At 37.6% G+C, this 72089-nt stretch overlaps 2 protein-coding genes across 7 annotated transcripts; both read right to left on the reverse strand.

Annotated features, from left to right (window-relative positions):
- Positions 1-7236: 7236 nt before the first annotated feature.
- Positions 7237-15008, reverse strand: LOC132618562 (DUF21 domain-containing protein At4g14240-like). The gene is made up of 13 exons (XM_060333592.1): positions 14479-15008; positions 14047-14123; positions 13208-13291; positions 13006-13119; positions 11490-11573; positions 11299-11370; positions 10462-10529; positions 9045-9132; positions 8886-8959; positions 8473-8803; positions 8341-8387; positions 8181-8262; positions 7237-7574 (listed from the first exon to the last, which is right to left on the reverse strand). Exons 1-13 carry the CDS (start codon positions 14708-14710, stop codon positions 7464-7466), a joined length of 1464 nt encoding a protein of 487 aa, XP_060189575.1. The 5' UTR covers positions 14711-15008; the 3' UTR covers positions 7237-7463.
- A 26833-nt stretch (positions 15009-41841) lies between these two features.
- LOC132617337 (SAC3 family protein B) lies at positions 41842-59514 on the reverse strand. Of its 6 annotated transcripts, XM_060332325.1 has the most exons (16): positions 59146-59514; positions 57444-57677; positions 56994-57206; positions 52266-52496; positions 51187-51402; positions 50880-51115; positions 49866-49966; positions 49534-49749; positions 48486-48713; positions 48307-48398; positions 48127-48220; positions 47506-47598; positions 46831-47422; positions 46611-46746; positions 46421-46535; positions 41842-43740 (listed from the first exon to the last, which is right to left on the reverse strand). In XM_060332325.1, the coding sequence occupies exons 1-16, from the start codon at positions 59253-59255 to the stop codon at positions 42022-42024; spliced, it is 4626 nt and encodes a 1541-aa protein (XP_060188308.1). In that variant the 5' UTR covers positions 59256-59514; the 3' UTR covers positions 41842-42021. The 6 variants fall into 6 exon arrangements, with proteins under 6 accessions (XP_060188308.1, XP_060188307.1, XP_060188310.1 ...); XM_060332324.1 differs by having other exon boundaries at positions 46611-47422; positions 59146-59513; XM_060332327.1 differs by lacking the exon at positions 57444-57677 and having other exon boundaries at positions 46611-47422; positions 59146-59513.
- Between the last annotated feature and the right edge of the window lie 12575 nt (positions 59515-72089).

Raw genomic sequence — 72089 nt, forward strand, 5'->3', positions numbered from 1 at the left:
TTTATTTAATAAGGTTCTTTTTTAAGCTCAAGGCCAAATGATCATTCAACTTTTAATAGGCAATTTGGTGATTCAATATATAGATATGATTATATAATAATAATTTCGTAAATAAATCAAAAAGAATAATATGGTTATATAATTTTAATTTCCTAAATAAATCAAAAAGAACCCTGAAAGATCAAAGCCTCTATTTTTAAGTATATAATGAATTATAATTCAAGAAAAAAGAAAAAGAGGAGGGGAAACATCTTCTACAATCATAAAGATGAGAAACGTTTTCTGAAATTAGATAAAGGAGAGTGAATGCCCTTAACCCTCTAATTGGATTCATTGAATTTTCATGGTTTGAAGCATTAAAGCACTGCTGCTTTATTTCTAGTTCACCGATTCATTGTTAATGTAGTTATAAAAGTATTATGTAAATAAAAATGACTATTTAATTAAGTTTATTGTTTACTTAGATATTTAATTAAATTTTGATTTAGTGTACGGGCTAAATGGTAAACTAACTTTGAAGGTGGGAGCTTTCCACTTTTAGTATAATATGATGATTAAGTAACATGTATATTTACTTCATAAATTCATTTAACCATGGTAAGGTGTATTACTTTGGTGTAAACACCCGGTATGAGTAAGTTTTTACCTAATTATTTTCTGAATGATAATATTTGATTCAGTTTTTACAAAGCGCTTTCTCAATATTTGATAAATGGATTATGTTTGGTCAACCTTTCCAAAATATGTTTTGAGTGTCAAATCACGAAAAAAGACAGTATCAACGTTCATTTAATTTTACATAACTAAAATTTAAATGTAAATCAAGAATATGTATTAAAGTTTTTAATAATATAAATGTAGTTAAACCAAAAAAAAAATTGTATTTATATGCGAGATATAAATGAGTTCAATCAATGAGGAATAGTTTGGTAAATATAAAATTTTAGTAAGTATGTTTTTTGTCACGCCCCAAATTTGGAGAGGTGTGGCCGGCACCCGAAGCCACACTCGGCTCGAGCGAACCACTCTAAATCTGTAACTCTGGAGGGGTAACCCTCAACTTAAGTCGATAGGGCCTACCGACATACAGACAATACCAACAATATAAGATACTATCCATATACATGAAAGTTAGCTCAACAACACAGCCACAACATGTTCAAAAGAGCCCATGGACTCAATAATTACAACACAATACTTTATGATCTTTCCACCATAACTATTTTCACTTTTAAGACTTGCTAAACCTTCAAATCAACTCAACATAAGAGATAGGATGAAGAACATAACATACCTTATAGTTGAAGAACTTCCACTCACACAACTTGCTTCAAAATCAAACTCATTACAACATCAAGTAGAAGCAAGAACAATCACCTTTGCATGAACTAGTTGAGGATTTAGTGTAAATCTTGATGAATTCTTGATCTAAGGGACTATTGGATTGAGTGTAAATCTTGATGAATTCTTGATCTAAGGGACTATAAGTGTTTAGGAGATGTTTATGGAGGTTTGTAGAGCTGAAGGGAGTGTAGAATGATAATAAAATAAGGGGAATGGGGATTTATACCCCTTGAAGGTCGGTTCCACCGACTTTCCAAGTGGGTCCGTGGAAAAGCCATCTGGTAGCCTATCTTGAAATGGCCATAACTTTCTATTCTGATATCGTATCGACAAATGATTTGTTGCATTGCAAACTAGACTCAATGAACTTCAATTTACATAGGTTATGCATTCCATAACTCCTCATATTCTAGGAGATACACCTCCCTCAAGTTGGACCAGAATTTCCTGTCCAAAATTCTGCCAAGTTTTCCCAAATTTCGACAAACTTAATTTCTTCGATTCGCTTGATCCCGAAATTTTTAGACACTTGCTTAGAACTTGTTAAAAGCCTTCCTTGACCTTATAAGGATTTCATGACCTCTCCGGCTTATGTTAGTTTACTTACGACGCAAATGACGCGAAAATTTTTGAGGTGTAACTTCAATAATACCAACCTGTCACGTAGCAAACCAACAGCATAATGCCACACAGGGCTACAGCAATCGGTAACAACAATGGCCTCACACTACCAATGACAGTAACTAACAACATATACATACCTGAAGGTTATAATGTCTCAGTCTAGATCTCCTTTAGTAATGAAAACAAATGTGGATATCTGGATGTCATATCTTTCTTAGCTTCTCGAGTCCTCTCTTCTACCTTCACATTCTTTCATAGTACTATTACAGAGGCTACATCTCTGGTTCTTAATCCACAGACCTAGAATTTTGGTGATCTGAGAGGGTAGTAGGAACTTTCTCATACGATAACTGTTCTATAATCCGAATATCATCAATTGGTACATCAGTGGGGGATTTCTCAATACACTTGCGAAGCATAGACATGTAAAATACTGGATATACAGATTCCAATTCTGAGGGTAAATCTCGCAGGCCCTTCGACTATCATCTTGAAGTCTAAGGTATCCAATGGTCAACTTATCCTTCTTATTACCTCTCATAAATCTCTTCAGAATGAGATTCCAAATTTCAAGCAATCTGACATTCTTCCACTCTTATTGAACTTCATATAGGCCATTTGGATATTGGAATGATGACTAATACCATATGCAAATTCAATCCACACTAACTGGTCGTCCCAATTTCTTCAAAGTTCTAGTATACATGCTCATGACATATCCTTGGACGTCGGAAAAGCGTGCTCGACCTACCCACTTATCTCAAGGTGGAAAGCATTACTGGGGTAATCTATATTCTTCAGGTTTCTCTGAATGTACTGATCCTCAGGCGCTAGTAGAGAAGTGGACATCTTAACCGGGTAACCAAAGTTACTAGGTAACCGAATAATTCCATATATAGCTTGCCTAATTCCTTATAATTACAAAATTCATACTGATCATCCTTAACGACATATCCATATGATACTTCAGTCTCTCAAACTTCTATTTATTTATTAATGGACCACGAACTCTGTAATATTTTCTTTCTATCGATCCACTAAGGTCATGATATATCTTTGTTGCCTCTGAATAGGCCATCTACCCTTGCTATATTTAACATAAAGTCCATTCAATATCTTAAGACTCCATCTTGCTGAGATACTCTTTGTTGAATCCTCTTTCGAGCTTTGGTTTAAGAGATATACCATTTCTAGGATACTATATCTTTACTCAGGTTTCCCAACATATACCATATCTTGCTATTGCTATCCTCCGCTATGCTACGCTTTACCAGTTGAAGCTCTAGCAAACCTCTTATAAACTTATATCATTTCTGTAGTATATGATTCTATACCCTTCTGCTATCTTCCAGAATAGACGTGTCCATTTCGGTGCTAGATCTATCCTTATTTATTCTAATACAATGAAACTGTCTTACACGAACTTATTCCTCATTATCCTCTTCACTACCGCCACTAGCCTCTAGTTCCTCATTTAGGTCCATCTCTTTCCATTTACATATAACGCGACTTTAATTCTCTTACCTCCTGAATATTCTATGCTTGAAATTCTCGTATCATTTATAAACTTCTGCTCCCGTATAATCCTACACATTTATTTTTTTTCATTGCAGGTTGTTACCGTCAAGTACTCTCGTTCCATCGACTAGTTCATTCTCATTTTATCCTTCTTCTATCGTTAACTCCGCATCCTTCCCTCGACAAAGACGTTACTAGATTTCGACTCGAATACTTTTTCCTTTAAGTCTTTCCCAACCGGTATACGATGCTGGAACTTTGTATCCACGCGATTAGCTCGCGGTGGCTATTTCACTTAACTTTTATCTTAGTCCATTATTTACTTCGAATACCATCATATTCAACCCTTCTCTGCTTCTTCATTACTGAACTTCCTATTACACCCTTGTCGTGAAATTTTGAGTAATTCCTTCCTTGGAGTACTATCTCCCAATGTTTATTTAGTCATGCATATGATTGACTGGTTATGTTTATCGTCAAATCGTCCCTACACTTCATCGGCCTGCTAGCGTAATATCCCGTTGAGGTAGTTTCCAATTCCTTTGTCATTATCTTTCCATCTTCTAACAAAGCTTACTCCTAATCCAATACTTGTCGTCTCGTCTTTCCCCCTTAGGGTGTTAACCCACTACTCTATATTTGACATCCCATTTATCTCTCCTCTTTCCTGCTAGTACTTACTCCCAGTAATTTCCGTGACTAATCTTAACTGTAATTGCTTATTGTCTGAGTCTATCTAGTCAGCTGCACATACATGTAGCGGGTCACATATTCTCATAGACGTACTGGCCTTGGATGGGCCTAATCTTCCATCAAGGAGATCTTCAAAATTTTCCTTATCGTTTTTCCAGTAATCATCTTTCTTTTATTGCTCGTTTACCCATCCAATCACTATAATGGTATCTATCACAAGAGTCTCTTCTCAAAAATCCGCCCAAATTGTTAATGTTTCTCCTCTTCTTCATTACATAAATGTTCGACCTTCTGGTTGGCCTCTATCAGACTACAAGTTTACCTCATCAGAGAAGGGCGTATCTTATACCAACTTGCGACCTCACACCCCTTCGTTTCCTATCATAAATATAATTCTTTCAAGCATCTCTTGCTTCTTTCATTGGCTATTCAGTCTTGAGCTACTAATTCAATAATCTTGTGATAATAAAACTTTTTTGAGAGAATGTTTGAGTTCCGGATGATGTGAGGAATGAATGAAAATAAAACATGGATCAAAATTATATAATGACATAAGTTGCACCGCCTCACTTCGACGGTTCCTAAAGATAGCTGTCAAACAGACCCTATGCGATCCTTTCGACGAAACATATTCTCTCCTATTCGTTTAACTTCTAACTCTTAATACTCTTTTCCCCAACATGTATAACAACTTACATAACTCTAAAACACTCCCGTAGGTCTCACATACAACCCCTCAGATGATTTTAAACACTAATCTTGCATTCTGTATCTTATCCCTTTTTAGACATTAAGCATCATCATCCTTATAACTGATACTTTTTTTCGTTTCCGTAATTCCTGCTTTACCCTTTTCTACTCATAAATCATTGGCATATTTATACTCAAGGGTTATATTTAAACACATACGTATCCTTTCCATGTCTTACCTCGAGGGAAAGTTACAACTCCCATCTAATCATATTGATGTCTCATTAATAGATAACCACTCACAGTATAACTACAGTCCTTCGCTAGACCAACTGAAAATCCCATCGAACTTCTCTTCTTTTTAAGTCTCATCAGACTACTTCAAAATTTATCTTAACAAAATTATATATAATATATCGATACCACTCTCAAGGGTGTACAAACAATATTACCACAATAATTGTTCCTGACGGCATTGCTCATCCCCTTGTACTGTACTATCTTCCCTTACTTACAAGTCATTTATATCTTACTGATTCCTCTTAATACCCATCATTTGTAATTCTGTAGATACAGTCTCTTCATCGAACTATGTTCCCCACACATGTCCTTCCTGATTAATCCTACTTTTGCCTTATTACCACAACATATCTTTTTCCACCGTACTATCAACATATTCACAATTTTAACCCATTGTCTAACCACAGATTCCACTCTAGATTGCTCTTTAATATTACTCCTTTTCTTTTCCCCCGTCGTCATTGCAATCCTCGAATCACCCGTAGTCTTTTCTGAAGGAGTCATCGTCAAACTATAAAACAATAGAGGTCAGGGTTGAAGATTTACACCTATGACTCAACACTATAGCGCGATCTAGGATACAAAGAAGGGTAACCATCATAAATTCCCTACAGTCTCTTGTTTATAAGTGTGGCGCGCTATACACCCATAAACAGACTCTACTGGACATGGCTTGTAGACTCCGTAGGACAGACCTACTCTGATACAAAGTTTGTCACGCCCCAAATCTGGAGAGGCGTGGCCGGCACCCGATGCCACACTCGGCCCGAGCAAACCACTCTAAATCTGTAACTCTGGAGGGGTAACCATCAACTTAGGCCGATAGGGCCTACCTGCACACACACAATACTAACAACATAAGATACTATCCATATACATGGAAGTTAGCTTAACAACACAACCACGACATGTTCAAAACAGCCCATGGACTCAACAACTACAACACAACACTTTATAATCTTTCCTCCATAACTATTTTCACTTTTAAGATTTGCTAAACCTTCAAATCAACTCAACATAAGAGATAAGATGAAGAACATACCTTATAGTTGAAGAAATTTCACTCACACAACTTGCTTCAAAATCAAACTCACCACAACATCAAGTAGAAGCAAGAACAATCACCTTTGCATGAACTAGTTGAGGATTTAGTGTAAATCTTGATGATTCTTGATCTAAGGGACTATAAGTGTTTAGGAGATGTTTATGAAGGTTTCTAGAGCTAAAGGGAGTGTAGAATAATGATAAAATGAGGGGAATGGGGTATTTATACCCCTTGAAGGTCGGTTCCACCGACTTTCCAAGTGGGCCCGCGGAAAAGCCATCTGGCAGCCTATCTTGAAACGGCCATAACTTTCTACTCCGATATCGTATCGACTAACGGTTTGTTGCATTAGAAACTAAATTCAATGAACTTCAATTTACATAGGTTAATTCATAACCCCTCATATTCTAGGAGATACACCTCCCTCAAGTTGGACCAAAATTTCCTGTCCAAAATTCTGCCAAGTTTTTCAAAATTTCGACAAACTTAATTTTTTCGATTCGCTTGATTCCGAAACTTTTAGACACTTGTTTACCACTTGTTAAAAGTCTTCTTTAACCTTATAAGGATTCCATGACCTCTCCGGCTTATGTTAGTTTACTTACGACGCAAACGACGCGAAAATTTTCGAGGTGTAACATTTTTGTCTTGAAAAAAAGTATTTTTTGCATGTGCTTCTTGGAACAATAGTAAGGTTGTCCCCCCGTGACCAATAAGTCACAGATCTGAGCCGTGTAAGTCACAGATCTGAGCCGTGGAATCAACTACTGATGCTTGAATTAAGCTAGACTGCCTACATTATACCCCCTTAAGGTGCAGTCATTCTCCGGACCCTGCATGAACGTGGAATGTTTTGTGTACCAGACTGCCCTTTTTTATTTTTTTTAAAAATGCTTACTAGGGAAGACACTTAGCAAATTTTGGACAAGGTTTTTGTGTTTATTTTTCATTACCAGCTTTCCTTTTTCAATAAAAGAGCAACAAAAGATAGTGAACCATAGTAGTCCATGCAAGTGCAACTAATAAAATTGAGACATTTTATGAACAATGGGGAAGTTTTGCATAAAAGAATATGTTCTCACAAAGTCATAAATCAACAACATGCCCAGTGTATTCCCATAAGTGGGGTCTGGAGAGAGTAAGATGTAGGCAGACCTTACCCCTACCTTTGAACTGCAAAAACATTATACTCTGCGCTCTCAAAATTTTTAGAGACTCTGAAAGGCCTGCTGGATTTCAGCAAACCGTTTTATCTCTTGTCCTCAAGTAGAGGCTCTTCAATGCTCTCTGGTATCCTTCTTGAGCTAGAAATGTCCTCACTCGACTTCTTAGGTGCTTGTCCTTGTTTACTTTGGCCTCCCTATCGAATCCAATAGATTACGTTAGCAATTCTATCAAAAACAAAAGACAAAATGTTACATCTATAAAAATAGAAACATAAATTTTTCCTCTTTGTCGTCATTTTAACTCAAATAACAAGTGATTCGAAAAAGAACAAAAGAGAATAATGCTTCAGTTCGTCGCAATAATTAATAGAACTAATAAAGCCTCTCAAAACTATTCCACTTGGATTTGTGTGAACCCATATTATGTGCGACAATTTACTGGAGGCACTGATCTGCGATGCAAGATTATAGCAAGTTTGAGAATTTCCAGCTCCCGTCCCTCACTGATTTGTTAACTTCACAAAGTCTTTTAGTTGACAATGGTAAATAAACTATCTGAGAAGGAGAGACATGCAATAGTGATAAAACTATTTGACTAGTTTTACATATAACATGTAATTGAATCAGGTGCACACGATATGCAGTCGAGATGTTTAAACAATACTTACTATCAAATGACATCAAAATGTGAATCCAGATTTTGGCAATTCAATCCATAATCATGTGGAATCTTGATTTTCAAGAATTTTACATCATCTATCAGGAGATTCCTATACATTATATCCATAATGTGTACTTACAGCTGCCTTTTGGGCTGTCAACCTCCGGATTGATGGTGCTCGTGCTACTGATGAAGCAGCAGCTGCTGCAGCCACACGTATCCTGTAAACATTGGAAGAACATTACAATCTGCTCTTCAACAGCAATAATACTGATCAGGTGAAACTAAGATTCCCGCACCTTTTATGTACATCAACATACTCATCGGTCTCATCCACAATTTCCTCCTGCACCAGTGACAAGTTTCGAAAATGTAAGTTCCATCTGTTATAGCCAACTGTGTGACAGAGAGTTATAAATCCAAAGAATTACCTGTAACAGTTCTTCAAATACATCTTCCAAGGTGATAATACCTATTACTTCAGCATCCTCAATATCATCTGATGAATGAGGCACACTATTTGTCACTGCATCACCGGATGTTGGTACTATACCCTTCTCAATATCAACGACCACATTATCTGACTTCCCATCCTTTTTCATCAGAAGAGGAGCAGTTTCACTGTTGTCTTCAGATTTCCGTTCCTCAACTCCAGACAGAGGCTTTTTGCTTTTCCCTTTAGGCTTCACCACTGCAGCCATATGACTGCTCCCTTTTTGAAACTCGTTTAGTATGTCATATAGCGGCATATCAGCAGGAACACTGATGACAAGGAATGCTGTTAGGATATAAATATGAGTTAATACATGCAAATGACAGCCGGTGAACGATTAAATATTAATACCGTGGAATTCTGCGTATAGAAACTGCACTAACTGGTGTCTCTGTCTCCGCCCTTACTGTAAGAAGACTTTTTACCTAATATCATTTTCAATTGATCAGTTCACATGAGTAGCAAGATTACATTTTAAACTTGCTCTGACTGTGAGAATTCAGAACTCACCAGTAGAAGTCCAATAACATTCTTTGGATTGCCAGAGTAGACAGGAACACGGCTATGACCCCGTGCAAGAACTTTTCCCATAGCCTCCCTGCGATCAGGAAAACAAATGTGTAAGTTGACTGCTAAAACTAATAATCTAGATAACATATCTGGGGTTAAAATCAAGAATGAGTTGTTGCTTTTATTTATGTGCATACAGCATCTTGAGAAGTAAAAACAAAAAGAAAAATTGAAACTTCTTTTGAAGTAATAACTCAAGTATAGTTAACTAGGAATCTACAAACATTTGCATGAAGACAGTTCTTTAATTTTTTTTTCTGAGAACATCTATCATGAAGGTAGAGCAGTTTTTTGATAACGAGAAATCCTCAAGGGTCAGGGGTGCACGGTTCAAATCTTGGTGATAATGGGCCCACCCCTCTACCATTCTCCACTTAATACCAGGCTTTTGTCTGTGGCAGTGTTTGAGCCCATAATGTATGCCTAACCTACACATCACATGCTACACTCTTACCCTAAACAAAAGCCTTGAGAATACAGCTCAAAGAAAAGAGAATTCATTTTTTCTGAAAGAAACATCTAATGTTGAATGGGCAAAAGCTCCTTTTAGGTACCATTTAAATTCCACGCAACCAACACAAAGGAAGAGAAAAAAATATTAGTATTCTTAAGCATGATGGCTTCACATAGTTCACCACAATATCACATGCATGTAGGGGTGCAGAAAAATATCATTTAATCATTAGAACTGATCAATCATTTTTGAGAAGTTAACCATCAACAGAAGTGTTGCAACAATGCACAACTATGCATAGACACTAGGTAAGCATTAGGTAATTGTTAAGTTCTTGAGTATCAACAACTCCAGCCATACCGTGAGAGTGTAAAGGGTGTGCATAAAACTTAAAATGTGGCAAATATTTTATCGTAGAATCTCTTGTCTTGAAACTAAGGTTGTGTTTGTTTGAATTTTTCAAAACTTGGATTTCCAATTTCAGGTTTTGGGTTTTTGACAAATGTGTTTGTTTAGGCTATTTTGCCAAAAGAAAAAAAAAAGTTAATATCTTTTGTAGATTTCCAAACTCAATTTTTCAAATCTTACAAAAACCAAAAACCATTCCTCTACACAAAAAAAATCCCTTAAATACAAATTTTAATGTTGTTGACCTGCTTTCAGTTCCTTACGGATGTATGCATGTTGTCTAGGAACAATTTGGAGTTAACACCCATCTAAAATAAGGTCAACAGTTCAGCATCTAGAGCGCAACATTTAGAAACAAAAATAACTTTTAACCAAATGTCAAGTTCTTTTTGCAGACTCAAGTTTATCAAAAATTCAAACAAATGCCACCTAATAGTTTGAGAACCAAGAAGCCTTGAATAACTTGAAGAGCAAAAGACTTGGTTTGAGTATTACCAGTCCAGCTTTGAATTGACATCCAATGAAAATGTTGACTCGATGGGTGTCATAGCCTCCTCAGCAGTCTATCAATAGCAACAAAAAAAAAGGAGATAAAGAGCAAGAGAGAGAGGGAGGCACCAGTGGCGGAGCCACATGCATCCAAGGGGTAACCGACACCCCTTCGCTGAAAAATTACACTGTGTAAATACATAAAAAGAATTTTTTAATGTATATATACTATGTGTTGAACCCCTTAATTTCGTCGTATATTTACTCTTTTATATTTTAACACCCCTTAGTAAAAATCCTAGTTCCGCCACTTGGAGATACCAACATATTCCAGGTCTCAGTGATCTTGTGATGACTAAAGATAATATGTATTAGTATAGTAGGTCATAAAATGTATCACTGTAAATTTCATTCCTTTTTTTTTTTTTTTTTTTTTGTATAGATATGGGCTGCAACAGATTTTCAAAAACAAAATCAAAAGACAGAAAAGGTGACATGAGAGTCTGGAATGTTTAACATTATTTACTAGTGCACTGGAATTCAGCTAAGGACAAGTTTGCAGAGTAGTTATTTCTGAGTAACTTCTCCCCAGCAAAAGAATGGTGGAAAGGAACTGTATCATAGATGGTCAAAGCTTGTGCGACGAACCATGGATCTCAGGACACTCATAATTTTTGTTAAGCAAAAAGCTGATCAGAAGTCTCTTCTCATAGAACTTCTATGCCTATACAAAATAAAATAGGGAAGCAGGAGATTTTTTAAGGGTCAAGCATTACTGACTCCTGAAACCTTATGCACGCAGAACGAAAAGAATATGAGGGATGGCAGTATCATTGTCACTACCTTCTCGGTCAAATCCAGTGCTCCGCTAATGATCGTTGTCTCATCATGTGTCAGGTCACCTCCCTTGCCAGCCTGAAGAAAATTCCTGTTAACAAATCACGGCTTCGGACAATCTAAAGGAACTTCAATTCATGTTAACAGCTAGTTCTCAAAAATTTCAATGCTGCAAATTAAAGATGCATGACACTGACCTCTCGGCTGTGGATAGAAACAAGGGCTTTTAACTGAGCTCGTCTAAATAGTACTTCATTGTGTCCCAATACACAGTCTAGGATCTAGAAAGACACAAACATCAAGTCAGAGGCTCTACTATTACAATGAAATGGCAACCTAGTTTTTGCAAAACTTAAAAGAACTTCACTTTAGTTAAGAGGAGCAGAAACTAGAGAAGCACAAAGGCTCAGTATAAATTTTAAATGTAGCGTGATAAAGAAAGATATAATTTCATTTCTTGATACAAGCCACTTCCAACGAATTAAAATCTGCAAACATGAAACATCAACTTTGTTTCAAACAAAGTCAATATCATACAGATGATAATTTCTAGAGCACTGGCTAAATCAAAACATGTGTGAATATGACAAGGCTAGGAAGCATCAACAGTCCTAACTAGAAGCCAGCATCTGGTAATCCTTAAATAAACTATCCTCACGAACATGTCCTTTTTGGTCTATCCAATGTCAAACTGCAGAGGACTACATCAGCAGAAAGTAGCTTGGAGCAAGCACTTAATAAAAGTCAGAACATGATCTGACGTTTCCATATTCAGTTAGATAGGTCAAGGCTGTTAGTTTAAATAGTCGAAACACCTTAATCTGCAAAATGTCCTCTGTATTAGGCTGATCAATGATAAACCATAAACTTTTGACTGCAAGTAGTTTCCTATAATAAATTTAGCTCAAGAGTTGTACTATTTCTATTCGACGAATCAATATATATTGCTAAAATTGTAATTGGCATCAGGGAAAGGAAGGTAAGGAAAATGAGTATTCACAATAAAGCAAGTTATTATATCCACAAGTTAAGTGGAAACACAGACTCAATCATCTTATAATTTAACTCCATTCGAATAGAGAAACTACATCAACACTGATTATCCAAAAGTTACACATGTGCAGTCCTAATGCAACCTAACTTCTAAGACAAGAAAAATAAGAATGATAAAAGGATGTAAAGAATGATTAATTTATGACTGCAAGGAAAATATTCTATTGGACCCAAAGCTAGGCCACCTAAGCTTCAAATGTCCATATTTACTGACAAACAAATTCATAGCTATTGCATGCTCTTGTAGACTGCAGATATTCGCAAAATCATAGGGAAGTGACAACTCCTATCTTTTCAATGGCGTAAACTAGAGTTAATTACTGTGACACAACAGGAGGCTAAAAGCTAACTGAACCATATATTAAACGAACAACTCAGTAGATCAATTAAAATGCCTCTAAACACAGTGTACTCGATTCTCTCCAAACCAAGTACTTGAACAAAAAAAAAAAAAAAAACTAGTAAGAAAAAGGTTTTCAGAAGAATTCAGATATCCAGGATGTTTGAAATAATGGCACTCCTTCAAGTCAAGAATGTACCAATTTAACACTGTTTTTGTTTTTGGAACTCCTTCCTGGGAGAATTCCAATGATTTTCAAGGCAAAGATCATATAAAATACTTTATCTTTAGGCCAATTACTTAAAGACTCCAGTGATTACCTTCCCGATGGGATAAGCAATAGGATAGCATAGGAACATCAGAATATGAACAAGCCAAACAAAGTTAGAACCTACTGCAAGGCCATATCTAGTGCATATTGCTTGAGGAATAACCTGAAAAACAAAAATAGCAGGAGGATCAAAGCATGTTGATAGATCTTAAATGCTGAGATCAAGATTCAAGTACAGTGGTGCAATTTACCTCTCCAAAAAACAAAACGAAAGTTACTGATAGTATAATTGCCAGATATTGGTTGAAAAGCTTATCAAGGTATAGAGGCAGGGCCTGAAAATTGCAACAAGGAAAAACGAAGTAAAGGTCACCAATATTTGACCGCTAAATTAATTATATAAAGACAGCATTTTCTCCATTTTTGATCTAGTTAAGGGGGGCCATCTTATTCCATCCTTTTGTTTCATCACTCCCCCCTCCTCCCTACCCAAAAAAATTGAAAGAGAAGAAAAATTATATGCATTTTCTGATTTGAATTCATTGGTCCAATTTAAGGATATTCCAACTTGAATCACATCTCTTATGATTCATTACTAATTGGTAATGTTAACATCATTTCCTCCACTACTGTGTATGTAAGCTACACCAATCTTAAAAAAGAGAACGAACCTAAATTACCTTATGCACATCCATTTTTCCAATTTAACAGCTAATTTTTTTTTTTTAAATGGTATTAAGAACTAAAGCTTCTTGTTATATATTAAGTAAACTGCTTTATGAAGCTAACTCTGCATGTGTGAACTCGTTCACATTGCTGGTCCCAAGCTCGGATAAAGGAGGAGGGTCGCCGAGGGTCATTCGGAAACAACCTCTTTACCCCATAAAGATAGGGTAAAGCTGCTTACATCTGACCCTCCCTAGACCCCACTTGTGGAATTACACTTGATTTGTTGTTGTTGCTGCTTTATGAAGCTCTCCCAATTTTCTTTATAACCCCTCCCATCCTCTTCATCATGTTTTTGCACCCCACATTGTCTAAAACTTAAATAGAAGACATTCCTAAAGTGAATGAGAAAGACTGGTATTACCTCCATTGCAGCAGCATTACACAGAAGTAGTGTCACAAGAAGCTGATGTTGCTTCTGAACAACAGGAAGGATTGTAGCTGAAAAGATGGAACATTTTGTGAGAAGCATAAAAGTTACTAATACAGATTCCTAATAACAGCAAAAATGAGATCCTTTTCGACATTTATTTAACCACATCTCCACATAATTATGTATCACACATCCCGCCAAATAGAGACGGACCCAGAATTTCAAGTTTATGGGTTCTGATTTTTAGAATGATCTGACTTCAGGTGGTGATAATATCTGAATTCTAAATTTAATATTTATACATATTTAATAAATTTCTTAATACAAATATACTGTTTGAACAAAAGTTAATGGTTCTAGCTTCGCCCCTGCCGCCACCTGTTCAGATATACATTGTCAGACGAAAATTAATGAAATGGGAACCTGCTTGGTTTTTCTCAGAGGGGGTGCCACTTCGTTGAAGGATCTCAAGTTCCACGAGACCCAAAGACATGAGGCCTAATGTCAATCCGGACATTATTCCCGCGAAGAGAACTAAAAGACATGAGATACCTGCGTAAACGAACCATGATACCGTCCCAAATGCCATTTCTGCCCCCAGGTGTGGCACGGTCGTTGCCATTCGAACCACTGCCACCGCATTCAACGGGTGCATATTTTCCTCTTCTTCTTCTTCCTCCGCCTACTCTCTCTCACACTTGTCTCCTCCTTGCACAATTTTTTTTTTTTTTTTTGCTTTTACCACCTTTTTTTGGATCAAGGTAGACTCGTGAATAGGGGAGGAGAGAAGGTCAAAACAAGAAAAAGTCTTTTTTCCCTACAATTATTTAGAATTGTAGTAACCGTTCGTTACTTTTGTGTTCCTTCGACAAATTAGCTATGCATGTGTTCCTCTTCCCTCTTTTTTCTGATAGTGATCATGCTGTGTCACATTTCTAACTTCTAGATTGATTGAGACAAGTCAGATAACTATGTATATTCTACACCTTTTATACGAACTTACAAATGAATAAATAATAGTTTCATAACTAAAATATCATAATATCCTAAGGCCACATTAATAAATGACATATCTTCATATTCTTTCTAGAAATAAATGATTGCGATTACATTTTATTACAAATTTTCAAATACACGTACTTTTACAAAGAACCACTAATTTAATAAATCAACAATAGTACAAACTAGCTATTCATCAATATAATCTTTTCACGTGGTATGGGCAATCTTTTCAAGTCAAGATCGAGTCTTGTTGTGCAAATTTTTAATGATAGATCTCTTTTTATAAAATATAAACTTACGGGTCAAGTTTTATTTTTAAAATATAACTAAAATCACAATTTAGAATTTGAAACCCTACTTTTTGTAGAATTTAAATTTGAAATCATGATTTAAAATTGACAATAAAGTTTTGTGTTGATATCATAAACAAATGCTGATTTCAAATCAAAATTTGAAATTGAGATTCCAAATTCTATGGCCAAACGCCTACTAAATTGATTTATTATTTTGCTCTTTAGTTATAGAGAGTTAGTTCCCATACTTCTAATAAAAATAATAGAGAAATGGGTCCTGTATGGACTTTGGTTTCAGTTCGTCCTTAACGTAAGCATGACGAAAATGGTTGATCAATTTGGTCTAAGTCATGTAAGTAAATACAATCGCTACTTTTCTTATCTATATAAGTTGAGACCCTCAACATCTTTTTCCATACATAACTTGTTTAGTCCAATCGAAGTTATTCTAGGCTTTCTTCTTTGAATGTATTCACAATAAAATTGTAAATTTCTTCAAGCCTTACCCTGCATCGAAAGAGTTCTCGTGATTCTTTCATGTTAGGGGTAGAAATTTTAATGTTGGTTCTGAATTCAAGTTGAACCATACAAGAAGAGTATCTTTGTTGCGTAGTTTGATAACTCACATGCAATTCACATACCGAATCCCTTAATTTATTTTAACAGCAAAAGTAACGATTGTCTTACTTATATGGGTTAGTACCAAATTGATGACCTTTTGAAATACATTAAGGATCATTTCTATTATGTTTATACACAAGGACCAAATGAAAGAAACACTCATGTATTAAGGACTTTGATCATTTTCTGGAAAAAAAAAAGTACAAGAAGTAATTACCATGTTAAAAATAATGATCATAATCATTTAAATATTTGTGATAGCAAACGTTTTAAACATGCAAAGGTCATTTTATTCGAGGACTAGATATCCAAAATTTACTATAAGTTTTGATTCGAGCCCTGGAATGAAAAACATTCTGATAGAAAGTGTTTTCTTTTTTAAGAGTGAATTACGTATATATACATATTAAGAAGAAATATTTACGAAACGTGACGATAGTTTTCTATTTACAAAACATAACATTACAAACCCTACAACAAACATACTTTTTTCCAAAAAAAATTAAAAAAAAAAACTTTTTTTTTATTTTTTTTCACCAAACATTTATGTATGAAATGTGTATATCTCACTCAAGGCTTAAAAAGTTCGCTCAAATTTTATTGTATGAAAACGGTATGAAAACTGTATGAAATGTGTATATTTCGTTCAAGGGATAAAAAATCACCTCAAAATTGTATGCATGAAAACGGTATGAAATTTGTATCTAGCTCAAGGCTTAGAATTTCGCTCACATTTTCGTGTATAAAGTTTATGTTAGATTTCTCTAAAATTAATACAACTACAACAACATTGAATACAACTTTGATACAACATTCAAGACTTAAAATAATCGCTTAAATTTTTGTGTATTAAATGTGTATATCTTGCTCAAGGCTTAAAAAATTTGCTCAAATTTTGTGTATGAAAAACATATGAAATGTGTATATCTCGATCAAGGCTTAAACATTACGCTCAAAATTTCATGTATGAGAATGGTATGAAATGTGTATATCTCGATCAAGACTTAGAATTTCATTCACATTTTGTATATGAAAAACTATACTAAAAATTTTGCTTACACATACACATTTCATACAGTTTTCATACACAAAAATTTGAGGTAATTTTTTAAGCCTTTGAGCAAAAAAAAAAATTTAAATAAATTTTTTTAAAAAAATATAAAATTGTTTTTTTTAAAGTTTAAAATTTTAAAAAACTATTTTCTGAAAATAAAATAAAAAAACGAAAAATATATAAAAATCCGTCATGTTTCGTAAAATATCGTTATGTTTTGTAAATAAGGAAAACTATCGTCACGTTTCGTAAATATTTCTCCTTAACATGTATATATATATATATAGTTTTCCCCTTTTTCAATGGGTCTTACGCGGCACAAATCTGAATTAATTGGAACCCAAAAATATATATTGGACATCGGGTAAGCAAAAAATGTATCCAAAGCTTTCATTGAATTTTAACTTGACGTAAGATTACATTACAACCGGTTGTTATTTATGTATTCCTTTAACTTAGCTGTTTATGAGATCTTTTTCAGTTATGAAAGAATTAAGTGTGGATGGTCATTTGCTCCTTAACGCTTAGGGAAATAAAAAATTTATCTTTATTTTCATTACTCTCACAATGTTTCATTGTTATAATTTCCTAAATAGTTAATAGTCATGTTCATTGTATCCTTTGGCATTCCTCAATTTAATCACATAATAGAGGCTTTGTAAGTCTTCGATAGACACTCCGAAGGAAGTAAGAAAAGTTCTCCCTTCCTCTAAGCAATTCTTTTCTATATTGCTCTTATTTTATACTCCTTTCGTCCCAAATTTTGTGGCACTACATTTCTTTTAGTCTATTCCAAAGAATATCACATTTTTATTATTAAAAATAACTTAATTTTAAAAAAAAAAAATTACGCTAAACCAAATGATTTATAGCCATACAAATATTTAAAGTTTTGTTTTAGACCATAAATTTTAAAGATGTTACTTTATTTCTTAAATTTTGTGCCTATCAAACAGTGCCACATAAATTGAGATGGAGGGAATAAAAGTTATCAACACGATACATATTTCATTACTAAATTGATTTTCTCTCACAGTCTTTCAATCATTACTATAAAACTATGAAACACCATTTGCTTGCTTTTCGTTGGCTCTTGATGAACACAGGAATGCTCCTCGTCCTTCTATTTTTGTGGGTATATTTTGTCACGATCCAAATTACTTCTTGCCCGTAACTCGTTATCCTGCGAGTTCTAACAACCCAACCTGCAAGACGAACCTTACCAACAAATATAACCAACAACAATAATAACAAAACAATATGAGTCTTAACAGATTTTCATAGCATTAATTGAAATAAGTGCAGCATCCAGAATATGTTTCATTGGCTCTAATATAGTCAAGATATCCAAATTATCATAGACATGGTGCATCTAATAAGAAATATATAAGTATGAAAATATCGGATAATACAATATCCACTGGACATCATATACAAAACTGAATAAAAAGTTGGTGGGCCACAAACTAGTTGTCACGCCCCGAATCGGGGCCTGGACGTAACACGGCACCCGGTGCCTGACTGCATGTGACCGATCGAACCAACTGGCTGGCTGAATCAACATGTGATACCAAAACATAACTAATTTATAAAATAAAACTAACACATGCTGATTAACTAAACATCTGACTGAAATATCATAATGCGGAAATACTTAGACAATCTGAACATATCTGAAAGTAGCCAACATGGCTAAACCAAAACAACTGAACGACTGAGTATAACTGTCTACAAGGCTAACATAACAAATATCTGACTGTCTGAACTGTGTCTATGAAGCCTCTAATGAATACAAAATGGTAATTGTCTAGAAAGCTGTGAGAACTGCATGACTGATATCGCCCCGAAGGAAACTGGGGCTCACCACAGTAGCTGATACAAACACTCCTAAGTAGCTGGATCTTCAACCTGTATGTCGTTACCTGCATCGCGAGATGCAAGCCCCCAAGCAATAAAAAGGGACATCAGTACATTTGAATTGTACTGGTATGTAAAGCAACTGAAGCAATAAAATACTGGAACTGAAACTGAAACTGAACTAAATAGGAAAGCAAGAAGCTGAAGTACTCCCTGTTCTGGATGAAGAATCACCTGTAAAACTGTAAAAATAATTGTGGCCTAGGGCCCAAATAATGTGCACAATAACTGTGGCCTCAGGCCCAAGCAATATGTATGCATAAATTGTGGCCTAGGGCCCAAAAATACAGATACAGGTGTTCAACATTAACAATTTACAAGACTGAGACTGGCTGTAGCTGATAGCATGATAACTGTTTCTGATTATGTGACTCGTGCAAATAACTGGTTATACACTGACTGAGACTCATGTGATAACAATGCACAAGTCTATAAAGATTACGTGCTGAGTTCATGATGTCCAAAGTGACAACCATGAACGAATTCTGTAACTGCAACCCTAGAAGATAACAGTTCTATATCATATCATGAAACTAGGGCTAAACTATATTCTGAGTCAAATTACTAACAATTATGAAGAATGAGGCGTAGGGAGAATCATGAATATTCCCTAACGTAGATAGTTAGCCTCACATACCTTAATTCCAGCCTTTGAGCATAATACAATGTTCGTCAACCCTTTCAACTTTGATCTATATCAATACAAGTCAAATGGATTTTATATTAGCAATAATATTCATGTTTTGGTTATCTAAGCATTTTATCAAACACTTAGTGGGCATAAAGCTCCACAATCTCCATTAATGGTGTTTCTTCACCCAATTCTCATTCTATTACTTCTAGGTGATTCTACAATCTCAATTAGATGTAATTAACATCATTCTCCATCACCCATATCATTATAACAATCCCAAGTCAACAATTCAAAACCCTACTATAGTTCGTGTAATTCTCTTTACTAAGCCCATTTACTATTCTCCCAAGAACTCATCAATTCACTATTATGAATGATTAGAGTGTAGAAACATTACCTTTTTGATGTTCAATCCTCTTGATCCTAGGGTTTCCACGCCCAACAATAATGTTCCACTCACAACTCTATTGATTAGAAGGGTTTACTCAAGTTAGAAAGAGATTAGGGACTTGAATTCAACCTAGAATCATGATGAAACTTACCTGGTAGGGCTCTTGGGACTTGTTCTCCCTGACTTTAGGGTAATTTTTCGTGACTAGGGGTGTTACGAAAATAAACCCCAAGGTTAAATATAACTTAAAACACGAAATCCCGACTTTTAACCCGAAACCCGACCTGTTATGTGATGGTTCCGCGACGCACGTGCATCGCGCGACATTCTTTAGGTCGATACTCAGAGAGGGTGTTTTTGTGCGATCGGCCCGCGACGCGGGGCCATCGCACGCGCCCTGAAGAGCGACGTGTGTCGGTTCTATGCAGTGTTCGGTAAAATGGTCATAACTGCTTGTACATAGCTCTGTTTGGGCTCCACAATATACCGTTGGAAATATATTTCAAGGAGCTACAACTTTCATGTTTTAAGTTTGCTCAAATTCCCAACGGAGTTTAACGAAATTTGACCGTAAGGAAAACGTATCGAAAACTTAGCCGATTCTATAGAATTTTAAATGTCTTACTATTAGCCATATTGAGACGATCATATCTCCTTGCTCCGATATCTCATTGGCCTGGTCCATATATCGTTAGAAAGGTATTTCTACATACTACAACTTTCATTGAGGGTACTTTCCCAAATTCCCAACTAATCAAGGATTTATGGCTGCCCGAAGTAGGCCTATCAACCATTTTCGCAAAACGTTCAAACCTTCAGCTTTTCCGCTAAAGATCTATTGACATGAGTCTAACCTTAGTTTTAAGATATGGGGTGTAACATTATCTCCCCCTTGGGATCATTCGTCCTCGAATGATGGTCTTCGTTATAATCGCGGTTGAATCTGAGACTCTCTGGAAGTTTGGCAGCATTTGTTCTGTCACTAAGATACCTAAAACTAACTGACTGAGCCACATGATCACCGAACTGTCTGAAAGAATATATGATTACTGAACTGAATATTTACTGAACTGTCTGAATAATGAAAACATGGAGATTATACTATAAGGATCTAAATGAAAAGGTTAGTTACCTTCAGCATTTTCTGCTTGCTCTTCAAAGAGATGGGGATATCTAGACTTCATGTCCTCTTCGGCCTCCCACGTAGCCTCTTCAACTTTTTTATTTCTCTATAGTACTTTCACTGAAGCAATCTCTTTAGTTCTCAACTTGCGGATTTGACGATCAAGAATAGCCACTGGGATCTCTTCATAGGACAGGCTATCTTTAACCCCTAGGATTTCTGTAGGAACAACTAGAGACGGGTCTCCCATGAACTTCTTCAGCATAGATACATGAAATATTGGGTGTACAGCAGCCAAATGTTGTGGCAATTCTAACTCATAAGCCACTTGCCCGATCCTTTGCAGGATTCTATATGGCCCAATATAGCGGGGGCTAAGCTTCCCCTTCTTCCCAAATCTCATAATGCCTTTCATAGGCGAAACTTTCAGGAACACCCAATCATCAACTTGGAACTCCAAGTCTCTGCGCCGCATGTCGGAATAGGACTTTTGGCGACTCTGAGCCGTCTTCAAACGCTCTTGAATCAACTTGATAGACCAAGTCTGGCCCTAACAACTCTGCTTCACCAACCTCAAACCAACCCATTGGCGACCTACATCTCCGCCCATACAAGGCCAAGTCTGGCCCTAATAACTCGACCAAGTCTGGCCCTAACAACTCTGCTTCACCAACCTCAAACCAACCAATTGGCGACCTACATCTCCGCCCATACAAGGCCTCAAACGGTGCCATATGGATACTAGAGTGGTAACTGTTATTATAAGAAAACTCAATGAGAGGCAAATGGTCATACCAATTACCTTTGAAATCTATGACACATGCTCTCAACATGTCCTCAAGAGTCTGAATAGTACGCTCTGCCTGGCCATCTGTTTGAGGATGAAAAGTTGTATTGAGGTTCACCCTTGTGCCCAATCCTTTCTGAAAGGATTTCCAAAAGTCCGCAATAAACTGAGCACCACGGTATGAAATTATGGACAAAGGAGTCCCATGCAATCGGATGATTTCTTGAATATATAACTTGGCATAATCTTATGCCGAATCTGTAGTCTTCACTGGCAAGAAGTGAGCTGACTTGGTAAGTCGATCTACAATCACCCAAATCTAATCATGCTTTCGAAAAGAGCGAGGTAAACCTGTTATGAATGTTTATCATCTCCCATTTCCAGACGGGAATGTCTATGTTTTGAGCCAACCCACCTGGCCTTTGGTGTTCGGCTTTCCCTTGCTGGCAATTTAGACACTTAGCCACAAAATCTGCTACATTTTTCTTCATGTCATTCCACTAATAAATCTCCTTAAGATCATGATACATCTTTGTGGAACCTGGGTGAATGGAATACCTGGAATTATGGGCTTCAGACATAATCCGATATCTGAGCCCATCTATGTCTGGAACGCATAGTCTGCCTCTGTACCTTAAAGTACCATCATCTCCCCCTTGTTCAAAGGTCGTAGTCTTGTGTTTGTGAATTCCCTCCTTCAGCTGTAACAGGCAGGGATCACTAAACTGTTTTTCTTTCACTTCTGCTACTAAGGAGGATTCAGCCCTATTCTGAACAACAACTCCACCATCTCCAAAGTCTAGAAGTCGAATTCCTAGGCTTGCTAAGCGGTGGACTTCCTTTGTCATAGTTCGCTTGTCTGCCTCGACATGAGCTAAACTTCCCATGGAATGCCGACTGAGAGCATCGGCTACAATATTCGCCTTCCCTGGATGATAGAGAATATCCACATCATAGTCCTTAAGCAATTCGAGCCATCTTCTCTGCCTGAGATTCAACTCTCTTTGCTTGAAAATATATTGCAGGATTTTATGATCGGTGAAAATATCCACATGCACTCCATACAAGTAGTGCCGCCATATTTTGAGTGCAAAAACCACAGCTGCTTACTCTAAGTCATGGGTTGGATAATTCTTCTCATGAGTCTTAAGCTGTCTAGACGCATAAGCAACAACCTTACCATGCTGCATTAAAAAATATCCGAGACCAACTCCCGAAGCATCGCAATAAACAACGAATCCATCGGTTCCCTCTGGTAGCGTCAAAACTGGAGCAGAAGTCAATCTCTTCTTCAACTCTTCGAAACTCTGCTCACATACATCTGACCATTGGAATTTGACATTCTTCTGAGTCAACTTAGTCAACGGAGCTGAGATAGAGGAAAATCCCTCAACAAAACGCCTATAATAACCTACCAGACCCAAGAAACTTCTGATGTCTGATGCTGAGGTGGGTCTGGGCCAGTTCTTAATGTCACGACCCGACTAGGGGCCGCGATGGGCACCCGGTGCTATCCCACCTGGGCACCCCTTATCATACACTTACACTTACATCTGGGTGAGCCACACAATGAAACACATATTTCTATTTATCCATCATACTAGTCCCATCGGACAACGATACCTTTATATTATCATTGACATCTATGCCATGTCAATATACGTAAGCCGGCAGGGCTGACAAAATGATATACAAAACATAGGCCGACAAGGCCAAACATATCTAACCATATACACATGTCTACGAGCCTCTAAGGAGTGTATAACATATCATATAGGCGGGACAGGACCCCGCTATGCCCATAATTATGTACACAAAAGAATAAGTACCCAAAAGCTATGGCTCCGAATGAGATGGAGCTCTGCTATGTAATCTCTGAGAACGTGGCTATGGATCAAGTCTGTCTCCCTGTGCACCTGCGGGCATGATGCAACGTCCACAAATAAAAGGACGTCAGTACGAAGAATGTACTAAGTATGTAAAGCATGATCAATATCAACATAAAAGCATAATATACAATCATATGAGATAACATAGGATGGGAGGTAGGAACATCACCGTCATAAGCACTTACTTGCCTTACATAGGAACTTTTCATTTCTAATGCGTATTCGTGTGCATACATCCATATCCGTACCCATAATCATATCTGTATCCATTTACGTATCCTTATTCACATTCATATCATGTACATACTCTATTTCGTACTCGTATCATATTCGTATTCATTCTCATATCTATATCATCATATCATATACATCATCATATCATATACATAGCATTTTACATAGCATACCCGACCATGCAGGATCGGTGTTTCATACATACTTGGCCAACCAAGGCTCAAGGTCACACATACCTGGCCCTACCAAGGCTTCAGGGTTACATCTACCTGGCCCTACCAAGGCGTCAGGGTCATCCGTACCATCTGCAGAGGTGTGCGCGCATTATATAATCATATACATATTCTACCCGGCCTTATACGCTCGGGGTTCCATAATAGTCATACATAGATACATATACATAATAGCTCATAAGCATCTTTACTATTATAATTACTATCATCATCGTCATCGTTATCGTTATCGCTATAACCATTATAGTCGTCATCAATATCATTATCACTATTATCGTCATTCATTACATCTATCTTTATAGGCTTACTCGTCATACGAGGAACTTAGTACAATCGTAGCATACCAAGGATCGTGAGCTTACTAGCTCGGAAGATCAAATCGTTTGAAGGATATCATAGTCTTATAGAAGATTTAGATGTTTAGCCAAAGAACCATGCCTTATGAAAGAAGGGTTAGCCTTACATACCTTTCCGTTCAACTATTTACCAGTTGCACGTTCTCCTTCAACGCTTGCGTTTCTACCTTCATTAAAGTCATACTATCATTAGAATCGATAGCTAGCATACATGGCTAAGACTAGAGAAAATCGGACAGCATCTCCTTTATTCATATGAAATTCCTCCATAGCGTATGTCAACTCCCAAACATCAATAATACATTCACAATACTATAACAATAGTCATTATTCATCCACATTATTCACATTTCTCAATTCACTTTCAATTACTCATATCCATGGCTATAACACACGACTACATTCATTTACATACATTGACTATCCCATGTTCTCAACGTCATTTATAACATATTTACATCACAACACATCAAAAATTGTAACTCAATTCAAGCTATTTCTCAAAATGGCACTATTCCACATTCATGACCCATTTTTCTATATCCTTCTACAATCCAAGTATTTCAACTCTCCAATACCTTAAACAACATAGAAATATCATAAATATTACCTAATATGTTGTAGGAACAAGCCTTGGTTGATAATACTCCACTTGAGCAAAAACCCTAGTTCATCTCCAATGAGATTTCTTGACTTGAATGATCTTCAATGGGTTTTCTCACACTTGATTCACTTGGTTTATGTTGTTGATCACTAATAATCCTTGAATTCTTGTGGAATAAATGTAGAGAGATGTTTTAGAGAGAAGGGGTGTCATGTAGAAGTGAAATGAAATAAACCTTGGCTCCCTTATTTAATACACAAAGCTGTCCCCGACCGTATATACGGACCAACATACGGTCCGTATAATTTGTACGCGCCGTATGTTTGGCCGTATATTTGGTCCAGAAACTTATGCCATTCTGGGATGATTATACGGTCCCAAACATACGGACCATATAATTTATACGGCCAGTATGTTTGGCCGTATAATCCCCAGTGGTTCCGAAGTTCGTTTCGTCGACTCGTTTGACCTCCAATCCTTATGGAACCTTCTTAGCACTTGTTCAACACCTCAATACCAATCTAAGGGACGTTATCACTCTTATCCAAGAAATCATTTAAGCCTCGTTAACTCGTTACTCGTATTTCCTTTTCGATATCTATCGTATGCCTTGCCCTATCTTGGCCAACTTTCTCGTCTAACGTCGGATGCCTTTGAAAACTCACTTAGGGTCATCAAATGTCATTTCTTACTCATGGAAGCATCGTATGCTCGCACCCTTCACTAGCCCATTCACTTGTGCATCAACGGAATATTTTTCCGAGGTGTAACACTTAACAGCGTCAATTTTCTGAAGGTCCACCTTAACACCTTCACCTGAAATCACATGGCCTAGGAATGCCACTGACTTAAGCCAAAACTCGTACTTTGAGAATTTTGCATAAAGCTCACGATCCTTAAGTGTCTGCAACACTATTCTGAGATGCTCTGCATGATCTGTCTTGTCACACCCTAATCCCGCTAGGGTGTGATGGGCACCCGACCCCTTACTTAGAGCCGAGCGAACCCTCTGACTCTTAATACACACATAACCTCTTTGAACCTTTAAATCAAGTAAACATGAAATACATAGTAGGCTTTCAGAAATATTCGTTTTCTTTGTTCTTAAATCAACAAAATCTGTAATCATATGGAATTTATCACATAACACAAAATGACACATCGGCTGATGGAGCCGCTTACAAAACTGACATTCTATACCCACAACTCTGTATGCAAAGTCTGTAACATTAATCAGACATCATAGCACACACACTCTGACTCGGCAGCACTCCAGGAGCAAGTGGAGCTTGCCAACTCCGCTGGAACATCTTCTATAATAGCTTCAACTCATCTGGGTGTACCTGCGCGGCATGAAACGCAGCCCCTGAAGAAAGAGGGGTCAGTACGGAAAATGTACTGAGCATGTAAGGCATAGAATACAGAAAACGGAACCATAATCGAAACAAGCAATACAAAGGTAAGTACATCATTCAGAGTACCAACATGCTTATTTTCCAAACGCAAATCATATATGCCGAAGTCATATGTCAGAAGGAGTACAGCAAGTAAGTAAATCATCCAGAGTGCCAAAATGCTTACTTTCCAAACACAGGCTGTGCGTACCGACATCATATGTCATCACCTACATATCATCATATACATATAACTGATAGTGCTGTGGAACGTACAGCCCGATCCATATGTAATATAATAGTACCGAGGAACGTACGACCCGATCCATATATATATAACATATACTGCCGAGGAACGTTCGGCCCGATCCATAAATATAATATATACTGCCGAGGAACGTTCGGCCCGATCTATAAATATAATATATACTGCCGAGGAACGTTCGGCCCGATCCATAAATATATTATATTGCTGCGGAACGTGCAGCCGGATCCATACATATATTACATTGTTGCGGAACGTGCAGCCCGATCCATATATATTATATTATTGCCGACATCATATATTAGAAGAAATACAGAGGGTAAGTAGCTTATCCAGAATATCAGAATGCTTACTTTTTGAAACAAATGATGCATATCAAAGTCATGCATAGGGCACAGGAACATGGTCGCCACTCCTGTCTCTGGCGCCATAACACATCATACTCCAGAAGATTTCATATCTCCGAACATCTCCGTCACATAACACATCATAGCATATACACGGTACCCGGGACATATCATACTCCGGGGAACCAGACACATCATACTTCGTAACATATACACGGTACCCGGGGACCGGACATATATACACGGTACCCCGGAACCGGACACATCATACTCCGGAATATATATATGGAACCCGGCCCTCAAGCAAGGGACTCGGCGAACCATACGCACGATACATACCGGCCCGGGACTCGGTGAAGGAGGCAATGACACATGCACGAGCAGAGTAGTGAGAAACTATATGCATATAAATCGATTCTGAGACTCGATGGACAAGTACACTTACAGACACCTGAAGGCTCAGAAACAAGTTTCGGATCAATCCGATTTAGTATAAGAAAGTTATGAGCGTTTGAAGTACAAAACCTTCTATGAACGTTTCAGAAGCCGTTTTTGGAAAATCAAAGCAACAACCATATCAAGTACCTTTCGGATATCGTTATGGATCAAATCAAATATAAATTTTGGAACCATATGTACGTGAAAGTTACGGACATTTTTACCACAGAACTTTTACGAACATTTCAAAGCAAATCCGAGATCTTTTACGAAAGTTACGGACATTAAAACTTACAGAACTCTTTTAGAAACACAATTCTTTATGCTTATCTCGTTATTCAATCATATAATAAGCTCGATCATATCAGACATACTTATATCAGAAGTGAATTAGAATCATAGACAACCTCGGAAACATATCAAACAGAGCTTCGGAATCATGGATACATATCAAAAACATATGAAGTAGCTTATTTATTTATTTATTAATCATACAATAGACTCAACCATACGAAACATGCTCATGACAAAAGAGAATAAGCATCATAACCGAGCTCGGAATCAAAGAGTAGAGTTACCCCAAGACGCGTGTCAGGTCATACCTTACTTAGCTCTAGGACATGCCAAAAGAAAGAAGGGGTAAGCCTTACATACCTGTTCGACCGCTTATAAGCTACGCTTATTCGTCCAAGCTTGTAAGTCTACATTTAAAAGGAATTTATGCTAATGTTAGCCTTTTCATCGCACATTTGTACCATATTTCAAATCATACTATTTTATATTCTGCCGAAAATCGAGCAGCATCTCCCCTGTTTATATGCCTAGCCCGAATTCTCAATTCAGCAACCAACAACAACAACAACAATACCAACATTAATCATAATATTTCCAATACCAACGTATGCCATAAAACAGCCCACACATTATTTTCTAAATTCCTCAACCAACCAAATTTGCGATATAAGAAATTAATACTAACAACATCAATAACGACATCCTCCACAATCTACAAGTTGAATACATGTATTTTCATTCAAAATTCTCTTCAAATCTCATTCCATAATTTACAACGCCAACAAACGAATTTATCACACTATTTTCTCCGTTCTAGTTCGGTAGAACTCTAAATAAACTTATTAGCAATGAAAAGGAACCTTAATCTTACCTCAAGTGTGCAGCCACCACGTCCACCCCCTTCTTTTTGGTTGATTTTTAGCTCAAATTGGAGGCAACGCAACGTAGAACACTTTTCACTTCACGGGCTTCGGGATTCGGGGCTCAAATTTTGGTCAAAATTGATCTTTTCTCTCTAAGCTCTCTTCTCTCTTTTTCTCCAGAATTTTCTGGGTGTTTTGTCCTGAAAAATGAGGATAAAATGCTGATATATCACTTAAATAAACATGGGTCATAGGCCTAACCCGGTTGGGCCCGGATTGGGCCTAACCCACTGACCTTTCTGCCTTAAAACGTCCATATCTCCTTATCCCGACGTCTCCTGTGGACCCACGAACTATGGTTAGAAAGATAATTCAATTATCTACAACTTCTATTTCTTGGTATATTTCCAAATTCCAAACTTATAATACCGTGTTTGCCCCTCGAAGTCAGATCACCCGAAAACGTCACTTAAAAATATTTGTTTGGAGGACTTCCACTTTGATTTGGCTCAAGGGTCCTTCTTGATTTGTGTTTGACTTCACATATGTGATTCATATAACTTGTCATGTGTTCATAAAAAAATCTCAATGTGTGGGCCCCACCCCCGCTTACGAATAATCCGACGTACAAAAAATACGAAATATAATACTATCAACGTGAGTTTAAATTATGTAGTAACAACGTGATTGTCAATGTTTGAGGAAGCACGTGTCATGCTCAGGCTTTGAAAATGCGGGGTATAACATGTCTCACTACGGGAATACACCAATATGTCATCAATAAACACAATGACGAATAAATCGAGACAAGGCTTAAAGACTCTGTTCATAAGATCCATGAAAGCTGCTGGTGTATTCGTCAACCCAAACGACATGACAAGAAATTCAAAATGACCATAACGGGTTCTGAAAGCGGTCTTCGAAATGTCAACTTCCTTAACCTTTAACTGATGGTAGCCTGATCTGAGGTCAATCTTGGAATAACACTGAGCACCCTGAAGTTTATCAAATAGGTCGTCTATTCTGAGATGAGGATACTTATTTTTAATGGTGACCTTGTTCAACTGGCGGTAGTCTATACACATACGCAAGGATCCATCCTTCTTTCGGACAAACAAGACCGGTGCGCCCCAAGGTGAGACACTTGGCCTTATAAATCCCTTATCAAGAAGATCCTTCAACTGAACTTTCAACTCCTTTAACTCTGCCGGGGCCATCCTATACGGCGGAATAGATATCGGCTTAGTGACAGAAAATAAATCGATTCCAAAGTCAATTTCCCTATCGGGAGGGACTCCGGGTAGGTCATCTGGAAAGACTTCTGGAAATTCACTGACAACTGGTACTGACTGAAGAGCTGGAGTCTGGGCATCTGCATCCCTGACTCGAACTAAGTGGTAAATATACCCCTTGGAGATCATCTTTCTGGCTCTAAGGTAGGAAATAAATCTACCCCTAGGTGCTACTGAATTACCTTTCCATTCTATAAGTTCATCGGGAAAATCAAATGTCACAGTTTTGGTTCTACAACCCATAGAGGCATAACAGGACTAACCAATCCATACCCCTAATTACGTCAAAATCTACCATCTCCAATTCTATTAAGTCTGCTATGGTACTGCGGTGGTAGATTAACACTGGACAACCCCTATAGATACGCCTAGCTATAACTGATTCCCCAACCGGTGTGGATACTTCGAAAGGTTCATGCAACTTTTCGGGTTCTATCCCAAATTTCTTAGCAATATACGGGGTTACATAAGATAGAGTGGATCCTGGGTCCATAAGAGCAAATACATCGAAGGTGAAGACTGTTAGCATACCTATGACAACATCTTCACGAGCCTCTGTATCCTGGCGACCTGACAGTGCATACAGACGATTCTGACCACCGCCCGTATTATCGGACTTTGCTGCTCCGCGCCCCTGCTGGGCTTGGGAATTTCGGGGAGCTGCTGAATTTGTGGACTGAGCTACATTACTGTTACCTCCGGTATTCTGTCTTGCGGACGGACAATCCCGCAGAAAATGACCCGACTGACCACACCCAAAACAACCATCCATTCCCGAACGGCATACTCCTGAATGTCTCTTACCACAAGTGTTGCAAGTAGGGTGTTGAAAACCACGGTCGATCACGCTGGCCTGTGAATGTGAGCCTGCCGTTCCGAAGTTCCGGCCTTTCTGGTTAAACTTGGACCTCTGAAATGGAGCACTAGCTGTAGAGGGAGCAGGTCTTGATGACCTATTCTTAAAAAACTGACGGTTGCCATCACCCTGAGATCCTCCATGACTGAAATTACCAGCAGACTTAGCCCTCTTGCTGAACTCTCTATCTTTTTGCTTCTGCAGGGCTTCTTCTTCCTTCATTCTTGTCTCGTTACCTTGCACGAATGCCAGTATCTTGGAAATAGTCATCTTGTCATTCTGAGCAGTTGTGTTGGCATCCCTGTGCAACTCGGGTTTAAGCCCAAGTACAAATCTTCTAACCACGGCTCTCATATCAGGAACCATGTGAGGGGTATGTCTGGACAATGACACGAACTTGAGCAAATAGTCCTGAACAGTCATGTCCTTTTGCCTTAGATTCTCAAACTCTATAGCCTTGGCTTCTCTAATCTCAATTGGCATGAAATGCTCAATAAAAGCGTCTGCAAATTCGTCCCAAGTAGCAGAAGGTGCATCCTCCCCTCGGGACTGTTCCCATGTCTCAAACCAAATATGGGCCACATCTTGCAGCTGGAAAGCTCTGAGTTCTGCTGCCTCTGTATCAGTAGCATGCATCACACGAAATATTTTCTAGAGTCCATCAATGAAATTTTGGGGGTCTTCCTCCTTCTTTGATCCTGTGAACACTGGCGGCTTCATCCGCATAAACTCCTAAGTCCTAGAACTGTTTGACCCACTACTGGCACCTGAGCTAGGGGCCGTTTCCTGTCACTGGGCCTGATTTGCCAAAATTTGAGTGAGCAGCTGAATAGATCCTCTAACATCTGCATCCGAAGTATTGGGAGGCGTAGCAGCAGTATTAGCTGTGGCAGCTGCCTGGGCCTGAGTGCCCCTTTCTGTTGCTGCATCAATGGTAGCCCTCTGGCTAGTAGCCATATTTTTCTTGTTGTACTTCCTTGTTGGAGCCATTTCTGAAATAATTAATTCGCACGAGTTAGAAGAATTCCTAAAAGCATTACTCTATCTGCACGAACTAGAGTATGAAAGAAGTGAACAAATCCTGAATGTCTTGGTGGTCAACTGTTTATATGTGTGGGGCCCTCACACATATAAAAGAGACCCCACTGAACACGGTTTCATAGACTCCCTAAGACACTTGAACCTGCCGCTCTGATACCAAACTTTGTCACGCCCGGAACCTGGGCCTGGAGGTAACATGGCACCCGGTGCCTGACTGCATGTGACCGAGCGAACCAACTGACTGACTGAATCAACATCTGATACCAAAACATAACTAATTTATAAAATAAAACTAACACATGCTGATTAACTAAACGCCTGACTGAAATATCATAATGCGGAAATACTTAGACAATCTGAACATATCTGAAAGTAGCCAACATGGCTAAACCAAAACAACTGAACGACTGAGTATAACTGTCTACAAGGCTAACATAACAAATATCTGACTGTCTGAACTGTGTCTATGAAGCCTCTAATGAATACAAAAAGGTAATTGTCTAGAAAGCTGTGAGAACTGCATGACTGATATCGCCCCGAAGGAAACTGGGGCTCACCACAGTAGCTTATACAAACACTCCTAAGTAGCTGGATCGTCAACCTGTATGTCGTTACCTGCATCGCGAGATGCAAGCCCCCAAGCAATAAAAAGGGACATCAGTACATTTGAATTGTACTGGTATGTAAAGCAACTGAAGTAATAAAATACTGGAACTGAAACTGAAACTGAACTAAATAGGAAAGCAAGAAGCTGAAGTACTCCCTGTTTTGGATGAAGAATCACCTGTAAAACTGTAAATATAACTGTGGCCTAGGGCCCAAATAATGTGCACAAAAACTGTGGCCTCATGCCCAAGCAATACGTATGCATAAATTGTGGCCTAGGGCCCAAAAACACAAATACAGGTGTTCAACATTAACAATTTACAAGACTGAGACTGGCTATAGCTGATAGCATGATAACTGTTTCTGATTATGTGACTCAATCAAATAACTGGTTATACACTGACTGAGACTCATGTGATAACAATGCACAAGTCTATAAAGATTACGTGCTGAGTTCATGATGTTCAAAGTGACAACCATGAACGAATTCTGTAACTGCAACCCTAGAAGATAACAGTTTTATATCATATCATGAAACTAGGGCTAAACTATATTCTGAGTCAAATTACTGACAATTATGAAGAATGAGGCGTAGGGAGAATCATGAATATTCCCTAACGTAGATAGTTAGCCTCACATACCTTAATTCCAGCCTTTGAGCATAATACAATGTTCGTCAACCCTTTCAACTTTGATCTATATCAATACAAATCAAAGGGATTTTATATTAGCAATAATATTAATTTTTTGGTTATCTAAGCATTTTATCAAACACTTAGTGAGCATAAAGCTCCACAATCTCCATTAATGGTGTTTCTTCACCCAATTCCCATTCTATTACTTCTAGGTGATTCTACAATCTCAATTAGATGTAATTAACATCATTCTCCATTACCCATATCATTATAACAATCCCAAGTCAACAATTCAAAACTGTTATATCCCGTATTCCGCACATTCGGAAAATTTGAAATAATTGTGACAAGTTAGAGACAAGGCCATATTTTGATCTTGTTCTATATATAAGGTGTTCGGGAAAAACATTGACGCGGAAATATCGAGGAAGGTTAAGGGCAAAACTTGGAATTTTGGAAATTAGTTTCGTGAATTACAAAATATGGCCATAACTAGTTGGGCTAGAAAAAAATCAAAATAAATAAAAGGGCCCAAGTGATAGGGGTGGCCGGCCATAGTGGCCATAAGCCCAAGCCCATGGAATTAAAATTTTGTCCATGTGATAAATAAGGACAAGGGAGTCAAAATTCTTCATTTATCAAGAAACTTCAAGAACCCAAAAATGGAGAGAAAGACTTAAGGGGATTTCGGCCAGCCCCATAAGAATTCAAGCCATAGAAATCTTGTCCCAAAAATTATTTTCTTGTGGTATTCCCACTAATTCAAGGGTCCTCTACAACGTGGTATAATTGTTTCGGAAGATAAGTCATCCGTTTCGTCGTTTCCGCGTTCTAGTCAAGTGAAGAAGTTGAAGAGCAAAGGTAAGAATTCATACCCTTTTATGTGTTATGAAGGCTTGGTCTATGTTGTAGTATGTGGAAATAAGTGAAATTCATTAAATATGTATGGGTGAAGGTTGGCCGAAAATGGTGGTGTGGTATAGAATGTGATGAATAAATTTTTAGTTAGTATTTTGATTGTTGTTGATGTTATGGGTGATTTGTATATGTTGTAGGATGAAGAAATGGATGGAATATATGGAACCATAGATGTAGTGATATGGCCGTGAGTTGCTATGTGGTATAGAAGTGAATGAATCAATTTTTATCTAAGTATTTTGGTTGTTATGTTGCGGTTTCTATGATGTTAAATGAAGAATAAATGACTTGAAATGAAGTTGTAATTTGTTGGTGGATTATGAAAGAAGTTAATGCGATATTAGTATGGTTTCTTGCGATTATAAGAATGAAGGATATTGTTGAAGTATAGATTATTAATGTCCTTGTGGAATTTGGAAGGTCTTGGGTGAAGAAGTAGGTCGTTTGGGTTGTTTGGTATACTATGCGAATTGTTTGAAATATTCTTGAAATGATTGATGATGTTGTTGCCATAATTGTTGGTATTATTGTTGATAATGTGGCCGAGTTCCATTCTCGGGTTGTTGTTGTTGAATTAGCCGAGTTGTACCCTCGGGGATGGTGTATTTACAGGGGAAATGCTGTCGGAATTTCGGTAGACAAATATGAATCTAAGTTGAATTCTTAAGAGTGTACAACTCATATTTGGCACTTATGACCAATTGCAAATTTTGGGCGAAACGGGGTTTGATTTTGCGCGAGCATAAGCCGCGAGAAAGGTATGTAAGGCTACCCTATTCCTTGTTTTGGCATGTCCTAGGTATACTAGGTCGATACTTGAGCCTCGGGGGCAATTCTGTTCATAGAAATCCGAAATTGAATTTGAGCACCATTCATTCAATCTAATTGAACTATAAATCTCATGTTTTGGTCGAAAGGAAATCAAACGTCCGAAACTTTTGTAAATGTAATCAAGTCGACTCGAAACTTCCTTGGATGACTCTATAGACCCTAATGTCCATGATTCATGTCTGTTGCCTCGACTTGATCCGAGGTGGACCCACTACTCCCGAAATCTTCCCCTATTGTTCTATCTGGCTTAATTCCGTACAATAATTAAAGGAGACTCTTGGTTGTTTTACTACCCCATTGAGTCCTTAATCTATATCTTGATATGTGCACGCGATCTTATAAGTTATATTTGGTCCGATCCGTAAGATATCCGGAAGGAATTCGCTTCTAAAGTGCTATCTAATATGTTCCGAGTCTGCCTATGATTCTGACCTATATGAGTAGAAGTATGTTTGACATGACCCATTCTATGACATGATCGGGTAACGAAATAAGTATAAAGAATTTGTGTCGGAAAGAATATTATGAGTACATTGATTCGACTATTCTGATATAAATATTCCGGTACAAGTAATCCGATATGAGTACTTCCAATTCTGATATAAGTGTTCAGATATGAACATTCTGATTTGAGCGTTTTGATATAAGCATTTGGGTATAAGTATGTTGACATGAATATTTCGACATAAGTATTCCGATATAAGCACTCTGATGTGAAAATTCTGATGTGAGTATGTAATTTGATATAAGAAATCTGTTATGAATAATCTGATATAAGTGTGTTGATAAAAGTACTCTTCTATAAGTATTATGATATATGTACTTTGACATGAGTATTCTGATAAAAGTATCCGATAAGAGTATTCTGATCTCGGTATGTAATCTGATAGGAGAATTATAATATGAGTAATCTGTTATGGATAATTCGCTACGAACATTTTGATAGGAATATCTTCTGTAAACTCTGATGTTTTGGTTGTCAGACGACAGCGCGTACGATTGTTCTAATGAATCTCCGGATTGTCGGTAAGTGTGTATATATACTGAGTCCTGATTTGTATGCATATGGTTTCGCACTACTCTGTTCGTGCAAGTTTTAGATATGTCTATTCACTGAGCCCGGGCCAGGACATGTTCTCGTGCGTACTCCACTGCATTGTTCACCGAGACCCACCAGTAGAGGGCCGGGACACGTATATGATGATGGCGCCAGATCTAGACCGGATCCCCTCTACCGAGTCCCTTAATGAAGGGCCGGGACATGTTATCCACCGAGTCCCTCACTGGCGGGCCGGGACACGTTACATGCATACATGACATTTGATGTGACATATACGATTCTATTAACCGAGTCCCTCATTCGAGGGCCGGGACACGTTATGTATATATGGTATATGATTCTGCTATACATGATCCTATCCACCGAGTCCCTTAATAAAGGGCCGGGACACGTTATATGCATATGCTATACATGATATTGATATACGTAATTCCATTTACCGAGTCCCTCACAAGAGGGTCGGGACACGTCATAGGTATATATAGTATGTGATACTGATATGTCTGACCTTATTCACCGAGTCCCTCACTAAAGGGCCGGGACACGTTATGTGCATAAGTATGTATATGTATATGTATCTGAATTATGATTTGAGATCTACTACTTTATTATACAAAGAAAACGTATTGATGACTCTTCACAGTTTTACTGGCTCTGTAGAGTTTCCATTTTTGGCTATGATTCTATGTTCTGTATTTCATGCCTTACATACTTGGTACATTTTCCGTACTGACCCCCTTTCTTCGGGGGCTGCGTTTCATGCCGCGCAGGTACTCCCAGATAAGTTGAAGACATTATAGAAGATGTTCCACCGAAGATGGCAAACTCCATTTGCTCCTGGAGGACTGCCGAGTCAGAAGTATATGTGATATGGTCTCTGGTTAATGTTAGAGACTTTGCAGACAGAGTCGTAGGTATGGTATGTCGGTTTAGTAAGCGGCTCCATCAGCCGATGTGTCAGTTTGTATTATAATGTGAATTCTATATAATCACAGATTTAGTTGAATTTAATGAGCAAAGAAAAAAAAATTCTATGTATGTCATGCTTATTTGACTTCACAAGTCCGGAAAGATCATGTATGAAATAAGAGTCTGTGGGTTCGCTCGGCTCCGGATAAGGGGTCGGGTGCCCATCACACCCTAGGGAAATCAGGGTGTGACAAAAACCCTACTATAGTTCGTGTAATTCTCTTTACTAAACCCATTTACTATTCTCCCAAGAACTCATCAATTCACTATTATGAATGATTAGAGTGTAGAAACATTACCTTTTTGATGTTCAATCCTCTTGATACTATGGTTTCCACGCCCAACAATAATGTTCCACTCACAACTCTATTGATTAGAAGGGTTTACTCAAGTTAGAAAGAGATTAGGGACTTAAATTCAACCTAGAATCATGATAAAACTTACCTTGTAGGGTTCTTGGGACTTGTTCTCCCTGACTTTAGGGTAATTTTTCGTGACTAGGGGTGTTACGAAAATAAACCCCAAGGTTAAATATAACTTAAAACGCGAAATCCCGACTTTTAACCCGAAACCCGACCTGTTATGCGATGGGTCCGCGACGCTCGTGCATCGCGTGACATTCTGCAGGTCGATACTCAGAGAGGGTGTTGTTGTGCGATCGGCCCGCGACGCGGGGCCATCGTACGCGCCCTCACGCGCCCTGAAAAGCAACGTGTGTCAGTTCTATGCAGTGTTTGGTAAAATGGTCTTAACTTCTTGTACATAGCTCTGTTTGGGCTCCACAATATACCATTGGAAATCTATTTCAAGGAGCTACAAATTTCATGCTTTAAGTTTTCTCAAATTCCCAACGAATTTTCACGAAATACGACCGTAAGGCAAACGTATCGAAAACTTAGCCGATTCTATAGAATTTTAAGTGCCTTACTATTAGCCATATTGAGACGATCATATCTCCTTGCTCCGATCTCTCATTGGCCTGGTCCATATATCATTAGAAAGGTATTTCTACATACTACAACTTTCATTGAGGGTACCTTCCCAAATTCCCAACTAATCAAGGATTTATGGCTGCCCGAAGTAGGCCTATCAACCATTTTCGCAAAACGTTCAAACCTTCAGCTTTTCCACTAAAGATCTATTGACATGAGTCTAACCTTAGTTCTAAGATACGGGGTGTAACACTAGTGGCAGCTCACAACACTACTAAAAAATCTCCGTTTTCCCAATGAAAAATATTCAGTGGCTATTTTCCACTGAATGTTGGTGGGAAAAATTGAAATAGTAGTGGTTTCACACGGAAAAACTATGAAGTTTCCTAGCGTTTCAATGGGAACCTATTTTTCACCATGCATTAATGGGAACCTATTTTCCACCATGCAGTTTCTCAGTGAGCTGGTTCGGTGGGAATACGGTGGGAAAATTATATTTTATAGTACAAATTTCTCACTGAATGTCGGTGGAAAAACACTTTGTTTCTAGTAGTGCAAATACTACAATGAAAATGCAAGAAGATGCTAAGTATTCGCAGAGTTCGATGGAGGAGAAACCACATTATTCGAAGAACAAAAGGTAAAAGTAGTGGAATGAGTTATATATATAAGACTAGTTGCATGAAGCCCGTGCTAAGCTTGGGCCCAAACTCAAGATAGAAAAATAGTACGCTCTTCGTTTCAATTTATATGAAGGTGTTACTATTTCAGATGTTTTTTTATTATAATTGTTTCAAAATATTTTGAATCATTAGTTATGTGGACTTGTAGTTTTAGACAGTGTTTTAAAAGGCGTTTTTGGGGCGAGCCTCGGGGCGAGCCCTGAGGCGGGGCGTACCAAAAATGCCCCAGGGCGATGGGTCGGGGCGAAAGTCTCCAAAGGCGTACGCCTAGCAATTTGGGGCGTACGCCCGGGCGTTTGGGGCGTACGCCCGGGCGTTTGGGGCGAACGCCCGGGCGTTTGGGGCGAGTTTTTTTTTTGTTGGGGCGTGTTGGGGCGTAAGCCCAGAAAACTTCTTCAAACTAAAACGAAATTTGTTAAATAAGTCCTTAATATAATGCCCAAATTCTCAAAAGTCAACATGTAATTACTCAAATGTTTTAAAAAGGAACTGAAACATTAAATTTAAAAGTCAAGACCTTTTTTTATTGCTAGAAATTAGAATGTCTAATGTATATTCTTTTACAACTATTTATCTTGTCTTCTACTATCTCAAAAAAGTAACGAGCAGTCACTTGTACTTGTAAGTAGCATATAATAGATTGCTCTAATTAGTTTTTTTGTGGGGGTGGAGCATATATATATATATATCACTTATTTATAGTTTTCTTCAATTTTTTACGCTATTTCACCTATTTAAAAGTATTTATTATAATTATATCATTTTATAAAATACTAAAAATTAAAACCCCATGGGGCTTACGCCCCGTGCCTCGGGGCTTACGCCTCACTGAGGCAGACGTAAAACGCCCCGCCTTACGCCTTCGCCTTTTAAAACACTGGTTTTAGAATATGTAAATTTTATGTTAAATTATTTAAAAAATCTATACTCAAATTCATGGTCAAAATTAAGTGGATTGATCCTCATACTCTAAACACCTTCTATAAATTTATCCTTTTTATTTGGTCAACTCCATGCCAATTCACTATATCTACCCAATCAGCTCATTTAGTTTTGATTTGGATTTTGTTGTTGAAAATTAGTCTTTTCCAAATTAATTTTTGAACAATAATTACACAAAAAAGTTGTCATGGAAGTTTAAGTTATCCCCAATTAGTTGTGGGATGTTGAGTTGATTTCTTTTACAGTCTTGGATAATCCTTACCTCATGAGCTATTTTTAAACTTGTTATTGAGTTAGACTCAAAGATTTATTTTTTATAATATGGTATCAATGCCTCCATCTCAATTCTTAATTAATTCGATGTTGGGAACACTTTAATTGACACGCTTACGTTCGGTAGTGTTAAGTTGTCTGACATCGATTATGATATGTGAAATTAGTTTCTTTATATGTTGTTGGTCAATCCTCTCTCCATGAATTAAGTTTAAGGATACATTTATTAATAAATACTCCCTCCGTTTCAATTTATGTGAACTCATTTGACTGGGCACGACATTTAAGATAGAGTGAAGACTTTTGAAACTTGTGGTTCAAAATAAGTCTTGAATATTTGTGTGGATGTAAATCATTTCATAAAGTGAATTTGTTTCCAAATTAGAAAAGAGGTCATTCATTTTAGCACGGACTAAAAAGGAAATAGGTTCACATAAATTGAAACAGAGGGAGTACTAATTAGTTTCAAAATTTTCTCTCTAAGCATTGGTATTGTAATATTTTATTAGTCGGCCATACCAAAAAAATAATAGAAAAGGGAATAAAATCAAAGTGTTGGATAGAGTATATGCGAGGATCATGAACAATGATACGAGATATTTATTGTGATTATTTTCGTAATATTGAGATCATGAGTCTTGAAGATCTACGATAAAATTAAATATTTAAGTATTGATCATCTAATATTAGGTTATTAGGTGCTTCACTCACGTTTTAAGTTTGAGATCGAAAATCAATACATTACTTGAGTATATTTTTAAGTGTTGATCATAATATAAAGACACAGAATTCAATTATTTTTCTACCACATAATTAATTTAATATTTTAACACACCTCTTAAGAAATTAACTCACCTATAAAAAGTAAAAAGTATTTTTACTGAATTACACTTAATTAAATGGTATATATTTAGTATAATTCTTTTTATTATGTAAAAATTCACTTATAAAAATAAGAGTAAATTTGAAATAAGAATATTAATACCTTCTTGATTATATAAAAAATTATTCACTTTAAAACTAAACGTAAAAACTAAAACGATCATATAATATGATCTGGATAAATAACCTAAAAGAGGAGTAAGAGGATATCCTTAAATGGTTACACTACACATCAATTATAAAAGGATGAGTGGGCTTCATAAAATGAATGAAGGAAAAGATGATGATATATAGAAAAAAACCCAATGCAGCAGCAACGTGTGATTAAAGGGGCCACTCTAAATCTAAAAGTTGGTACAACTTTACATGTGTCACTTCTTCATTGTGAGATGTAAGGGATGAAAATGACAAAAATAGCCCTATGAGAACTACAAAAAGCTCACATTCCCTCTTATATATAATTATAATATAATATAATATATAACCCACTAGGTCTACGACTCCAAACTATACTCCTGATGCAAGGTCAAACAATACAAGCATAATAATAAACACGAACAATAAGATGCAGAAGATACCATAACACAAGACATATAACACCAATTCATGAATAGCATATTCCCTCTAGTACTCCACCACGTACGCGGTACGCCTTAAGGTTGGTTGTGAGCGCTGGACCTACCTACGTTGTATCACTACGGGCAATGAATGTTGATGGATCAACCTAGCCCGAATTGGAATGACGGTGCGAGACCAACCTGCACTTCATCACTTTCTTCCAAATCCAATTCAATTGATCATGAATAAGAAGAAAACGACCGCCACAAGCTGTGTTTTATACAAAGGAAAATATTTTTCAGGAAACGTTTTCCCAAAAAGTAAGTCATTTTCAAACAACCAAACACCAAAATAAAAACACTTTCCTTGAAAAATATCCTACATTAAAAAAGGGTCAAAAGATTCTCCAATCGTGTTTTTCTCCTATAGTTCATTTGAAATAGTTTCTAGATTTTAGAATGTTGCATAGTGATATAAAGTTTTTTAAATATTTCGGGATAGAAACACAAGGTAAATTTTGAGATGGAAGACTTCCTTTCATTGCATTTGTAAGAATGACAGCACACCACGAGTAAAAGGAGGAGAAGAATGCACAAATTCTTCAGCTCTTACGATCGTCCCATTTAAAAATAACAGTAAGAGCAAAATTCCAGGACCCTTCCAAGGATACATAAAGCTAGACCCTTCATAATACAAAAAGATACAACACACATACAACAGATTTTCAGCGAGGGAGAAAAAGTAATGCATTAAAAATATACTGACAAGTTTTTATCTATCATTTTCTGCTTAATCTTACACCTCTCCAGTAATTCACCAAGTTTGTCAGTTTCCTTAATGGCCACCAGAGGTTCACTTTGACTCTCATTTAAATCTTTCATTGTATTATAACTGGCTTTTACAAATTCATCATGTCCAACATCCTTTCCATAGTCTATTTCCTCGCCTGCATCAGTGGTTGTAGGAATTTCTTCACTATGTGAAGCCATACCTGGATAAGGTTGGAAAGCTCTTCCTTGCCTGTCAAACATAGCACATCCAGGAAGAAGCATCTGTCCAGCTTCAACCATTTCATCAAGAGATGGATGTGACAAATGGTAATGAGAGTCTTCAAGTTCCACAGCTCCAAGCATTGAAGTGGAAAAATCATGCTCTATCAGGGTATATACAGAGAAAGATGTCTCCTTAACTAACTTCATCAACTGCCAATTGAATGCCCGTCGGAAAATCATTACCCAGTTTGGTACAATGTAGTAGCGTGAGTTCTGGAATTGAAGCTGCACAAACTTCTGCAGCATAACAGTTGCCTCTTTTTCTGCAAGTGGCAATACCATCAACTTACTAATCTCTGTGAAGTACTTTATTAGACAACTTTGAAATTGTAATATTTGGTTTTTAACATCCGCGCTATGTAACCAAGATATATCATCTGGAAAAGATGGAAATTTGCAGTCAGATATTGCACACACAACTGGTTCAATTCTTGGAGCTAAGCTCCATCCCAGCCTTGGCAAGTGTTGGGTCACAGCTTGGTACTCATGGCTAGATTCCTCCAGCAAACCTATTTCAGGACAGGGCCAACAGGTAGGATTTGCATGAGCTGCAGCAGCTATTTCCCTCATTGACTGATCCAAGGCCTCGTTAAAGGCTGAGATACAATTGTTTGGACCCACATCATAAGCATTCATTTCACCAAGCAAAGAATTCAAGTGGTAGAGAACCAGTTCTCGGACTTTTACACACTGGAGAACTGGTTGTGGTGGTGATTCACTTGCCAGCCACTTTAGTCCTCCTCTTAATTGCTCATCGCTGAAAAACCCATTCAACTGTTCCATCCTCGGCTGGTTTTTTAGGTAAACAACACTAAAGGAATGAAGTCTTGATTCATGGACTTCATGTAGCTCCAGTTCTTTTACTATTGTGGAAGGATCTACATTTTCCTTGCACAGGTCACTTACGATCAAAAGGGGTAAATGAGAACCAGGAGGTACTGACATTAACAGCTTATGAAACTGATTTTTCTGAAGATCCCACGGGATACCTTCTGACAACAGGAAGAGAACCGCACTTGCACCTGCAACTGTCTCATTCAGATTCTCAAAATTAGTATACTTGATAACTGATAAACAACAAATAAGGTCCCCGCCTGATTGGTTAAGAAGCCAATTTCTCCAAACAGAGAGGCCTGGAGATGTTATAAGTGTATCATCTTCTTCGTCTCTGGCAGGCATGAGCTTGGAAAGCAACCATGACTTGGCATTCAACTGGTCCACGGCATTTTGATTGTCTATACTATCCTGACAACATATAATTACTTTCCAGCAAAGGCATCTGGCAGCTGCATTCTTTTCATGGAGTGTGGTGGCAACTACATCTGAAACATTCAGCCTTGACCATGATCTTTCCTGAGTTCGGTACCATTTTGAGACAGCACGATGAATGTTGAACTCGGCTGATGTGCTATGTTGCTAAAAAGAGGAGGAACAGTAGCAAATATCAGTTGAAATTAAATTGACCATAAAACTGCTCAAGGATGATGTGTATGTACTTGCAATTTCAGAAACAACAGATGGCAAAACTTGTTTGTGAGATGGCAACATTCTTGAGCAGAATGCTGATGTGCACATCTGAATGAAACATCTCCAGGGTGCAAGAAGAAATCTTTATTTACTTTCCTCTCTTTTGCTCCCATGGATCAGGATTAGAGAAATAATTTTTTCGCCATTTAGTAAAAAGTTAATATTGTGCAGTAGATGTCTAGGGATTTGCAATAAAGATTCAAGGCCGGAGTCCAAAGAAAGATGCAGCAAAGTTCAAAACTATCTTTAGTTTATCATGAAGCTTATATGTCAACCTTGCCAAATAATCTGATAAATGACTTTCTTTTATGAAAACATCCTGCAAATCTTGAGATTTCAACCAAGCAATTCTGTTTTTTTAGCATGTTTATCAATCAAGCAACTCTGTTTGGGTGGCATTCAATTGTTTTATCTTTTTTTGTGTGTAGTTGTGCCTTGTAAGAGAGAGGCCTCTACCCTGGGATCAGAAGATTTAATTGAATGTTTGGTGAGATATAGATGGAGATGATGCTTTTTGTCTGTGGCATTTGGTTGGGATTCAATTCATTCCAATAACTACCCTTTGTCGGAAAATTCGGGGAGGAGGTCACTCTCAAATCACTAAAATTGTATTTGAAGACAAGTGAGGAAATGATTCTTCTTTACTACATTCAACTTGCTTACACAAAATGTTGTAGTGCTTGTGTATTTATAATTTATAGAACTTCTAGCACGCCCCTAGTATAGTACAACAACAACAACAACAACACCCCTAGTATAGTACATGTACCTAATTTAATTCTTAACTTTCTCACTCCCCTAGTTGATGAACAAAATAATATATGCATTCTAGGACTGATACAATAAGTTTCTAATTCATGGACTAAGATAATTCATGTAAATTACACAAATCAAAATGTTTTTCTTCCAACACAAGGTTCAATGTCAACACCCTTGGCCTACTTTATGGCAATACTCCACATTTTTCAATCAAGTCATAACTGCTATGCCTGTTTCACACAACATAAGATATAAAAGTGGAAGGGGGAGAAGAATTACACCCAAACAGTCGGAAATTTTAGGGATTTCTTATGTAGATGAGAGATAAGACCATAAGCATTCTGGTTGGATTATAATGTGATGCCCCTCCAAACAAATAAAAGCAAGAGAAATCTAATAGTTTTGTTTTCTAAACCTTAGCGATCGACCCTCCACATGAAGAAATCGAGAAAAGCTTTCCATCAAGAAAACTGATTAGCATTTAAAATTTTAAAATAAAAGCTTAAATTTTTTAGTTATGTTGATTAATTAGTCCAAAATATGTCAAACAAGTACAGATCATATTAGTTTGAATTGAGAAGGCGGACTTTTTTTTTAACGGTCAGAGAGAGCGGAATATTCTAAATTCAGGTAACATCTTTTGGACTAACTAATCCACCATTTTACCCTTTAAAATTTGAATTATTAGAATATGTAGTACAGATGATACTATGAACAGATAGAGGGAAATTACATCATTTTAAAGGAGAGGTCAAGTACTTTTAGATGGGCAAAAATGGAGGTAAGTTGAGTTTTGGCCAGTGGACACAAACACATCCTGAAAGACCAGACCCATAAAAAAGATCACTTTTTTTACTGTTCTGTTGAGCCAAATTTCAGTTTTCACCATTAAATAGAAAAATAAAGCGAGAGAATAAGATGAACCAGCACTACCTCAGCATCTCCAGTAACTGTTTCCTAAAAAGATTATTGATTGAAAAGGTAATAGTTAATTACTACCTCACCAATAAAAGTAAACAGGGGTTGGATCACTCAGTTCTCATAAAAGTAACTAGGGGTCGGATCACTCAATACCTCAAGTAACAAACAATTCATCCTTCCCATTTTATGTTGACCTAATGTTGACTAATAAAAATTATCAAAATGCAACTGGAAAATTTCAACAACAACAACATACCCTATGTAATTCGACAAGTGGGGTCTGGAAGGGTAGGATGTACGCATACCTTACCCCTAGCTTCGTAGGGTAGAGAGGCTGTTTCCGATAGACCCTCGGCTCAAAAGAAGTGAAATCAAAGCAAGATAGAAGGGAAATAGCAACTTGAAAATTTCTCTCTACGTAATCAGATTTTCATAATATCAACCTTCACTTGTATAATACAAGGGCTAATAAGACTAGCTTCAACCAAAGAAGGGAAAAACAAAGGTGGCTGCAATCATGATTTAGTTGTCACCAGGGCTTTGGTCAAGTAGTAAGAGCACATGTGTGGACTAGGTGCACGTAACGAGTTCGAACCTTGCCATAAACAAGAGCCTAGTATTTAAGTGGGGAAGGGTAGAAGGGCGGCTATCATCCACCAAGTTTCTAACTGTGTGTCACTGACCCTGAGGGATTTCTCGGTTTTCAAAAAAAAGTATCATGATTTAGTTAAAAGTGTTTACTGTTCATGCAGTATACAAAGAAAAATAGATGAGTTCTTATTACTGGATACTGAGGCTGCACCGACACTGTATCATAAGAAATCACAGATGAAGAAATTTAATTGGACAAAGCTGGAGAAAAAGAAAGAAGATTTTCATCATTACTTACAGTTCTGTTGGGCCACATTGGAATTCCAAGAGAGAGCGAACTCAGAGCAGCTTTAGATGCTAACCGTTTCTCCTCTCGCATCTCCCTTTTCTTTGAAGAACGTCGCTTCCATATCCTGTGAATTGACAAGGTAAGAAGAGAAACAAGGGTAAATGCAGCTGATATCAGGTTCATGTAGAGCAAGCTGCACCTGATGATCAGTTTAACTTTTGCCTCAGCAACTTCTTCGTCATAATAACTTGCTGCTGGTTCATTAGTTTCAGCTTCCTCGCCGGTGACCACCAGTTCTTCATCTCCATTCTCTTCATCCAACATGTGCTGCAACTCTGTGTCTTCTACAAGATAATTAGCTGGAAAAACTGGAGAGCTCTCCTGCTCATCTCTGGCATCTATGAATTGAATGGACATACTTGTTGCACCAAATTGTGCAACTTCATCATTTTTAGATTTCCCTGAACTCCCAACTCTTGCTTGCAGCTGCACTTCAGGATTTTCTGCACTCCCAACTCTAGCTTGCTGCTGAATCTCAGGGGAAATATGAGGAAAGAATACCGAAGGACTGGAAGGAGCCGGCAGACTTGACACCGCATGACTAGGAGGAGCCTGTGGACTTTCATGTCTGATCTTCTGATAAAATTCTGTTTTAGTAATTGGAATCGCCTTTAACTCATATTTTGGAGATGAAACAGTTTCATAATCAGGCATGTCCTCCTCAATGGACAGTGGAGAACTATCAGGCTCGACAAATTGAAGAGCTGCAGGTTTTTGCTGTTGGTCCTTATCTAACAGGGGTTCTGTTTCTTTTTCCAACACTGATACAACATGCGGAGCTGAAACATCCTCGAATATTGTCCTTGATTTTTTCTTATGGACAAGTTTTGAGCACTTGACAGGATAGTCATTGTCAATTTCCACAAATGGACCTTCCTTCACCATATATGGTTCTTCAAACTCCTTTAATGAGAAACCATAATAGTCAAGAAGGCCTTCTATGTCCGCTTCCTGATAAATATCCAGCAACAGAAGTTACTCCACTCAAAAACTGTTATATAAGAACACAGGCAGCGAAAATATTCAAAAAATACCTCCATCCCAAGCCATTTGGCAACTTGGGCAACAGGGATTCCTTGGCTATTCTGCAGGCCAGAGTGTAAAGAAGCTAGGGCCTGGGTCCGTAACTGGAAATACCATGGAAATGAAATGCTTGAATACAATGCAAATCTATGAACAGGTGAAATATTTAAAAGTTTGCCTCTATAACCTTTAACAACGGAAACTATTGCCAGACATACACGAGCACAAAATCAGTCAAGCAAAGGAATTCAGAATTCCACCCAAGACATGAACAACGAGATCAACATCATTTACAGGACTGCCACACAAGGAAAGTTTTTCCGCAATTGATTTGACAAAAGTTTTCTATTGCCTCAAGTCACTTATAGTGGTCCTTTCTGTTTACTATGCCAAAAGAAAAGCATATTTTTTTTTTGTAAAGAATGGCAATATTCAATTGGAATGAAATGGTTCCCTATGAAGTGGAATGAATATAGAGGATTCCTATAGCTAAGATCCCAACTCGTCTGAAATTGAGGCGTAGTTGATTGGTTGAATTATTGAATGAAAATACGCAATTGGATAGAAGGATCTGCAAATTCAACAAATCACCACTACTTAAATTAAAATATTAAGGGAAGTGTCTGTAATACCTTTGAGAAATGAGCATGCATTAAGCAAGCTTGAAGATAGCTAGCTCTCCTTGCAAGCCGAAAGAAAGCAATAAAATTACCGGTCCTGCAGGCCCTGAAATTATGGAAGGAGAAACATTCTTAGGTGACTTAGTGGCAAGGTAATTATAAGGTCTCCTAATGATGCAATGATGAAACAACCTTGCCACATCACGGGCAAAGAGAACTTCTGGTGTTTGCCGCATATCTGGTGTCATCTTTGCTAAATCAAGCGAAAGCTCTGCAGGTTCAACCTAGCAAAACATTCAATACTTCCACAAAAAAGAAGAACACTCTGGAAAACAAATTCAGGAATCATGCTCAATTGATTATTGACTTACTTTATATCCTGGATGTTTATCAAGCTTTAAAAGTGCATAATAACCTCTAAATTCTCTCTCAGTTTCCACATTTATTCCTCTCTTCCGGTGGTCATCATACAATTGAAATAATTCAACTGATGTTTTGTTCATCTGTTCAATATTGAGATGTGCATCAAATCCCTCTGAAAACCCCTCTCCTCTCGTGTATTCACATAATTCATGCATGGCGATTACATGGAGCCTTATCTGAAACCAAAATGATAGGCAATACAAATTAGAATCTATTTCAAAACTGAGTAACATCACTGAAATCAACAAGAAAATTTAGGTGCTTTGACATGGGAATTTAAAGTAAGAGAATAATTGGACTAAAGATAAGCATATATCCAGGAAAAGAAGAGATAAACATCCTCCAACAAGCACCGCCAAAGAGCCACAAGCAGCAAAGAATTGTTTTTCCTCTGAAGAAGCACAAACAGTTATTTGTTCCTACACCCATGATATGATTCCATGCAGTAGATGTTTTTCGTCTGAAGCTAGTTTTTGCTTAGTCTCACATAAAACAAGAAAACTGGCCACTTTATACTCAAACCCAACATGGTTAACCTCTCTGTAAATCAAGCTCATTGAAAATTAAAATATTCACATCGGTGGAGTCAAGAAAACACAATATGATATGCTAAACTGCATAACCATAATATCGTATTACAATAATAGAGCATTGCAAGTATAATGCATTGATTAACAGTAAACCAAATTGACCTTTACAATTAGGCGAACACCAAATTTGTCCATCCCACTTTCCACATAGAGCATGCAGAGAATTTATGTTTAGAAAAATATAACTAATTTATGATTACGTTAAAAAGTTACAAGCTTATAAGTTTAATCCATCAGTATCATGGTGTATATCTCAACTTCAGGATGAGTTTAGATGATTCACATATAAAAGCCTTGAAAAGTTGATAGAAAGTTTCACTTAAAAAAAGCCTCCCGGAAGAATAGATAATGATAAGCAAAGATGCTTGAAAGCAATATTACAGTAAACATGGCCAATAATATCAACCATTTGCTCCAGCATATTAATAGCTTCATGGTTGAAAATATGTTGCATCCTCAAATCCATACGGATTGCCCGCATCCTGTCCCATAAGAAGTTATACAAGCCAAGAAAGCTTTCTTCGTACGGCTGCTCTAGCAAATTCAAAAGATAATCCATCGTCTTCTGTAAGATTGGCATCGGACGTATGAGCAGAGCTTCCCTCTCAGCTGTCCTGGTGTACTGAAAAGAATCATTTGGCAATGTTCATGAATTCTTTCTTTTTATTCTCTCATGAACTTTTAACTTTTTCTAATATCTTAAATGAGATAATACTCTTAAGAGTTTCCAGCAAAAACCTTCTTGACAGCAAGGAATTTACTGGTTTGTTTTCTGTCTCCATCCAAGCGTTCATATTGGTCAAGATCTCCTTTCCTTTCTCGTTCTGCTCTTTCTGATTCTGCAACAAAATGTATTTCAGGAACGAGTTCGACTTCTGGTGAGAAATTCATTAGCTGAACAAACAGAGCTTTGCTCTTGAGTTTGACACATGAACCAGAAGCTAACTTATGCTCCAGACCAATAAAAGATAAAGTAAGGATTTTTGACGGTAACTAGCTTCCAGTTTCTCAAAGAGGGCCACTGACAATCGGGAATGCTTATTGTGACTTGAAAGGGAGAATATCATCATGTTCAAGGCACGATTACCAGCACCAGCTCTGTAGCTGGAAGTTCCAGCAACAGAATGATGGTGTTTGAGTCAACAGGACAGATAAAAGGATAAAACCAGGGTTAGGGATTTAAGGCCTTTTTAGTAATTTCGAGATAGTAGAGGGGATGGAGTTGACATTTGAGAAGACTATACAGTAGAGAGTCAATTAGGGAGGAGGGGGGGGGGGGGGGGTGTCAGCATGTAAATCTGGGAAGATTGAAATGGCAGAAACAGGAAAAGAAAAAAGAGTTGACTACTTTTATTTTATAGTACGACAATCGAGAAGGCTTACAATTTCAAAAAAAAAAAAGAAGGTCCACCAGTTTCTCGGTCAACAAGAAAAGGATTTACAAATTAATAATCTAAGCCATAATCAGTTTCGAAAAAAAAAAAAAAAATCTAAGCCACAATATACGTCCTTCCTACTCAGGTTTCCCTCCGCCAAACCAGTTACCTTCAAGAATTGCACCCACTTTCTCTTTCGTCTAGTCATACCGGTGGAGAAGGGGGACATATAGGAGAGATTGGATGGGAAAAGCTGATTTTTTTGACATCACATGATCACACGAGCAATTGACATAAATGGACGGGTGAACTCATCGTGGCAGCTGCAGAACTTTCAACAAATGTGCTAGATAAAATGAATAATTGGACAACATACCTGGACACATATCAGGACATGACCCAATTATGACACCGGATGACTCTGAGCCTTGATAATCAGAGAGCAGACTGCCATCTGAGAAATCATCAGCTGAATCTACACTATCTTCTGGAGCAAATTTTGGTCTGTCCACAACAGATTGATACTGATGATGAATACTAGAATCATCTCGCACATTGTGGCTTAGATCATCCTTGAAACGAGCTAAGCGCTTTGCCTTGGCCTCAGTTTCTCTGTCAACAAGCAAAGGATTTACAAATAATAATCTAGCAAGGACGAGATGCAAGTCTGTATAATTTCTTACCGTTGAATATCATCATATGCATGATTGGATTCATATTGAAGAACCTGATCAGATGAAGGTATGGAAGGAAACTTGGTCCTCTTAGGAACTGGAAAGTTCACTGGATTACTTGGATCAACTTCAACATTGACACTACATCCAGGCTTTGAGGACTTTTGGGGAGCTAGAGAGTCAGGAGGACCATTTGACCTCAATTTGGAAGGAGAGGTAGATGGCCTGAATAAACAATGTAAGAAAAACAGGAAATCAATGGTGAATTCGTAAACACTACTTTTTTTCTTCAAATTCAAATGTATAGATCCTTTTTTGCAGTACTGTCAATAATAAGAGTTCTCCTGAGAAGCTGAGACTACTTGATCTTCTTAAGTTTGGGCCAATATTGCTGAAATGTAAAAGCTTATGGCAGATGTATATAAAACGATGTTGTCAAAAATACAACTTCATCTGCATCTCATCAAAGTCTTCTTCAGTGGCCTTTTAAACTAGAAGCAATCGAAACACTCATCCAGCCAAGATACAGTGGAAAACACAATTTCTTTGTAAGCACATAAGTCATTGTGCCAGTTCTATGTGACTTGCACAAGAAAAATAGAACTTCAATACGTCTTGAGATAAATTACTATTAGATCACCATTCTCAAATGGTTCAGTTTGAGTTTCAGCTTTGAATTGAGCTAACTATCAAGCAGACTGTCAGGATGCTCTGATCACAACCTCCAGCGAGTATGTTTTGTTTACATTCCCTATTTATGCAAGAATCTACGGTAAACGTAGGATTCACTTTTCTTCAATATTCTTGTTTTTGTTGGACTCAACAAGTCCTATAAGCAAAAGGCTCCCCTGATAATTGCTTGACAGAAAAAAGAAAATTTACAGCCATGCATTGCAAGCTCCTAATGATAATTGCTAGGTAGCTATAAAAATAAGTTACGACAAGGTAAAACCTTTACAGGAAATATAGTTTGAATAAGCAAAACACACGACATCCTGCACCTCTCAAGCAAGACTTTTCATTGACATTCTTTGTGCTTGTTAAAGAAAAAACACACAAAATTGGCGGCGAGGATTTTTCTGTTGTACCTTTTGGATTCACGTAGACCAAGAGCTGATTTTTCAAAAGATGCGCCGTCAGGAGGTGAAAGAGGTGGTGACCTCGTTCTTTTTGAGACTTGATCTGTATGCTTCACTGGAATCTGTCTTCCAGGATCGTAATTTGTTGGAATCGAGGGCATCCTTTGCTGAGGTAATCGGATTGGAAAGGTTTGAAGCGACTGGGATGAGTTGCCCCGCATCTGAGGGGGCAGAGAAGGCCTTCATGACAAACCCATAATAAAATAGAGTTAGTCCAGCTACAAGTGGTAAATTGAGAAAGAAGGATGATACTGAATGATAACAACATAATTTTTGGACAAAAGATGTAGCTTTACTTTGTAAAAATTCTAAACATAGTACTACGATAAGCATGTGAAGCATGAGAAATCCTCAATAAAAACAATTAAGAAGGAAAAAAGATTACATGGGGTATAACAATTAGCAGGACTTCATGAGGACCGAAAGACATGCCTAATCAGCCAGCGCCGCGTTAGAAAAAAGATTAGCCTAGAAGTGCAGCAAGCACTCCAATAAAAAATCTTTCTATATACTTAATCATCAGAATCCACTGCAACCAGCCATAACATCGTACAAATACTTGTTGCCAAAAATTCCAAAAAGAAATTGCATGCACTAACTGTATAAGCTTGTTCAGAGTTGCAGAAAATCGGTCAAGAATAATGTAATGATGGGGAAGAACAAAAACAGACTAAATTAAACAAATGCGTGACTCTACAAAGTATTCAGTGAGAAACGTAACAAATTATTAATCAAACATAACCAATAATTTCCTCATGCAAGAGCCTTTTTAAGCTTGTGAGATGTTCAACGTAACAAGATTGGCCAACAAACAGAACGCATGCAAATCTCAAAGACAACTATAAGCTGGTTCATAACCAGCATTTCAGCCATCAGATAACACTTCAGAAGTTTTTTTTATCCAAAGGCCACAAGACAAACCAGAGTTTCTTTATTGCTTCAAGGCATCTACACTGTCGTTTTACTCGATAAAAAAATAAAAGGTTTACACGTGTAGCACGTAGTGGCATGCAACCCAGTATCTTGTTTTGGTTCAGACAGCAGCATGGGATGCATATCCGACTGCAGATACCTTGAGAAGGGCAAATCCAACAGATGTTACTTATGAGAGAAGGTCCAGGAAAGGACATCAATGCTCGGCTACTGCACTGGCAAGTTGCTAATCAAATGCTCACTGCTGTCTGGAGCCTGTTTCGGGTTGAATGCATCATTCCCACTTATGGAAAGGAATTGCTACTAACCAGGAACTCGGGGAAGAGGGAACATGTAATGATGGAACTTGTTCTGGGTTGAATGTTCCATGTTCTAATATGCAAGGAATTGCTGCTTTGCAGGAAATCTAGGGAAGCGGTAATGTAGTCCATAGTGAAGCGAGAACTTTTGAAAGGATAGAGAACTCCCCATATCAAACTTCCTTTATCCTTTTTGATACATTTTACATGGCAATCCCCCATGTACAAAGACTGGTTGTTCTCTGTGAATAACTGCATTTTTGTTAAGACGTTACGCTGTATACCTCTTCTACCATGATTTCTCTTTTTTCATTATTAAACTTCATAAGTATAAAGAGGTCTAAAAAGGTAAATATGGATATATCCAACAGCTTTTACAGAAGAATATAAATTGCAAATTAATTTGGCTTCTGATCCCTTATAGTGTCAATGAAACCAAATTGTTTTTGTATTTTCTCTGTCAGGTAATAGTCCCTTTCGCTTTCGCTTTCTCTTTCAACTATGAGACACGTTAGCGAAGATGATAAAAGGATCACATCCTCTCTTCTGAATGATTTTGTGCCAATTCTATCTCAAAACTTCCAAAAAAAAAAAAAGCTCTGCAACAAGTGAAAGAATCCATGATCAAAGATACTTCCCTCAGCTTAGAGGATGATCGGAATTCTCAAGATAAGAATGGATGAATGTACTGCATACAAGCTTCGGCATCTTCTCATAATCAATGCCTCAACAAGCAAAGGATGCCTACATCAAGACCGCTTTGATCAGGTAGTAGTTAAGACACCACCCGAACCTCCTTTTCTTCTCACTGATAGAAATCCTATTGTCAGCCATTTAGACCCTAGGGCTTACGGAAGTGCATTACTTGCATACTAGAAAGTCAAGATGTTGTAAGCAAGTCTAGACTTGCGACAAATGCCTTTTTAAAATTCACTAAACATTAAGTTCTACATTTTTGTTCAAACTTAAGTGATCACAACATCTGAGTTTGAGAGACGGAGACCTTTTGTCATCCCACAAGTTAGAATAGACAACATTCATGAGGAGCCATCCCCGATTTAAACCTCCTCTCCCAATCAAGGTACATCAAACCCTAAGGGGTCGTTTGGTTGGTGGTTAGAGTTATGCAAGTATTAGTAATGCAAGGATTAGTTATGCAGGGTTTAGTTATTCCATCTTCTACCTTGCATAAAATTATACATAAATTGACTCATAACTTATACATGTTTTAGTCATGTGAGATTGTAAAATGGTACCCAAACACCATACTTGTGTGCTGAACTTTGTACAAAGTAACCAAAAATGGTAACTATGCTAGCTTTGATACATGAATAATCCCTTCCTAACCAGCAACCAAACGACCCCTAAGTCTCTAAGCTGCATCCACCAAGAAATTATAGCTAGACTTGCCTGTTGAACTATGATTACCTTTAGACTCTTTCATAAGCAAAACATTTTAACTTCCATAGTCTCTTTCTTTATATTTTTATTTTTCCTTTAAATTAGACACAGTTTCTTTAAATTTTGTTGAAGTGTTTTCCTGGAAACATCTAAACAATTTCATTCATTTTTAACATATAAAATGTAAGAATTTCTACCTTTTCGCTATAGAGATTAATGTCCAGTAAATGCAAATTCCTAATAACCTATTGCACTATTCTTTTCTTGTTTTTTTAAGAAGTAAATAGCCTATTTCACTTATCACCCAATTAACTTTTTTGGTTTGTTCTGTGCATTGTAACCTTGTCTTGAATTGTTTTATTGAATGCATTGGACTATTGGAGAGCTCCATTTGTAATTTTTATCACCTACAAAGTCGGAATCCCTTTTTAGAAATTTATTGAAATCCGGTTAGTTGCATGCCATGCTTTGAATTCGAACTAAGATAATAGGATCTAAAGTTGTCTTATGGGTAGGGTCTAAATTCTCTATATTGTAAATTTTCCAGCTTATTTTGATAGTGTGTCAGTTGTAAGTTTGCTTACTAAGGTTATATAAAACTATATTTGTGATCCCCTACCTATTTGGAATACTTTAAGAGCAACCTTGGTCCAGCCGCGTGGCTCTGATAAGCTTGCTCTGTTGACTTGGTAAAAAGGATGGTGGGACGATCTTCAAGTACATAGAAACTGAAATTTTTAAAGGGAAAATCTAAATTTTGGATTCAGAACGACGTCGAAATGACAAGTAAAGATGGAAACAATGGAGAAGATAAAACTTAGATGTTGTAGCTCTATTTAGAGATTAAAATGATACAGATTCCTCCAACTAAAAGCCGAATAGTGAGTTGAGCCGAATTGCTTGTGTTTAAGAAATCTCATAGACATTGAGTTGAGGGAGAGGAGGATTATTTGTGTGATTTGGTGCTTATGTGCAAAAGTTAACCTGGCTGGGGATGTTGCTCCACTACACTTATGTGGACTGTCGGGAGAGAGAGAAAAAGGAGAGCTTTTGATGGAATTGAGAAGGATTTTGTACATTTGAGGATTAGACTCTTTTTGGTGCACCCATGAGATTCTTGTAGGTATAGAAGGTTGGGTGACGTTCGTAGAAGACCATATTTTTTAGTAAGGTTTTCTACTTTTAATTTACTTCTTGTATACGGGTGATTTCTGCCCTTTGATAATAAAATCTTATTACTTGATAAATAATAATCTCATAGACATGAAAGTCAGAATCCCATGGCTAAAAGAAGGAGACAAAAGTAATCGGTTCTTTCACAAAGTGGCCAGTACTCCTCATAAATATAATAACATAAAGAAGTTATTCCTATGCGGAAACTTTAGTATTTGCATTTCAACTATGGATTATCTTCTCTTCCAAGATTTTTTTCCTTATTAGCCGATGCTACCCTCTTTTCTCTTGGTAAAACTGACACTTAATGTCAGCTTCCTTCTGTATCAACGCTTTTGTCACTTGTACTTTTTAAACCCAAACTACGAATTTTTTCTTTGAAATAGTAAAGGTTAAAAAGTATCAAGGTAAACTACAGAAGTATAGATTCGAAAAGATATCCATTAATTCTTTTTGGTTGGCATACCCTTTCTTTAGAAATTCCTATTATTATTTTTTTGTTATATTGTTTCCAAAATAGTCCACAAACAAAAACCTAAAAAGTGCCACAAGGAAAGAGAAAAAAGTATCTTAGTAGACGGGAAAAGGAAATATAAATAAGAAACTTTTTTTTTATAACCGCGGTGTCCAGGCCAGAAAAAAAAGATATTTTTGTACACAAGAAGATGACGAATGGATTTGTACAAGCCAAATCACTGATAGAGATTACTAATGTGCCAACTGCCAATGACCAAATAAGGGAAAGAATGGATGGACTTAGACTGCCACTCGGGCACATGTGCATATGCTAGTAAATTGAGACAATACTCTATTTAAAAAAGACCAAGCGAGAGAGAGAGAGAGAGAGAGAAGTCATTGAAGCCAAACTAACCGCTGAGCCAAATGTTCGCCATCTATGTAAAGATTGTTCTGAAAAGCCAACGGAGGTGACCTTGTACTTTGGGGAACCAATGGACTCTGAAAAGCTAACGGAGGTGACCTTGTACTCTGGGGAACCGATGGACTCGTGTTCTGAAACAATGGAGATGGTTGATTTTGCTGGGTAACAAATCGGCCCTGATCACTGAATATCAAATCTGAACGACTACCAAAAAAGGGTGGGAAGAATTAGATAGCTCAGTGTCCATTTTAAGTGAAAATGGTTAGCAATTCCACATTGTAAACACTAACAAACAGCTCAATGTATTCTGCATCAAATATGCTTATTGAGTTTCTTGGGACAGCCATTACTCAGGACACGTTATGTCAAGAATCAAACTGGAATGTTTCAAATAAAAGAGAACAATTCTTTTGTGAAAGTTAAAAGGAAATAAAAATATACCTTCCCCTCATGGTCCTGGAGGCTCCCAAAATATCTGCACCAGAAGGAAATGAAGTACGTGGCCCAGTTCTTCTGAAATCTTGAACTTGGGGACCACTAGCAGAGAGGGTACTTTCAGCATACACTGAAGCTAAAGGTGGCACTATTTCAGGAGACTGTTGGTTTGCTTGGGCATCATAATCATGGTAGATGTATTTTTGCCCATAGCCCCATTTAGGAAGAGTCTCACTGGGTCTACAGGAAAGTTGATGAAGCAAAAATATTCAGTTAGCCTTAAAGTGTATATATAATCTCCAACAACCATGCGAAACCTGATTCTAAAATTTTAAGGAATAAAGAGTTTCAATTTACTATTGCAAAAAACACCTGAATGAGTTAATGGCAGATTGTCCAGCCAACTGGTTAATTGTTACTTGTCATAACAGTAGTTAACTTGTACTCACTTCTATCTCAAGGTGTTAAAAATCTGCACTTCTTGCAGCACTGACAAAATAATTGGACTTGAAGCTAATTTTCTTAATGTTTAGTTTTGCCACTAAAGCCAATTAGAATATATTTGAAAAGTAGTATTTATGTCTTAAAACATCTAGCTATCAGATACTTTTTTTTGTTAAAGGTTTAAGTTATCAGATACTTATGATGGAAAGAACTGCTGCTTGGAAGGAAGGTTGTTATAAAGGTCATTTTCAAGTAACAAGGACAGTGAAAATTGACACTTTTTTTGTTCTACTTTTTTATGACCAAGGAAACCGCAGCCCTCAAAACTCGGGGGTGATAGGCCCACCCCTTCTACCCTTTTCCACTTAAATACTAGACTTAGTTCACTTGGCGCAACGCTCCAACTTGTGATGTGATCTAAGATACAAGTCCCTCAACCTTAGCCAATTGAGTTAACCCCTGGGAGCAAATTGACACTTTCTTTTTCATAGCAAGCAATCAAGTTATATTAGGGACCCATTTGGCAATAAAAGTAATTCACTTTTCTCTGGATAATTTCACTTCATGAAAATCGGTGTTTGGCCATGAAAATTCCAAATCCAACTTGAACTTGAAATCGTATTTCAAATTCGGAGAACAGCTTATAACCTGTTTTCCAACTCACTTGTCACTTTTGAAGTTGTATTTTACATTTGCAAAGTACGTTCAACCATGAACATTATTCTAAATATTCTTTGCATAAAGTACAACAAAATAAAATTCAATCTTCAACTACAATTGCATAAATTCCAAAATAAAGTGAAAAATATTTGGAATCTATGGACAAACGCCTACTAGAAATGAACCCAGGGTATGCCTCTCCTGTACAGGATATAGCAATTGTCACTACCACACACATGATCATTTCTAATTCTATTATTCCAAAGTTCCAACAACAAATCAAGGTGTGCAAAAAATTGGTTACAGCCCCAAGAAAGCATCAATATTGTTTCTGAATATGCCTAAAACCCTAGTAACAACAACTACTTACCCAGTGTAATCCAAATAAGTGAGAGATTGTTTCCGAAGGACCCTAGGCTCCAGTGCAGCAAACCAAAGTAGTTATGGAAAAGGAAATAGGGCAGTGAAGAGAACATGACAACTAATAAGGAAAGCAGTACAGAGGATTCAGAACAAAAGAAGAGTAACAACAGCGAAATAGTGTGATCAATCGAAACACAATAAAAAACAAAAAGTAAGTGCTGAATATGTGAGAAGAGAGTACCTGGGAGATGGAGGGAAGGTAGAAGGAGGAGGACAAGGAGTCCCAAAAGGGGTTTGAGCTTTTGGAGGACCAATAGGACCTGTATTCTTCCCGAATCCCTGAAACGCCATTCTTCGACCTTACACAAGAACAACAACAGTGAACACCAATGTTTTCTCTTCTCTCTTCATTTAATAATTGTGCATCTCGGGTTCTCAGTGTTCAGTTTGTTTGCTGGATAAATCCAAATTTGGCTCAAATCATAAGCACCTTCAAACCCGTGTTGCCGACTGCTTGTTATCCGGCGAGCAGTTCCCTAAATCGGCGACACTATTGCTGGTCTAGACCGCTGCTTTAAAGATAAACAGGTCTGGGCCAATTCCCTTATGTTCTTAATAGCTCACGTGACGCTCACATGTTCGCCCCTTAAGGGGTTGTCTCGCAGGAATATCTATCCATCTATATTAAGAGCCGTTTGAATTCTGTTTGGATTATGCTTGTAAGCTAAAAAAAATAAGTTAGACTAAGTTAGGATAGTCTAACTTATTTTTTTTTGGCTTATAAGCTGTTTTAGATAAGCTAAGTTAAATGGACTCAATTATTTTTTTAAGCTTATTTTAAGCACAAAATGACTTTAAGCTGGCCAGTCAAACACTCAAAAAAACTGAAAACAGCTTATAAGCAACTTATAAGTCAATCCAAACGGGCTCTTATAAGTCGTTGAAAACAGCTTAAAATAAGCCCAAAAAAATAATTGGGTCAATTTGGCTTAGCTTATCTAAAGCAGCTTATAAGCCAAAAAAAAAAAGTTGGACTACCCCAACTTTTTCTTTTTTTGCTTATAAGCTGCTTTTTTTAAGCCCATCCAAATAGGCTCTAAAAATACTAATAATTTTCACTAAATATTGAAATACGAAAATATCCCCATAATATTAATCAATTTTTATACTCTTTATTAATTATGGAGTCCTAAGTGTTTTCTAATCCGTTCAAAGCGTGACTCCTAATCCTTATATTAGCTACTCAAATAAAGAGGCTAAGAGATCTCCAGTTTGGGAAAGGGTGGCAGAAATGAGCGTGAGGAGAAGTGTGTCTATTTTTTAGAACCAGGTTGGATTCATGATGGGACGCTCAACTACAGAAGCCATTCATCTTGTCAGGAGACTTATGGAGCAGTATAGTGTCGCGACCCAACCGGAGGGCCATGATGGGCACCCGGAGCTAACCCACCGGGCACCTCTCATCATACTTTCACAATCGTATCTAGGTGGGCCACATGGCTTATCAACAAACTCTATGCCTCAATAATACCATTTCGAACGGCTAAAACACTTTTTATATCAACATCAACAACTACTCCCATATACATATACACAAGCCAACGAGGCTAACAAAATAATGTACCAAAATATGAGCCGACAAGGCAAAAGACATCTACTATACATGACTGTCTACGAGCCTCTAAGAAGAGTATAAAACATCATCATAAGGACGGGACAGGGCCCCGCCATGCCCATATATACACAAAAGAATAGTACCAACAGCTGCAGCTCCGAATCAAATGGAGCTCCTCTATGCAGTCTCTGAACGAGCAGTATATGGATCAAGTCTATCTCCCTGTCCACCTGCGGGCATGACGCAGCGTCCACAAACAAAAGGACGTCAGTACGAATAATGTACTCAGTATGTAAAGCATAATCAATAACATAATGGAAGCATGGAAAATACATAAGATAGAAAAGTCATGGGATGAAGGAGCCATTTATGCCTCTAGCGACGTTCATCATATTTACTTACCCTCTTTCTAATGGGAAACTTCTATTTCATACATTTGTACATATAGTGGTATCATACCTGTTATGCCCCGTACCTTCACATATTCGGAAAATTCGAAATAATTATGATTTGTAAGAAATAAGGTCATATGTTGATTTGAATTTATATATGTGTGTTCTTCATGAAAAATATTGGTGGGGAAATACGGAGGAAGGCCAAGGGCAAAATTGGAATTTTGGAAATTAGTTTCGGGAATTACAAAACAAGAATTTTAACCAATTGGGCTAAAAAAAAATGGAAAGAAAAATGAGGCCCAAAAGAGATGGGGTGGCCGGCCAACTAAAGGCCCAAGCCCATGGATTTATTAATTATCCATGTGTTAAATTAATATAAGAGATCATTAATGAGTCATAATACTTAGAAACTTCAAGATAAGTTAGAAAGAGACAAAGCAAGAACAACAAGAGCCAAAGAATAGGGGTATTCGGCCATGACCATGGAGTTTTAGCTCCTTAAAAGCTTCCTCCAAAAATTATTTTCTTGTGGTATTTCCACTAATTCAAGGGTCCTTTACAACTTGGTGTAGTTGTTTTGGAAGAAGGAGCACTTATTTCTTCAAGTTGACAACTTGTTCAAGTGAAGAAGTTTGTAGAAAAAGGTAAGAATCAATTCTTTTTTATTATGTTATGAAGGTTTGTTTGTGTTGTAGTATATGGAAATGAGTAGAAACTATGGAAATATGGAGGTTTGCAAAGTGGGTGTGCATATGTATGTGTGGTCGTGTGTGTGTGTTAGTGTATAAGTGTGATGAGTTGAATTTTATGTTGTATTCTAGTTGTGGTTATGGTAGAATTTATATTGGAAATGAAAGTTGAATGAATTTGATGGAAGTTGGAAATATGGAATGTGGCCGTGTGGTATAAGGAAGTTGGAATGGAAATGGATTAATGTTGTTAATATGTTAGTTGTGTTGTTGTGATCCTTGCAATGTAAATGAAGACAAAATGGTTTAAGTTGGCATTAAAATGGAATGTAGAAGAATATGTCATCTTAGTATGATTTTATGATATTATGGAAATGAAGTTGTTAAGGTGCAAATTGTGATGATTGTTGATGAAATTAGAAGATGGAAACATGTTATGAATAAGTATGTTAAAGATTAGAAGCTTTGGATGAATTATGACTTTGGTGGAAAGTTTGTATATTTTGTATATCTTGTGAATATTTTGTGGAAATGATATGAAATGCTTCCGAATTGTGTTGTAATGATTTTGATTAGTGATGAATACGAGAATGTTGATATTGATTTGAAAATACGAAGTTGGAATGAAGGTTATGACATTATGTTGGAAAGATGACTAGTTAGGTTATATTGTGTTGTATAGTGATTGTTGTTGTTGTTGGTGTTATTGTTGGGTTGTTGTTGATTATTTTGGCCGAGTTAAATTCTCGGGGACGCTATATGTATAGGGGAGATGCTGCCCAAATTTTCTTAGAAAAGTGTTGATTTAATATTTAGGTCCTAAAGTCTTATGGCTAACATTTGGTAAATGTGACCATTTGTAGATTTTGGGCGAAACGGGAATTGAATTTGGAAAAGCGTAAAGAGCATATAAGGTATGTAAAGCTACCTCTATTCTTCTTTTGGCATGTCCTAGGTGTACTAGGATCGGATTTGAGTCTCGAAAAGTGTTCTGTTCATCGGAATCCGCAATTGAAATTGCTACTTTTTCATTCAATAGAACTGAATTTTATAAGTATGTTTTGTTGAACGAATTATGCAAACTTTCATAAATTGCTTAGAAAGTTATAGAATGTCTCTAGGATCTCTATAGGTGACCCCATAAGCTTAATATATGTAATCTGAGCCCATCGCTCGGTTGTCCCGAGGTGGACCCACTATTTCCGATTCTACCCTTTTTGTACTTACGATGTGTCTTCGAGCGGTCCTAAAGGAAATGTTCTAATTACTATTTTAACTACTAAATGAGAAATGTTTTAAATACTCCCTTATGTCTTATAAACTATTTTGGGATATGGAAACGATTGTAGAAAGGTTATTTCTCCGTAATCCATTATGACATCCGAGATGCACTTACTATGATTCTGTCCGATTTCATTATTTCGATTTGTCATCCAATATGTCTTATTGAGTCTCTGGAAATATATGATATTTTATATTTCATTTGGTTTCTCACTACTCCATTCGTGGATGCCTTAATGTTTCCCCCACTGAGCTCGGGCCAGGATATGTTGTCAAGCGTATTTCTCTGCATTGTTTGCCGTGCCTCGATGTGAGGGGGCAGGTATACATGTACATGGGTTGTGGAGTATGATGTGCCATGTACACACATTATGATATGATATGATCTGATATGGCCATCTGATATGATACGTTATGTTACGGGTTATTCCCTGTTCTGAGTATTATGTGTTGTGGCACCAATGTCGGGAGGGTGACCACGTTCTGTCTACCGAGTCCCTTGGCAGGGGCCGGATACGACACGACATATGGTTCTGTACTCACTTTTTATGTTTTGAAAATATGCATTTGACATTCTGGATATTACATTCATTTTTCTGTACTTTCTGTTCCGGTTATGATTTTATTTCTGTACTTCCGGCTTTACATATTCAGTACATATTTCGTACTGACCCCCTTTCTTCGGGGGATGCGTTTTCATGCCGCGCAGGTACTGACGACAGGTTTGCTGATCCGCCCGCTTAGGACTTTATTCCGCTATTTTGGAGCGCTCTTTTATCCGGAGCCTATATTTTGGTACAGTCTTCTGCTATTGCATATATGTACGCCATTCAGGGGTACGACGGGGCCCTGTCCCGTCTTATGATTTTGTTGCGTTCTGTAGAGGTCTGTAGACATACATATGGGTTCTGTATATGTTTTGGGTTGTTATGATCTGTGATGGCCTTATCGGCTTCCACGTGCCATATCTGTGCCTATGCGATATTTAGTAACGCCAATTGAATCTTATATTGATATATTCTGCTAATATGCTAGTTTGGGGTTATTGGGTACGTTGGGTGTCCAGCACGGACACTAGTCACGGCCTACGGGGTTGGGTCGTGACAATACCCGACCATAGATGTTCGGTGTTTTACGTACCCGACCATAACAAGTTTCGGTGTTATACATACATGGCCCTACCAAGGATCAGTGTTATCCGTACCCAACTGTAGTGGTGCGCGCGCGATAGATATCATACCTGGCCATATAAGCTTGTTGTTCTTAATAATCATACTTATATATATATATATATATATAGGTACATACGTATCCTCCACATCATCATCATCATCATTACTTTATTATACCCTTCCTTAAAGGATCAACTATTATAGGATAAGACCAATGATATCATGAGAATATCAAGAATCATGAGCCTTAGGGATTCTAAGAATGAAGTCATCTTGGAGGACATTATGGAATTCACATGAAGGTTACAACGATGGGATTATGCCTTAAGAAAGAAGGGTTAGCCTTACATACCTCTTTGTCTTCTTAACTACTTAACGTTCACCGCCAAGGCTTGAGAAATCTACATTTAAAAGGATTCATACCATGTGTCACACCCTAATCCTGCTAGGGTGTGATGGGCACCCGCCCCTTACTTAGGGCCGAGCGAACCCTCTGACTCTTATCACATGCATACTCTTGTCGGACTTTTAAATCAAATAGAATGAAATACATAGTAATACTTTCAGAAATATTCTTTCCGTTATTCTCAGATCAAACCAAAATTCATGATCATATAAAGTTTATATCATAACACAAATGACACATCGGCTGATGGAGCCGCTTACAGAACTGACAACCAATACCCACAACTCTGTCTGCAGAGTCTCTAGCATTAATCCGACATCATAGCACACATACTCTGACTCGACAGCACTCCAGGAACAAGTGGAGTTTGCCAACTCCGCTGGAACATTTTCTATAATGGCTTCAGCTCATCTGGGTGTACCTGCGTGGCATGAAACGCAGCCCCCGAAGAAAGGGGGTCAGTACGGAAAATGTACTGAGCATGTAAGGCAAGAATTACAGTAAAAGAATCATAACTGACATAAGGGGTGCAGAAACTTATACAATACCCAGAATACCAAAACTCTTGCATCCAAAACATTTATCATGCATATCGTTATCACATAGCGTACCCGGCCCGTTATGGGACTCGGTGGATAAGATCATATCATCATACTCTCATATTATCATGCATACATATACATATACATATACATATATATATATACCGTACCCGGCCCTCTAGTGAGGGACTCGGTGAATGAAGTCATACCGTACCCGGCCCATTAAGGGACTCGGTGAATAGAATCATGCATGTGAACATCATATATCATATACATACCGTACCCGGCCCTCTAGTGAGGGACTCGGTGAATCAAAACATCATATGCCCTCCTGGCCACCATAACACATCATCATCATCATCATCATATACATATACCGTACCCTGCCCATTAAGGGACTCGGTGAACAATGCAATGGAGTGCGCACGAGAACATACCCGGCCCGGGACTCGGTGAAGGACATATTAAGGCGTGCACTAGCAGAGTAGTGAGAGACTATATGCATACAAATCAAGACTCGATAGATAAGTATACTTACCGACACCTGAAGGCTCGGAACAAGTTTCGGATCAATCTGACTTAGTATAAGAAAGTTATGAGCGTTTCAAGAACCATTTTTGGAAAATCAAAGCCATAATCATGTCAAGTACCTCTCGGATATCGTTATGGATCAAATCGATTAGAGCTTTTGGAAGCATATGTACGTATCAAAATAGATCACAGACTCAATGGAATGCTCAAACGTGTTATCATTTGACAATCAAGACATTAGCCATATCATTTGTCTCTCGAATACCAATTTGGAAGCATATCAAATAGAACTTCGGACCATCATGGATACGTATCAAAATCATATGAAACAGCTTATGGAAATCAAGAACGTTAGCCATCCTAGTGGCTGTAAGAATGGGAGTTTCTTTGAGATCATACATATACTTTATCATATTGGTTTCACAAAGATCATGCCAAGGAAGGAAAGGGTAAGCCTTACATGCCTGTCCCACGACTGATACGCTCAAATTACACCTATTAATGGTATAACGCGGACGTTGTCAAATATAGTAACCCAACGAGGTTGGGGTCGAATCCCACAAGGAATATGGTGTGAAAAGGTTACTAAGGTCGTAGATGCTAGGTTCTAGGTCTAATGTCTTAATCCGATAATTTGTGTAAAAGTTGGTTGTTTCTATGGCTAATTGCTAAAATATTGCTTTGGTGGAAATTTATGGTAAAAGAAACTAAGGTTGTGTCCCCGCTAGATAAGGTGTATGATCATGAGTATTGATCTTGATATACTTATAATGGATCATTATATGAATGCACTTAATCTCTATGTGAATCTCTACTATTTCCCAATAAATAAAGATTATATCTTTCTATGATTTTCCCAAATATAAGAAAGTGATAATGACGAACGATTAATCATGCCAAGTAAATTCTTCTTATTCCTAAGTGAATTTATTAAACAAAGTTTAAAGCTTTGAGTTCTTGTTAATTATTCTTACCAACCCTAGTTATTTTCCCAAATAAATTAGGGTTTATGGCTTTAATCAAAGTTTGCAACCATTAATTATGAATGAAGAATGAAGAATAATTAAATCCTAACAATCCATTATTTGTATATCAATCACAAACCCAATCACCAAACACCCATCATTGGGTTCACAACCCTAGTAAGGGAATTTAGCTACTCATGACAAAGAACAAGCAATAAGAAGTTGAAGAATTCATAATTGCTTACTTAGGAATGAAAAAGGAATTGGTAATACTTGAATTGATGTTTGAATCTTCAAAAACTAGAGAGAATTTAATATTCGAAGTCAAGAGACAAAAATATAATGAATGATGTCTATTAAAAACCCTACAATGGCTATTTATAGGTTTTGGAAATACAAAAGTTTCAGATTTGCACTTTGGTCCCGTCATGGCGAAATACGGTCCGTAAATCACTTTACGGACCGTAAAATTGGTTTACGCCCAAGTTGGCTGCTCAGTTGTGTGCAACTTCCCCTTTTGTAATACGGATCGTAAAGTGGTTTACGGTCTGTAAACTGCATGGTCGTATTTCAACATCCAATACTTCGACTTTCTGCCAGATGCTCAACTGGTTAAATACGTGATGGAATACGGACCGTAAACTGACATACGGTCCGTAAACCTAGCTCGTAAACCACCATCTTCTCAGCTTTACTTTTTGGTTCTGTTATCCTTAAACACGACCATGGAATACGGCCCGTATTGTAGAATACGGACCGTAAACTTCAATTTACGACCTGGTTCTGCACTTCAACTGTGATTGTGCCGAATCTGTTCCTTTACCTGAAAAAACACTAAAAACCACGTAAAATCACATAGGCTTGCTTAAAAACAAGTAAAACTTAGAGTAAAAAAGCATCGATTGTGGCGTAAAATCACGCCACATCAACACCCCCAACTTAAAGTATTTGCTTGTCCTCAAGCAGGCCATACCACACAACGACTCAATCTAACACTTAGATATCATAGAATAACAATGTCTACATCGGTTTTGACTTGGAACTTCTGGCATGCATGTTTCCTTTCAACTGACCACCCCAACTGTCTATTGTAAAGCAATATACATAACTCAAGAACGTTATGACTCACCATGAAGCTTCAATACATGACATTACATTATCGGACATGCTATTGTGCATACAAACGCTACTTTCGGCAGTCATTTTATTTTGTTCAATTCTCATCCTTATGCCCTCACATAGACCAAAGAATGTCCCAACACACATATATACGACAAGAATGGGACGAAGATGAAAGAGAAGAGAAAAACACTTAAAAATTAGAAAGAGTTCATATCTACACATGCAAATACCATAGGCTTGCCCTTATTTTCTATGTTCTCATCCTAGGCTCGTTCGGTTGTAATCACATTAGGACTTGTTTCGGCTTGTAATGTAGGCTTAGGGACGGGTAGGATACTTTTTGGGTATGAGTGACTCACCCTCCTTGACACTACATCATCCCTTTAACTTGATTTGCCTCTTTTCTTTCCAACCCCTTTATTTTCTTTCACGTTTTCGACCTCGATGTGGTTTTATTCCTATCCAACTAGCAATTCTTTTTGCGTTTCAATTTTATACATATATATATATATATATATATATATATATATATATATATATATATATATATATATATATATATTATTTATTTATTTAGTATCAACTACCACATCGACTCTCCATTAGCAAATTCCACCACCCCCAACCTTTGTTCTCAACATCTACTTCACATTTAATTCACCCCCAACTTAGGCGCTTGGCCTCGTCTATCTCGTAGCATCAAGGAGGGAACGGGTGCGAAGATGGGTAAATTTCACAACGGGTGAGGTTTCATTCGGCTAACCAAGAAAAAGGTCAAAAAGGCTCAAAAAGGGACACTAGTGATATTTTCAGCTTTTGGAGAGACTTATTTAGGCACAGTGACTTATTTACACAAAGAAAGCCTAAGATCATTTCACAACCAAACTAACTTTCGCATTTCAAACACGACCAGCCAGGCAAGTTCTAGATTATACATGCGTAAACAGAATTAAACTAACAACTCACACACACATCGGCATAAGGACAATCATTTTTACACTTGTGACCTCCTAAGTAGTCATTCATCACACACAACACCCCAATAATCACAATGTCATATAAAGAATCAATCATGTCAGACAATAACTGTTCTAAGTATGCATTTTTCCAAAATTTCTGAGGGGTCCAAAAATTCTCAACAAACTACAACACATGCCATCAGTTACAAAGTAACACCAAGTAAGTCAAAATTATTCTATTCAACCTAAGCAACATCCTAAACATGCCAGTTTCAACAGAATAAAAACCCCCTTCAGGAAAAGAACTCTGGCAAAGAAAAGCCGAGGGGGTTCCTAAACACATATTTACACTACTCTACTATCAATTGGTCCCACCCCCAACTAAAAAATCAAGAACTGTCTCAGTGCTTCAAGTATAAGAACAAGGGAGCAAGAAAATGGTACCTGGATGTTGTGAACATCTCATGGCTGACTCGCCGCATCCGGTGGGTGACTCGAGGACTCTCCTGGTTGGCGCTGCGGCTCAACTAATGACTGAAGGATTGCCTGCTGCAAGTCCTTCTTTTCAGTCTTCCTTAATCTCATGGCCAACTCATCCGGGTCCTCAGATGACTCAAGGACCCTTTTTCCAGTACCGCGGATAGAGGGTTCGGCATCCTCAGTCTCCCCCTCAGAATCAAGAAAATCCAGCACCTCAAACGTAGTAGGCAGAATGGGCCGTGGTGCTGGTGCTGGTGCGGCTATCATCCCGTGCCCCTTGAGTGTTTTTTTTAGCTTCTCCAACTCACTCCTCAAAGAACTAGACTCCCCACCGGGTGCGGTCTGCTCTCGAGTCAACAATCTCGCCTCAAAGCTGTCAAGTCTAGCTTGATACACCTCGTGCTTTTTCTCAAAATCTGCACGGATCTCTGTGGTTGCCTCAGTAACCAGCTGCTGCACTATTTTCACCACCTTCGGCCTGAATTGTTGCAAGATTTTGTAGACTTGCCTTTCGGTCCGCACCGCTTTGATTGCAATCTGGCTATAGTTATGTCACGACCCGACTAGGGGCCGTGACGAGTACCCGATACTTGTACCGAGCACCCCTTGCTTATCCTTTTACTTTTTCCTCTTAGCAGGCCGTATGAACTGTGCCATATTTTTGTTTTTGAACATTAGCAGCATCATTATGAGCATAGACTAGTCAACTTCATTATCACTTTCTACAACAACATTAACATGCTAGAACACCATATATCTAACTGTACCTGACTGACTGTACATATCTGTCTACGAGCCTCTAGACATAGTACACTTATACATAGAAAGGGTCGAGTACTGTCGTGCCCGAAAATACATACACAAAATAGTACCACGAAAGTGGGGCTCCGGAACAACTGGAGCGCTGTCAACACTGCTGGTAAGGCTTCTAAGGATCAAATCCGCCTGTCTGCTGACCTGCGCGGCATGAAACGCAGCGTCCACAAGAAGGGACGTCAGTACGAATAGTGTACCGAGTATGTAAGGCATGAATAGTAGCATACGGAAAGTATAAAACGGAAATAATGACATAAGAGGATAATAGCACATGTCCTGAGGTAAAAACATAACCTGTATATATATATATATACCCTTGGCAGGTGCTATGCGTACTTAGCTTTCCTTTAAGAATCTTTCCTTGTTCATATACATATACATATAAAATAGGACATCTCATATTGCCGAGGCGTCGGCAGCCGATCCATTTAACCATAAATATACACATCCCGCGTCCAGGACGATATCATATCATGTATTGCCAACTGATCAGGTGGATATGCGTTCATAACGCTCTGCCCTTACCTCCATTTCCCCCGTATACATATGCATATATCATGTACATATATCAACGTCTATAGCGCTCTAGCTCTTTTATCATATACATATACGTGTGTCGTGTGCATGTATCAGCGTCTATAGCGCTCTAGCTCTTTTATCATATACATATACGTGTGTCATGTGCATGTATCGGCGTCTATAGCGCTCTAGCTCTTTCGTCATGTGCATATTTTAAAAATATATACACATATCTTACATACATTTACATGTCTTATATGCATTTACGTATCCTATATACATATGTCTCATAGGCACGCAGGAAAGCCCAAAGAAGAATCATGTAGTCATCGGAGTGACGTAAGGTCGGTGACCTCCAATTATATTATAGAACACTCGTGATCGCTTTGTCTCACCTTGAAGGAACGAGTATTTTAAGGTGAGACTATCAACGGGGAATAATATTAAAGTAAACGTAGAATGAAATCGGGGCATCATAGATGACAGTTCATAGACTTTGAAATCTTTTAGAAAATAAAGTCATAGCTAGGAAATATAAATAATATTCAAAAATTAGTTTAACATTTTCATGTTTACATAAGATACTTAGCTTAGTCATCTTAGTCATAGAGTCGTTCCGGTAGTACGTATCATAGGCATATTCTCTTATCTAACATCATTGTTATCATTATCGTCATGGAAGTGCCCTCGTTAGAGGAGTCATAGTATTTATCATTTGGTAACGAAATCGGGATCAAAGGTTCCCTTTGGATTCACTTCAAGTAAGTCAAGCAAGACTGTAAGGAAAAATCCGAGAGTAGCGGGCCCACCTCGGGCCGGATGAGGTAGCGTATACGATTTACGTATGTTACGTGTCATAGCGTTACTTGTGAGGGTCTTAGGGTAATCGGGTCCCATTTATACAAGTTCTAAGGGTGTAGGAGGTTTTTCCAACAATTGGCACACTTTCTAGTTCAATTCTATTGAACAAAAAGTGGAAAACTTTAGGTGCGGATTCCGGGGAACCGAGTTGTCCCCGAGGCTCGTACCCAACTTATTTCAACTAAGACATGCCATAGAAAGAAGGGTGAAGCCTTACATACCTCTTTCCGCTTCTTTTGCTATTCCGAATTCAAGCTGCAAATCCGCCAAAATCTGCGATTTGGTCACATTTACCCAAACTTTCATTAGGGTACTTAGAGTTAGAATCTTAAGGAAACACTTGGCTACCGAAATTTCGGCAGCATTTCCTCTGTAAATACACCATCCTCAACATTTACCTAGCAAGTTTTCAATCAACAACAACCCGGGAATTCAAACCCGGCCAAACTATTAACATAACTCAACCACACTAACAATTTCCATATTCAATCCAAGATACATTATAACAACTTAATCAACTTACTACTTCTTTCAAAACCTTCCAACTCCAATGAAAACAATAACAACCTTATAATATATATTCCAACAACACCATACTAATATCATTATCTTCCATACATGTAAGAACATAATATTCAATTTACATAATCTTCCAAGACAAGCCTCCAACTACTAATACTTCACTAAGCTCATTAGGCTTTTGTTTGCAATATAAAATCCACAACACAACAACCAACATACTAAATAAAACTTGCTCACCATGCATTCATGATTCACCAAATATACACGGCTATACATGTGATATACAACTCACCGCCACACAACTATATTC

Source organism: Lycium barbarum, chromosome 11, assembly GCF_019175385.1.
Source record: "Lycium barbarum isolate Lr01 chromosome 11, ASM1917538v2, whole genome shotgun sequence".
Taxonomy (NCBI): domain Eukaryota; kingdom Viridiplantae; phylum Streptophyta; class Magnoliopsida; order Solanales; family Solanaceae; genus Lycium; species Lycium barbarum.

Coding starts and splice junctions, on each gene's coding strand:
- LOC132618562 (XM_060333592.1), bottom strand. CDS start 14,710: ATGCACCCGTTGAATGCGGTGGCAGTGGTTCGAATGGCAACGACCGTG. Junction 14,124..14,478: donor CTCTGAGAAAAACCAAGCAG/GTTCCCATTTCA, acceptor CCATCTTTTCAG/CTACAATCCTTCCTGTTGTT. Junction 11,574..13,005: donor TTGCTTATCCCATCGGGAAG/GTAATCACTGGA, acceptor GTGTCTTTCTAG/ATCCTAGACTGTGTATTGGG.
- LOC132617337 (XM_060332324.1), bottom strand. CDS start 59,255: ATGGCGTTTCAGGGATTCGGGAAGAATACAGGTCCTATTGGTCCTCCA. Junction 48,714..49,533: donor TTAATATGCTGGAGCAAATG/GTTGATATTATT, acceptor TTTTGGTTTCAG/ATAAGGCTCCATGTAATCGC. Junction 43,741..46,420: donor CAATGTGGCCCAACAGAACT/GTAAGTAATGAT, acceptor TCCTCTTTTTAG/CAACATAGCACATCAGCCGA.